Source organism: Magnolia sinica, chromosome 15 (genome assembly GCF_029962835.1).
Source record: "Magnolia sinica isolate HGM2019 chromosome 15, MsV1, whole genome shotgun sequence".
NCBI lineage: Eukaryota > Viridiplantae > Streptophyta > Magnoliopsida > Magnoliales > Magnoliaceae > Magnolia > Magnolia sinica.
In genome coordinates this window covers 74,410,464-74,482,552 of record NC_080587.1, presented here as the reverse complement: position 1 = coordinate 74,482,552, position 72,089 = coordinate 74,410,464, and the positions used below count along the sequence as shown (strand labels likewise).

General features: G+C 40.4%; 3 protein-coding genes across 6 annotated transcripts; all 3 read right to left on the bottom strand.

The window, feature by feature from the left end:
- Nucleotides 1-12,162: 12,162 nt before the first annotated feature.
- LOC131226996 (uncharacterized) lies at nucleotides 12,163-12,801 on the bottom strand. Its single transcript, XM_058222684.1, has 2 exons — nucleotides 12,675-12,801; nucleotides 12,163-12,584 (listed from the first exon to the last, which is right to left on the bottom strand). The coding sequence occupies exons 1-2, from the start codon at nucleotides 12,799-12,801 to the stop codon at nucleotides 12,163-12,165; spliced, it is 549 nt and encodes a 182-aa protein (XP_058078667.1).
- Nucleotides 12,802-23,593: 10,792 nt separating this feature from the next.
- On the bottom strand, nucleotides 23,594-32,255 carry LOC131227639 (probable nucleoside diphosphate kinase 5). The gene is made up of 5 exons (XM_058223444.1): nucleotides 32,195-32,255; nucleotides 29,083-29,307; nucleotides 28,197-28,304; nucleotides 25,965-26,074; nucleotides 23,594-23,845 (listed from the first exon to the last, which is right to left on the bottom strand). The coding sequence occupies exons 1-5, from the start codon at nucleotides 32,242-32,244 to the stop codon at nucleotides 23,814-23,816; spliced, it is 525 nt and encodes a 174-aa protein (XP_058079427.1). The 5' UTR covers nucleotides 32,245-32,255; the 3' UTR covers nucleotides 23,594-23,813.
- Nucleotides 32,256-39,828: 7,573 nt separating this feature from the next.
- On the bottom strand, nucleotides 39,829-65,480 carry LOC131228171 (uncharacterized). 4 transcript variants are annotated; one of them, XM_058224016.1, is made up of 13 exons: nucleotides 64,811-65,477; nucleotides 58,897-59,049; nucleotides 58,568-58,777; nucleotides 58,301-58,390; nucleotides 57,036-57,152; nucleotides 55,801-56,070; nucleotides 55,393-55,549; nucleotides 54,527-54,604; nucleotides 53,387-53,487; nucleotides 51,356-51,526; nucleotides 42,537-42,611; nucleotides 41,836-41,943; nucleotides 39,829-40,250 (listed from the first exon to the last, which is right to left on the bottom strand). In XM_058224016.1, the coding sequence occupies exons 1-13, from the start codon at nucleotides 65,207-65,209 to the stop codon at nucleotides 39,921-39,923; spliced, it is 2,259 nt and encodes a 752-aa protein (XP_058079999.1). In that variant the 5' UTR covers nucleotides 65,210-65,477; the 3' UTR covers nucleotides 39,829-39,920. The 4 variants fall into 4 exon arrangements, 3 of the variants coding, with proteins under 3 accessions (XP_058079999.1, XP_058080000.1, XP_058080001.1); XM_058224017.1 differs by having other exon boundaries at nucleotides 58,897-59,036; nucleotides 64,811-65,031; XR_009162741.1 differs by lacking the exon at nucleotides 39,829-40,250 and having other exon boundaries at nucleotides 41,835-41,943; nucleotides 51,351-51,526; nucleotides 64,811-65,480.
- Nucleotides 65,481-72,089: the final 6,609 nt, after the last annotated feature.

Genomic DNA, 72,089 nt, shown 5'->3' with positions numbered 1-72,089 from the left:
TATGATCTGTGTGGGGCCCACCCGTGATCTTTATGTGGAATCCAAACCGTACATTTGGTGCGCCCCCTCATGTCAGAGTGTGTGTGTGTGTGTGTGTGTCTATAGCGCCCCCTCATGTGAGAGTGTGTGTGTGTGTGTGTGTTGTCAAGCAAATTATCAAGTGGGCCACACTAGGCTGAAGGGACACACCTAAGCTCAAGCCATTCCAAATATAGGTGGGGCAACAAATATATATATATATATATATATATAAACAGCCCTAGCAGGAACTTCGAAGCTAGGTGGGGGCTACCATAATGTTTGTGAGAAATCTACCTGACCATACGTTTTGTCGGAGAATGTTAGGACATGGGTCCAAAAGTGAGGCTAATTCAAAACTCAATTGGAAACATTTGTAGGCCCACTGAAAGTTTCGATCAGGTTAATATATATTCTTTTGTTAAATTCAATTCATCACGATAGAAATGACTTTTTAAATGGGATAGATGGCATATAAACATCACGGTAGACCTAGGGAGGTTTCAACGATAGTGAATTTCCATACACACTTTTTCCTATCATGTGGCTTACTTGAGTTTTGGATCTGCTTCATTTTTGAGTTCATTGCACTAATGTTATCCGGCAAAGTAGAGGGACTGGGATTGATTTTTCACAAACATCATAGTAGGTCTATAGATACTCCACTCTAATGATGCACCACTTCTTGAACAAGTGAGATGACCCGTGAGCTTGAAAAACCTTATAAATGTAGCCTAACCAACCCATGACCCCCATGACCATAATAAGAACCAGCCGGTTCAACCACGCCAGTCAATCTATATGTAATTTTGAGTACGAACAATGACGGGTAACCGCATGGGGACTCTTGGACAATGGAAAATCAAAACTAGTGGCTGGGTGGTGATAATCTGATTGTTGCCCCATGGTAAAACGACAATTTCATCCACCCAAATGGTGCAATTATCTATTTTGCCACTTATTAAAGTGGATCTATGATGTCAGATGTCCTATAACATATTAGAGCATGTCATGTGGTGATGTTTGCCCTCTAAGTTGCTACATTTCACCAAATTATCAAGGCCAATCTCTATAAATAGAGGCTCACCCTCTCACTTCAACAAGAACCTAATGCTAAGAACTTGGTGCTTAAGCAATAAGCCATTTTCTCTACCCAATGAAAGAGTGAGAGTGAGTGTAGAGAAAAAACTGTGAGAGTAGAAAAAATAGATATCAAAAGTGTGATTGTTCATTAAACTATTGTCTAAGCCAAGTACTTTGTCTAATCCATTCAACATAGTCTATACAAGCACCCAAGCCATCTCAATCATTTAAGATCAAGAGAGGAGGGTCAAAATCTGATATTTACAGTCATCTCGTTCAGAAGGAGTGCCTTAGCTCTCATTTCCTCCTCACACATCTCCAAGCGCATCAACGACGATTCAGTTGTCCATCTTTACTTTTTATTCATACTTTGTATACCCCCTCTCGTTCACCCCCTCTCATGGTTGATGGATTGTTGGTTGTATGCTCTACAACTTGTCGGTTGTATTTTTTTATTTGGGTGGATTAGAAATCAAGTTTTCGTGAACTATATATTTTTTCTTTGACCATTAGCATATTGTAATTGTTTAACTTTACTAAGTAGTCACCCACTTCTTAAATTCATCATAGGTCAAGACATTGCGACCCCCTAGCTAGGGCCTTAGGTGGAGTAATAATACACTTAGTTATTAATATATGCATATATTATTACATCCTTCATGTATTGCATTTGCATTTTCGTTCTTTGTTTGTTGCTACTATCTCTTCCAAATAGGCCATAGACTGAGACATCGTTGTCTCCTTAGCAGTGATTTAGGGGAGTAGTGGGTCACTAGCCGGTTCCTGACGTCATTGATAACTAGGTTAGGCTATTTGTATAAGACCTTTCGAAACCTTGATAATTTCTAAAAAATCCTATATTTCGTAAAGTAAATACCGCGTATAAGTGTGGGCGGTTGAGGGTGCCTAACCCCTTCTCTCATTGTCACTGAAGCCCTTAATTAGAATCTTCTATCACAAACCTTATTCATGAGTCATCATAAGTTAGAGAGTTTTTTTACACCCAACCCAAGGTGACTCTACCGGTTTACCTGACCATTTCTAGCCCTCCCTCAACTAATGACGACTCCAATTCTTTCAAATATACTGATCTAAATCCACGCCATATCCATTCAAAACCAAGTTACAACAACATGAGAGACATTTGAGTGCACATGCCTGCCTCTCCCCACCTATCTTTCCATCATATAAAATTCATGCAAAAGGTCAAGACATATATTTAGTGCATGGCATCATAGAATTTGATTGGGTTATATGTCATTGTCCCAGATGAAGCCTCCTAAAGCATCTTTTAAAGTTATTTAGTTGTAGGTACTTAACCATGGCCCCATCTCCGAAATGAGAGTAGATTAGGTGTTACCCTTATCATGGGGCCCACCTTGAGGATGTTGTATATCCATGTTGTCCATCCATTTTTCCACCCCATTGTAGGACTTGGTCTAAAAAATTAAGCAAATCCAAGCCTCAAATGGACCACACCACAAGAATTAGTAGTGATTGACCACCCACCATTAAAAACTTTCCGTAATGTTAATTTGCCATCCAACCAGTTAATAAGGTCAAGCAGACCTGGTTGAAAGAAAAATACAAAAATCAGCTTGATCCAAAACTTTTGTGGCCCACAAAAAGTTTCACAAGCTTTTAATGGTCATTCACTACTATTTCCAGTGGTGTGGTCCACCTTAGATTTAGATCTGCATTCTAAAATAAGCTGGAAAAATAGATGGATGGCATGGATATACAACATATTTATCAAGGTTGGCCCCACACAATGAGGGTAACACCTAATCCGCTTCCCTCTAACAACATTACCATATCCACTTAATTCTCATATGTTGTTTCTATGCTAGGTGTCCTCCATTGTTCCTTTAGTGTGGCCCACCTGAATTATGGATCAATTTGGGCTTTTGGATCCAAGCTTAATATTGGGTTGGATCTAATGGATGGATTAGATGGCACTCACGCACCACGGTGGGCCCCAGACAGCTTAAAGATTTGGTAACCAAGCAGCCTTGGGTCTCTATTACCTTTGGCTCATCTTCTGCAATCATCCATATTATCATATGCATGTGGCTAGAGGTGCACACGAGTCGGTTCGGTCCGGTTCTGGGTTGAAATCGGAACTGAACCGTTCTATACGGTTTTAGGATTTTTGGAATCAGAACTGGACCGTTAGCACCCTATAACCGAACCGGAACCGGACCGTGAAGACTAGTTCAGTTTCAGATCGGTTCCACGGTTCTAGGCTTTTTAAAATCGAGAGAGAAAGTGAGAGAGATGTCGTGGCAGTGGTGAATGGCAAGAGAGAGAGAACTTGTGTGTGTGTGTGTGTGTGTGTGAGAGAGAGAAAGAGAGAGAGAGAGAGGATCAGCGAGAGAGAGAGAGAGAGAGAGAGAGGAGCAACGAGAGAGAGAGAGAGAGAGATAGAGAGAGAGAAGCGGTGAGAGAGAGAGCAGCTAGGGGTGTACACGAGTCGATCCGAGTTGAACTGGGCTCAATCCAGCCCAACCCAGTCACCAACCACACCCAGCCCGAACCTGGCCCGGCCCGGCTCGGTCACCGGGCCAACATGTCCAACCCGAACTCGGCCCGGTCAACAATCGGGCGAGTTCGGGCCTGCTCCATCTACAAAGAGACGAATGGCGTTCTCACTTCTCTGTCTCAAATGATTATGATAAGGATTTAGTGTGTGTGTGTGTGTGTGTGTGTGTGTGTGTGTGTGTATATATATGTATATATATATATATATATATGGGAAAAGGTACTATGCGCTCGACCTCACAATAAGCTCCCATGAGGTCGAGCTGTGTGGGCCCCACCGTGATGCGTGTCGACCATCAACACCGTGCATTTGATGGTTCCCCTCTAAATTATGGGATATCCCAAAAATCGGCCGTATACGGAACTCAGGTGGGCCATACCATCTAAAATCATGTGAAGACACCATTAAAACATATAAAAGCACTTGGTGGGGCCCACCTGAGTTTTGAATGCTGCTGAAACTTGGTCTGAACCCTCATCCAAGTGGGACACACATAATGGATGGGCTGGATTTGCAAACCACATCTCGGTGGGCCCAAAAAATGATTATGAATGTTTTAATGGTGCACGGCCCCTCCCCACTTCTGTATGTGGTGTGGCCCACACAAGTCACGGATTGACTTGATTTTTGAGACCTAGGCCCACGATGGAATGGTGCATCTGACTGATGGGGTAGATGTTCAAAACGCATCACGGTGGGGCCCACACCGCTAAAACTCCTATTCCAGCTTTACATGAGCTGAGCTTTGAGCTCATTCCTATATATATATATATATATATATATATATATATATACACACACACACACACACACACACACACACACGGCCAAGTCGGGTCAGGTCGAGTCAAGTTTCGGACCGAGTCGAGCCGAGCTAGGACATGTTTGAACTCAGCCCGAACTCAGTTTCAGGCTGAAGAAAATGGCTCGTCCAGGCCTGAACTCAGTTCCGGGTCGGGCTGATTCGAGCTTTTTCGGGCCGAGTCGAGCGAGTTAATCCCTGAATTTTAGGTCAGTGGATTTTCACCGTGACCCCCGTGACCCCACCTGATCAATAATTTCCGTATATGCAACGCATTCGTTACTTCGGCTTGCGCCAAAATCTTCAGAAATTCCTCGTACATGCAGATGAAATGTTCTGTGCTTGCTGGGAGGTGGGAATTTTTGTGCCTCCATTTCATGTTCCGTACATATGGAACTCGTGTATGGAAACAAGAACCAAGAAACAGATAGGATCCAACATTGATGGGCCACTAGACAAAAATTCCTTTGATTGGACTATCCTGTCCGTCTAATAAATGAACCATATCTTACTCCGCGTGAGCATTTATGGATTATTGTCATCTAATGATCATTTTATAGGTTATAGGATCTCTTCCATTGCATATTAGATATTAGATATACAAAATGAACGGTTTAGATCTCGTCCATATCTTTTAAATCTTCAGAAATGGCATCGAAGGTACGGTACCTACGATGCCTCGGTTGGCACTAGATCTTCACCTCTATAGCCCGCGTTCAACTCCTCTTATGATCACCACCAATTTCACGACACTGATGTCTCGTCCACCATACACCTGGCATACACGTACAGAAATCTTTATCGGGCTACATTGTGGATTGTATCATAGATCAAAATTCACACCATTCGAAAGATCTTAACCGTCTGATTTCTCTTGTTGTATTTGAACGATGGTCATTATTTCTAACACTTCATTTGACAGATACCATTTTGGAATCATTGATTTTTAAGAGTTTCCATCTACAATACATGCAACAATTTGAACGGTCTAGATTTCCACACGAATATGCCACGTGTAAAGATTATGAGTTGCCACCATTTAGAAAGCGGCATCATTATTACCATAGCTTTTCCCTAACAAGAGCATATGACGTGCTTATGTTCGAAATTGATAACAAAGCGGGGAATGTCGCCGAAAGGATTAACATGAAAGATACGATTCCTGTAAATGCGGCTTACACCTTATAAAGATTGAATCAGGTCATTGATTACGTGGTGACCCATCGAGACTCTGTGGGATCTACAGTGATGTTTCTGTTCTATCCACTCCGTCCATCCGTTTTTCGGGATCATCTTAGGTAATGATCTCGAATTTGAAGAATTTAAAAATCTCAAGTGGACCACACCACATGAAACAGTAGGGATAATGACTTCCACCGTCGAAAATTTCTTAGGGGCCACAGAAGTTTTGGATCAAGCTTAAATTTTTGTTTTCCCTTCATCCATGTCTGTGTGACCTAATCAACAGGTTGGATGGAAAATAAAAATTACAGTGGGCCGTAGAAAGTTTTTAATAGTGGGCGTTCAATCACCACTATTTTCGTCTGGTGTGGTCCACTTGAGATTTGGATCTGCCTCATTTGGGTTCATATGCTCAAGTGAGCTGAGAAAATGAATGAACGTTATGGATAAAACACACGTCATGGTGGGGCCGCATAGCACCGATCAGTATCAAGGTCGGTACTCGCATGGTCAGTATGCAATTCGCGTCCATTGCAGCATGGGAGGCATTTATGTAATTATGTTTCTGTCACGTGAGCCCATTGGGCCCACATATAAAAAAGCTCGGATTATCAGGACCGTTCATCCTATGGGAGCTTTTAAGAATGCATGTGATCCACTAATCATGCTGCAAAATGATATCCACTGTTGATTCTTTGGACATATTTAATCGACAGATATGGGCGGCCGAAGTGATGGGTAGCATGTTGGAGTTATTTGTCTTTTTTTATAATATATTAAGATTATCATATATATTTGACACGTGGACACTTGAAGTAGTGGCACATGTGCAGATAAGTACATTGGACATGTGGCATGTTGTCTCATGTGCCACGTATAGAGCCATTGAAGAAGGATAACGGCGGGTAACACATGTGGGTGCACATGGGCAAAAGCAAGAGATGGATAGTTGCATACGTACCGAACAAAAGACAATATGAGATGGACAATGGAATGTAGAGCCAAGGGATAATGTAGGGTGGCACATGTGGCAATGTGGCACATGTGTGCCATTTAAGTAATGTACTTTAAGTTCTTTATATCTAAAATTAATTTTTTAAATTTTTTTAGCTCAACTAATCCATGGCCGTGGTCATGGGTGCATGTATGCACATATGTGGACGTGTCTTTTTCTTGCAAGTTTAAAGAAATACACTACCTTCATCTTTGTTTTAAAAAATTATATTTTTACCCTAAAGGTCAAATCAATTTGATTTGAATCCAACGATCACAATTCGTTTTGAAAGGGTGTTTCAACATTATTAAGAGTGTCTTCACAAAGGTTAATTTTATATACAAAAAAGATATATATATATATATATATATATATATATATATATATATATATATATATATATATATATATATATATATATATATATATTAAGTGTTTTAGGATTTGAGTTAAGGTAATAAGTCATTCAACCACGTGTATAGTGAGTGCACCATTGGAACTAAGTTTTATTTTATTATGGAAGTCGATTGCGCAAAGAATCCAATTACACTTAGGAGACGGTCCAAAAAGGGTAAATTCAATTTCAAGCCCAATAATTTAACATAATGCCACAACTTCTACAAATCAATAAATATTTTACCTTTTCTTATTTTAATTTTATTTAGTTCAAATAGTTTTTTTAAACTAAAAATTCCAACAAAGTCCACATGTGGGGACTCATCGTACTTTAATTCTCCTTTTTCTTTCTCATTCTTAAACTCTGTCTCTCCTTCTTCTTCTACTTCTTTTCTCTCTTTCTTTCTCTCTCTCGTTCTTAAGATTTAGATCTGCTGATTTTTTTTTGTACCATACCCTAAAATGAGCTAAAAGAAAGTAGCTCTAGATGGCATCAAGGTGGGGCCATGTTCAATGCAACACCCACGGGAGCGTTACCCGGCTAACACCTAATTCGCTCTCTCGTGACAGATGCCAACGTGGCATGTTTGTGTGAGAGAGCAAAGCCGTACATCAAGTTGGCCTACTCACCCGAGTTTACATCAGCCTCTCACTGACCTTTTCATGACCTGGGACCACCCCTGATCAACGGATCATCCTTTTTGAGCATTGACACCGTGAGGTCCACCTGGTGAGCAGATCACATGCTTAACAAGCGTGCCAAGATGGCATGTAGCAGAAGCCTCCTTCTCTTTCCTCCCCGAGTTTTATGTCGAGTCAAATAGGAACGAACAACGTGCTTGTCTCCTGCCGGTGTTACTTTCTCTAACGCTGAGGAAACAACTTAACGTGCATAAAATCCACTCCGTCCATCAGCTGAAATAACTCTCTTTGGCATTCATCCCAAAAATCAGGCTGATTCAACAGTCTGGTGGACCACCCCAAAAAAATTAAACCTAAAATCTCTAAATAAGGCACCTGAATTTTGGAATACTGTGAGGGTAATTATTTTATCCTGATGGGGCACATCAGATGAACGGATTGGATGGAATATAATTACCTTGGTGGGCCATACAAAAAACTGATGGTAGGCATCCCATCCCAACTGTTTCCCGTGGCGTGGCCCACACGAGTGTCGGATCATCATCACATTTGGATTATTTCATGAACATAAGTCACTGTACCTGATGGACGGGGTGGATCTTACGAAAGCGCTTCCCACATGGCCCTCCGTTAGCCAAAATAACCTGGCGCGGTTCAAAGGAAATCCTGCCTCTGGTTTGCCCATCCTGCCCGCGGTCAGGGCAGGGCAGCGGCTGAGTCGTAGCCGAGCCGAGCCGGTATAACTAGAGGAAGTGGGACGAATCCCACCGTCCGCTCGAAGCCCTAGTCCTCCGTACAAATTCATACCTTTTGATCCAGCCATTGGAGAACCGACGCCTCTCTGCCCTTTCCAAATCCCGAAATCGAATTGCGTACAAACTCAGTACGCTTTTATCGTAATGAGTAAACTCTGTTTGACACACCTTGAATGTACGTGGTTTATCCACACCGTCCATCTGTCTTTTTAGCACATTAATGTTTATTTGTCATCTAACCTGTTCATAATATCACACGTACTTTCATGAGAGGGAACGTACTTTCATGGAAGGGAAGAGACAAATATCACCTTGATCCCAAACTTCCGTGGCCCCAAGATTTTTCAAGGTGGATGTTCAATTCAAACTGTTTCTTATGGTGTGGTCCACTTGAACCTTGGATACTTTTTTTTTTTTTTTCTACCCCTAAAATTATCTGATAAAATGGATGGACGGAGTGGATAGAATACATAAATCACGGTGTGCGTCACCGAGTTTACTCAGTACGCAATCAGCTACCACGAATCCCCGTCTCCTCTCTCCTCTCTCTCTCTACCATTATTATTATAAACTGAGTGCAGGCTTACTTGTAATGAGCCCCACAACCGGCACGTGAAAATAGTCCAATCACGTGCAGCAACGGCATTCGCGCGCAAGTGGGCAGTCTACCTGTCAAGACACTGCCGCATCTGACCAAGATCGGCTTGTTGCGTATTAACACGTGTGTCGACGGGGTTGACTTTGCAACACTCCTCCAAAAACCTGCCGTTCGGTATCATTTAAGATCGCCATGATCCCCATTTTCCACGAGGCTTGCTAATTCCACACGCCTGTTCGAGCCGTACACACACCCACACGCGGTGCACGTGTAATATCTCAGCTTTCCATCGGGTGAGCCAAGCTATCTAGATCTTCTCGCATGAAAATCAGACCATTTCACACCTTGGATGGGCCACAGCTCATGAAGCACATGAATGGCTCAAAAAATAACCGTTCCTTTACTTTGTACACTGTGGCCCACCTGAGTGAGATTGTCTGACCTTTTAGGCATAAGATCTAAGCGTTATTTGTAGCCTCATTGGCTCAGATCTCACACACGCGTTTCATTTCTGCACGTGTGCCCGCGTATGGATGTGTACGGCTATACATTGGCGGCGTGAGTTTTGAATCGTTGTGAATTCATCCAAACTAAAGCACATGCACCCAAACAAGCGCACGCACGAGAAACTCACATCCTCGCAATGACGGGGCAATGGGTAGGTGGGCCCATCCCCGGTTTGGACTGGTGAAATCCAATGGAGCCGAGTCCGCTAGTGCGAGTCTAAGTGTTTTTTTTTTTTTTTAAAGCTGTGGTGATGACTAGACATTCCAGTTCAATAAACTACTAATTAATTTAAATAATATTATTAAAGTATCTTCTAGTACTTTCTTTCAAATTTTTATTTATTATTTATTGATTGTTTATACCCACCCACTCACTCACACGAGCACTCAGACCCATGGCTTCAATGTTGAAACGCAAAGCTCCTACCATAGAGCCATGTCTGGAGTATAAGGGTTGGAGTGTATTTCATAGAATCATCATGGCCCTGTAAAAAATCAAGGGCTACCTGTTTCCTTCGGTGATGCCTACTTAAATCATAAGTTGGCCTTTTTTTCCATCACACACACCCACGATTTCAGTGTTTAAACGGAGTGCATCTACCCTGACCCATTAATTGAGACCCAAATCATTAGTTAACCTGATTATTATTTTTTTTGTCATGGACCTAATGTGGGAATACATCTTAATGGTTCGAGTGCATTTCATATACATAACATAATGGGGCCTGTCAAACATCAAGGGCCATGTTCGACTGATATATTGGAAAAAGAATTTCATGGGACACATACCCTTTAATTTTTTGTAAGGCCCACCAGGACATATACGTGAGATCCACTCCAACTATTAGATGTGTAATCTTACATTGGGCCTAGAGCCAAAAAAATTAAGCTGACCTATGATTCAGGCGAGCCTCTCCAAAGGAAACAATTGGGAGAGAGACATCTACCTTTGATTTTTATAGGGCCCAACATGATGGTTATATCTAATCTCCTCCAACTATTAGATGCAACAACAAAATTTAGGCCCAAGGCATAGTCCACCTAAATCACGAATGGAGCTGAGTTAGGACAACTTCAGCAACTGCTAAGAAATCAAGTACTCTAATGCTGATTTGTAAGATTATTAAAAAATGTACCAAAATGTAAATTCTATATTATTTTTAAAAAAAATTGTAAATTTTTCTATTCTAAACATTTTAAATGCTTATTTATTTATAAATTTAGATAAATAAATTTACATGTGATTTTAAAAAATATTTACCATTTTCATCCCAGCTTATTGTATTGTCTTACATTCTAATTTATTTACCTTTGTTTTTTTAAAACACGCACACACCTCACTCGGATTTATCTACCCAAGGAACATCTAAATATTGCCTTTTCCTCTCTTTGGTTTTTTTTTTTTTTGAAAGATCACTGAAATTTCATTAGAAGAAAAGATAGAACAAAATGGGAAAAAGGCAAGAAAGAGCAACAAAAAAAAAAAAAAAAAAAAACAAAACAAAACAAAACAAAAGAACCACCCAGCAAGAGAGACGGAAAAAAAAAAATCAAGATTTCTAAGGCTAGCGTCAGACGCAGCCCACTCAACGAGCAAACGCTTAGCATAGGCGGTAATACTGTTCACTGGATGAGATATATTATCAAAGCATCTGCTGTTTCTTTCTGTCCAAACGGCTCACCAAATTGCAAGAATCGACATCCTCCATAGCCGCTTTAACCACTTGCCCAGACTGACCCCATACCAGCTGTAGAGGAGGAGATCGACTAAGCTCGGATTACACCAACTTATCCTGCAGCAATGCAGAAAATCTGCCCACACCGACGCGATGAAAGGACAATGGAGGAGGAGGTGATCTATAGATTCCTCACTCTTCATGCAACACAAGCATATGTTAACAATCGGCATTCCCCTTTTTTTCAGATTGTCAATCGTTAGAAATTTTTTTGTGCCCCACGAGCCAGCCTAACACTAGAATTTTTGGGGGGGCCTCACATCTCCAGATCAGGGAAGACGGAGGAGAGAGCATGGCAGGATAGGAGGATAGCTTTTGATACAAGGACTTGACAGAGAACTCACCCGATATTTCCCACCTCCACTTGATACGATCTGCAGGTGAAAGATCCAGCTCGGTGCTCTAAAGCTTTTGAAGAAGATCAGCATAATCGGAGGCCTCCCAGTCCTGTAAATGTCTTCTGCAAATCACATTCCAGACTGTCTCTTCACCAGATGATATAACGCATCTGTTGATGGTGATCTCATTGCTCGGGGCAAGCTGGAAAATAGAAGGATATTGATCTTTAAGGGGAGTGTCTCCCAGCAGGTGTCTTCCCAAAACCGAACTTGGTCTCCCTTCCCTGGATCAATGACCACTCCTTTAAGCACCTGCTTGCGCATCGACAAAATACCCTTCCAAATAGCAGAGGCTCTGTAGGTAGTAGAGGGCTTAGACCACCAGCCCCCAAAGGAACTACCATATTTATGTTTGATCAACTGGTTCCATAGGCTATCATTCTCCATCCCAAGTCGCCACGTCCATTTGCCCAAAAGAGCGCCATTCATTGCCTTAAGGTCCCTTATTCCTACGCCCCCATTTTTAAAAGTACAGCACACCTACTTCCACTTCACGAGATGATATTTACTTTAATCAGATTTGTCGTTCCAGAAGAAATCCCGCATCAGCTTATCGATTGACTTCAATTTACTAGGAGGGCATCTGAAAAGGGACATGAGGTGCACAGGCAGATTGGACAGGGCCGCCTTTATGAGAGTTAGACGCCCACCTCTCGAGAGAAAACGACACTTCCATTTGGTTAGATAGGATTCGAAACGATTTATCACCTTGTCCCACGCAGATTTAGGGGGCACACCCGTACATAGAGGGAGGCCAACAAAGGAAGAAAGGAAGGAGGCCGCTGCGCAGCCCATCTTTTGAGCAAAATCTGAAACCTCCTTGGGCTCTATATTGATACCGCATAATTTGGATTTGGTCAGATTTACCTTCAAACCCGACACCACCTCAAAGCAACGAATGACGAAATGTAAATTATCCACCAACACAGAATCTGCCATGCAGAAAATAAGAGTGTCGTCCGCATATTGAATATGGGAGATAGCCTTTGGCATGCCTTAAATTCTGATACCACTGATGAGACCTTCCTCTTCTCCTTTATTCAACATTCTGGAAAGGGCCTCTCCAACAATGAGGAACAAAGGTGGGAAAAGAGGATCGCCCTGCTGCAGGCCACGCAAGCCTTTTGAAGAAACCTTTGGGGGATCCATTTAGAAGAATGGAAAAGTAAGCTCAACTGAGACATTCCCCCATCCACTGTCTCCATTTAGCACTGAACCCCATCCTTCTAAGCATGTACTACAGAAAATCTCAATCAACATGATCATTGGCCTTTTCAATGTCTAACTTGCACATAAGAACTTTGGAGCCGACTTTGTGAGCGGAGTCCAAACATTCATTTGCAATGAGGGTGCAGTCCACAATCTGTCTACTTGGGATGAACGCACTCTGATTGCCCGAAATGATCTTACCTATAATCATATTCAACCGAGAAGCTAACACTTTAGCCAGGATTTTATATGAGCTCCCGAGAAGACTAATGGGTCTAAAGTCCTTTAGCACAGTAGCCCCTTAAGCTTTCGGAATGAGAGCAATGAATGAAGCCCCCAGACCCTTCAACAGTCTACCTCGTTCATGAAACTCCCTCACAAACTCCATAAGATCTCCCTCAAGGATATTCCAGAAAACTTGAAAAAAATAGATCGGGAAACCATTTGAACCTGGGGCCTTGTCCCCCCCAAGCGACGTCACCACCTTCCACACTTCTTCCTCACTGAAGGGGGGTTCCAAGTTGCTAGAGTCCGTATCAGATAAGTTTGGCATTGGCAGATTGTCCAATCTAGGTCTGGCCCACCTCTCACCTTTTCCCCTCTTTGTTTTCCTTAGAAGAGGGGAGGAAAAGTAAAAGGAATTACAACTTAGGACATGTTTGGGTGCCACTGATAAGGCGTTTCACCGCATCTTTCTCCCTGTAGTTAGAAGCATGCAAACGGCCGGATTTGATCTGAAGATAGTGGTCCACTAAGGTTCCAATAGGCCTAAAGTTACAATAAAAATTGTCTTTTTGGGACGCTGAGTTTGATGAATAATTCGGAACACAGCATATGAACATGTGTGAGAGAAGGTCAGTCCTAGCCAGAAGCATATATGTATGTATCCTAAGCAAATGCCAGTCTCCATTGCTTTAGGGCCTGTTTGGATGCACTTCCACAAAAAGGGTTTTCACACCTGTTTGGTCGATCGATTGTCGAGTCAGCTTTTTAACGTCTTTTAGGTGAAAATCCAAACAGAGCCTCTGTATCAGCCACTGAGCCAAGGATACCCCCCACAATATCCTCATGCCTTTGAGCTGGTACAAGTAGGGGCCATGGCTGGGTGATCCAGACAGTTGAATTGAAGGGCCCCAACATGAATGGAACCATCCTAACCCATCAAACAGTTGCCCGCAAACGATTGGATTGGACGCTCAGAATCTTCCAATCTGGGTGGTTTTCACTTTGGACATCAGGACCAATCGGACCAACGGGCTGGATCACGCAGTCATGGGCCCCACCTCTAAAAACAAAAACGAAAAAAAAAAAAAAACTTACGGCTCAAGAATCATATAATTCCTGTAATAATAAGTGATATGGCACCCTCTGGATACAAGGGAGAATCGGCTTTCTGATGTGGTCTGCTTTTTCTTTTCTTTTTTTAATAATCGTAGTCATCGTCCCAAGGGCCTTTAGAGTTGCGCGAGAATCTTACCTAAGTTTTGCACCATTTACAAAATGGTAGCGACTCTTCGACCGGTAATCCAGACCATCCAAACTGGCTGACCAATTTGTGTAGAATAATATTAAGAATCTGATTTTCTTTCCCTTCGAATTTGGACCACTCACTATTTAATAATTGGACGGCTAGAATTGCCTGATCATCGAATTGCCTGATCATCCTACAATGCGACCCTCAACTTGGGTGGCATCAATGTCCCATGTAAGGAGGATGTTTCAAAATGTTGGTGAAGCAGCGTAGGAATCTAGCCCGGCCTAGAAGTGGGACGCTGATTGCCTGGTGAGCGGATTTTCTGATGGCATGACTCTGTGGGGCCCACCGTGATGTATGTGCTTTATCCAAGCTGTTCATCCATTTTGCCATAAGCCCAAAAATCAGACAGATTGAAACCTCAAGTGGACCACACTACAGGAAAGTGGGGATTGATTGACTATGGTTGAAAATTTCTTGGGGGCACAGATGTTTTGGATCAAACTAATATTTGGCTTTTTTTCCTTCATCTCGGTACGATGTGACCTTATGAACAGGTTGGATGGCAAATAAACATAATGGTGATCCCCAAGGTTGAAATGAGCGAGCAAAAAGGAAAGACGGTGTGGACGATACACATACATTATGGTGGGGCCCACAGCCACTGGAGATATCCATGGTGACCCGGTCACCAGGCCATCCACATCCTAGAAGTGATACATCCCACCCAAATCCCTCATCGAGATGCAGAAGAGGTATTAAAGGAAGGAGAGGGTCTAACGCGCTGCGACCAAAGAGGATAAACAAAGAAGCCATGTGAACTATCACAGCTTCGGGTTTGGTGGAGCCTAGGAATGTGTTGTCCTTGGCAAATGTACTTTCCTTAAATGGAAAGATTACAACTAGCAAAACATGCCAGCCCTAAAATTGACCTACGCACCCTCCACAAATACGGCTTGTGTTTAGCCTTCCTAGGGTTTGACCAGATCTTTTTCTTATCTTTTTTTTCTTTTCTTTTCTTTTGGAGCATGCCCCAAGTGAATTTAAAGGACAACTTTGAAGGTCCACCAGGCACAGTCCATTGCGATATGTGCGTTGTATACCTCCACTTGGACACGTGAGTCCACATGGACAGCAATTGGACCGTACATGAGGTGGGCTCCACAACCCCAACCCTGGTTGGGTTGAAGCCTGGAGCAACCCAAACTCATATACAAAACATACATAAGTTATGACCGACATTATATAAATGTAAAATCATGTCTTGCATGGAAAATAGAATTCATCGTTGGAACCATGAACTTTTATCTAAAGTAAGGTTCATGATCAGAGCCATCTAAGCATGTTATAGTCTCTCTTTGCTTTTATGATAGTTAATTTACTTTTAATCTGTTTTTTAATTTAATTTGTATACCGCTAGTGATTATAGACTATTTTCCTTGTATTATTTTGATAGTTACAAGTGCTAATTTATGATGTTATTTCATGATGAGATGTTTGATTTAAGTGTTAGTTTACAGGTTAGGGTTGAATATTCAATACCTTGGATTGTGGTGAGGTCCTCACATGAGGCGGCAGAATAAGTGTCAGAGATGTAAGCCATTCATCAGGTGGTGCACATTGTGAACATGCCATATACCAAAGATGATAGTATCACACTCATCAAGCAAACCATACAAATTGAATTTGGACCATTAGGCTTTTTTTTTTCCTTCTAGTGGCGCATTTTCTCATACAAGTTTGACCTGCCTGATCAGCAGACCAATATTGTTTTCCATCCATTGCATATTTAAACTGCACACTGCCTAATGAATGGCTTGGATCCTTGACATCTGTTTTGCTCGCTCACATGAAGAGCCAATATCATGGCTGTTGAGAAATGTATTAGACACATTTGAATAGGTATTCTGAGTTTTGCAATATCATGCGGAGGTGCTTGGGGAACAAAGGGTATAAATGCTTAGGGGAGAAAGCTTCCAATCTAATGGGTGGGAAATTTATGAGAATAATTGTTAAAGATGATTAAAGTGAATTACAATCTAATGTGCATTTCAGGAAATTAGCATATAGATGGAAATAGAAAATAGTCACATAAAGGGGCTCGACGCCATCAGCATCATTGAGGAAAACGAAATCCCATTTTACACAGTATAGGTAATCAAGAATTTGGAAAATAAAGCCCATAAGCCAGTCCAGGTCTGGGCAAGTCCTTGCCCCATTGAAGGCTTTTGCAATAATTTCCCCACATGGAATGGCCTAGAACCGTTTGGGTGTCAAGTTGGAAATTGATATGACCAAGGACTAAGGTCTTTTAGTACTATGTCAATAAGAACAAAATAATAATATATATTTTTAAAAAACAAAAGAACTATCTTTGAGGCCTAGGCCCATGTGCGTAGGCTTTGAGCCTTGCTCCAAACCCCAATTTTTTTTCTCCAATTTTCTAATTGTTATTTTACACATACACACATTCCTACAAGTCTACAGTCAGTTTAATCTACCTTACCCGTCCTCTTTTGATTGTAGGAACTGCTTGAAGAATCGTAACTCTACCTATCTTGCAAAGGGGGTTTTGACATCTATGCTCGTATTCCCTAGCATTATAACTGGCAGAGCTCTCTCAAAAACATGGGATAGCTTCTCACTTCCCTTCGTTCTTAATCAATCTCAATCAATCCCCATACAGCCCAAGTGGCCCCATCTCATAGTGAGCTGCTTTCTCACAAAAATTCTGTTCTACCAAATTACCATGTAGAACTTGCCCATAGAATGAGACCATCCCGAGCAGCTTAGGAGTGGTCCCAATGAGAGAAAATGACATAGGGAGATAGATGGTTTGGTCACTGAATGACAAAGACCAGAGACAGGTTCAATAAGGAGGTGAAACCTCGATTAGAGTGGCCAGAAAAGAGGATGAGAGGAAGCCTAAAAGGACGGAGGATATGACCTTCAAAAGGAATGATTGACAAAATCGGATACATAAAGCAAGCCCCAAATAACTGAGACAAAACTAAGGGGTCGTTTGGATGCCTGTAATTTTTTAAGTTGTGACTTTCACCTCAAAGTTACTTTCAGTTCCAACTCACTTAGGGGGTGTTTGGATCGTAAGTTGCTTAAGATAAGTTACTTATGCCACAAGTACTTATCTTAGTTTTTGCTTACTAAGAAGATAAGTATGTTTGGTAAACAACATACTTATAAGCCTCTCCTCTCTTTCGCCTCTCTTATGCCTCTCTTCAGCAACTTGTGAAAAGTAGAAAAGCTTTAAAAATAAAAAATAAATAAATAAAAAAAACTGAAGTTATCAAGTACTTTTTAAGTAAAAAAGTTACTTATAACTAATCATGAACCAAACTTGCTTATATGAAATAAGTCGCTTATCTACTGCTGTAAGTAGAAAAAGTAACTTATTTGGTGGTATCCAAACGGACCCTAAATGACTGACAAGTGATTTACAGGTTATGAATTTCCTCCCCCAAACACCACATGCCTGTAAACGACTGACAAGTGCTTACAGGTGAATTTCCTCCCCCAAACACCACCTGTAAGTCACTTCACACTTACAAAACTTAACAGGCATTCAAACGACCCCTAAGGACTGTTTGGTAAGCTGGACATGGTTGGACATGAAATCGATTTCCATGTGTATGGTATTTTCAGCTATTTGAATGATAAAAAGTAGCTGTGGAAATCATTTTCATTATTACACTTTTCCTCGAAAAATGAACAAAATGACTTCTTCCAAAAAGACGAGGTTTAAAAATTAAAAAAATTAATAAATAAATAAAATCCATGCACATTTCCTCTCTTTATTGGGGTCACCAACTGCCTGTTAAAGGCTCTTTTTTTTTTTTTTTTTGAAAGATAACGATGCATTGATAAAGAAGAGATTACAAAAGGGAGAGAATCTGCTGAGAGGGCAGAAACTCCTTAAAGACCAATAAAACAGAGGTTATAGCCCTTAAACATATCAACTTGGGACGCCCATTCTATCAATAGACATTTCGCTCTAGAAATAACAACGTGAACAGAATTTGAGACGTCCGAGAAGCATCTCCCATTTCTTGCCTCCCAGATTGACCACCAAACAGCTAAAATCCCCATCCTCCATAATTTGGTTTTGAGCTTGCCTAGATTGACCCCGTGCCAAGCTTGAAGAAAATGATCTGCCGTACTAGGGGCACAATAGCAGATATTGAACCTCAAGCAAAACTCAGCCCAAATAAGAGAAGAGAAAGGGCAGTGAAGGAGATGATCGACTGACTCTTCATTGCGCATTCAGCAGGGCATATATTCACGATGACCATACCTCTTTTACGCAGATTATCTATTGTGAGAATTTTCTTCTTGTTCACTAACCAACCGAAAACCAGAAACTTTCGTGGGGCTGAGTATTTCCAGATAAAGCAGGGCTGCTGAGAAACAGGGTCCACCAGGTGGTTAAGGAGCATGTTGTATAGGGATTTGACGGAAAATCTGTTGTCCTTATCCAGCTTCCATATTAAGGAATCTTCTGATAGATGGTTTGGGGAGGCTGCAGAGATACAAACCATGATATCCTCGTATTCACTGATTTCCCAATCTTGAAGATTTCTTCTGCAGGGAAGATTCCACACGATTTTGTCCCCAATAAGATCATAACAATCAGCTATAGAGATGTCCTTGGAAGGAGCTAGGAGATATATGTTTGAGAATCTGTCTTTCAGGGGAGAGTTGCCCACCCAAGTATCGACCCAAAAGCGAATATTGAAGCCGTTGCCAAGGTCGAAAGCAACTCCTTTGATGACGTCCTTTTTCTGCTTTAAGATACCCTTCCAGATTGTCGACGCCTTATAGGATGAAGACTCTTTGGTCCACCAATCACCCGCTGATTTACCATATTTACTTTTAATAACAGTATTCCAAAGATTACCGTTTTCCGTCCCCAATCTCCAAATCCACTTCCCGAGGAGAGCCCGATTCATACTCTTCAAGTCTTTAACACCTGCTCCGCCCTCTCTAATATGATTACACACCTCTTTCCAGTTGAGAAGATGGAACTTCTTATCTTCCTTGCCGTGCCATAGAAAGTCACGCCTTAAGTTATCGAGAATAGACATAATCTGGCCCGGGCATCTGAAGAGGGATATAAAATAGAGCAGCAAATTAGAGAGGGTGGCCTTAACTAGTGCGAGATGACCTCCCAGCAACAAGTAGTGACATTTCCATCTTGCCAAGTATTTCTGAAATCTTGAGATAACCTTCTCCCAAAAATGCTTAGGGGGGCTGCCTATGCATAAAGGGAGACCAACAAAGGTCGACAGGAGAGAAGCCGAAGAGCATTGGAAGGCTTTAGCATAGGAGTTAAGCTCCTCGAATTCCATGTTGACACCAAACATCTTGGATTTGGCTAGGTTAACTCTCAAGCCGGATATGGACTCAAAACAGCGAATCGTGGTGTGAAGGTTGTCCATCAACTCTAGATTAGCTTCAGAAAAAATCAGCGTGTCATCCGCAAACTGAATATGCAATAGAGGATTGCTCATACCTTTGATTTTAATGCCACCTAGAATGCCGATATAAACACCTTTGATCAGGAGCCTAGACAGGGCCTCAACCACAGTAAGGAAGAGAAATGGAGAAAGGGGATCGCCTTGCCGCAGACCTCTCGAGCTCTTAAAAAAACCTTTAGGGGATCCGTTGAGAAGGATCAAAAAGTGTGCCGAACCGATGCATTCGCCTATCAACGCATGCCATTTGTCCCCAAAGCCCATCCGCTTCATCATGTAGGCCAGGAAATCCCAGTCCACGTGGTCGTAAGCTTTCTCAATATCTAATTTACAGACTAGACTCTTAACCCCAGACCTATGGCTCGAATACAGGCATTCATTGGCTATAAGAGCACAATCGATTATCTGCCTCCCGGATATGAAAGCACTTTGGTTTCCTGAAATAACCTTACTAATAACCTTCTTAAGACGGGACGCGAGAACTTTGGCCAGAATTTTATAGGGCCCTCCAACCAAACTGATTGGTCTGAAGTCTTGGAACGAGGCAACCCCCGACATTTTGGGAATAAGGGCTATAAAGGAAGCCCCTAAACCCTTAGACAGTCTACCTCTATCATGAAATTCCTTGAAAAGGGCCATAACATCTGATTGAATCACCTCCCAGAAGCTTTGGAAAAACATAATTGGAAAACCATCGGGGCCTGGAGCCTTGTCACTGCCTAAGGCATCTATAACAACCTTCACTTCTTCCACGGAGAACAGGACTTCAAGCTGAGAGGCTTCCTCAGGCGAAACACTGTTCATATGAAGCTGATACAAGCAGGGACGCTGCCAATCTTCACCTTTGAGGAGCGAACTGAAGTACAATATCGCATCATTGGCAATAGAGTCTTTATCTTCAATCCTAATGCCATTCACAACAATGCTACTGATTTTATTGGAACTGGTGTGCATAGTGGCTAATCTGTGGAAACAGCTAGTATTTTTGTCTCCCTCCTTAATCCACTTCGCTCTGGATTTCTGCTTCCAAGAGATTTCTTTTTTGAGGGCCCTCAAAGAGAGAGATTGTATCAACTGAATTCTTTTAGCCATCGTAGCAGGGGACATGGGGGAAGATTCAGCTTCCAAATCAATCATATGCAGCTCAGATAAGAGCAAATCCGTTTCCAATTCTCTGTCGTGGAATTCCTTCTGCTTCCACTGTTTCAAACGCCCCTTCAGCTGTTTAAGTTTGGAGAATAAACTATACCCTGCAAAGCCCTTCACCTGAAAACCAGCCCACCAATCAGCAATCATTGGAGAGAAGCCTTCTATTATAAGCCATGATGAATCAAACCTAAAAGGTTTTAGCCCCCAATTCTGATCCTCATTTGAGAGAAGAATGGGAGAGTGATCAGACGTAACTCTGGGAAGAACAGACTGAGAAATCGAGGAGAAGAGATCCAACCAGTCGTTAGAAACTAAAAACTTGTCCAAACGAGAGAGAATAGGGATAGCTCTCCCGTTCAACCAAGTCAATCTTGAGCCTAGCAGGGGAAGGTCCACTAGTTCCTGATCCTCAATCCATTGCGAGAAAGAGGCCATCGTGGGGGTGCTTTTCTTCCCATGAGATCTCTCTTCCACATATCTGATGACATTAAAGTCACCCACAATGCAAGAGGGGCCATCGAAACCCTGACAGATGAGACTCAATTCCTCCCAGAAGTCTGTTCTGATTGCATCTAAGGAAGGGCCGTATACCAAGGCAATAAGAAACTGGACGCTAGTAGATATCTCTTCCAAGATGACTGACACAGCAAAAGACCCTACCCAACCACTCTGCAAAGACCACTGAGACAATCTCCAAGCGAGGAGGATGCCTCCTGAACTGCCGATGGAGTCGAGCACCTTCCGTTTAGCATCTCTAGCCTTCCACAGAGTACCCATCAGCCTATCATCAAACTGATGAACTTTGGTTTCCTGAAAACAAATAACATCAGGACTATATCTGCTACAGAGGTCTTTGATGAGACTTTTTTTCTGCTTGGACCCCACTCCCCTCACATTCCAGGAGATGATCTTCATTTGGCAACCGAGCTGCCCCAAATAACCTGATTTGCAATGGACAGATTGATCATGTATGACTCACCGGAATGCGATTTAAGGCGCTGCAAATTTCTGTCGCTACAGGACTTGAAGAGGCGACGTCGAGGGGAAGGCGATGCTGAGAGAGGCCTCCCACGCGACTCAACACATTGAAATAGGGCTATGTAATCCTCAGGGCGATCCCCGAAAGAGAGCCGTAAGGATCTCCCTATGGGGCCAACAGCATCCCTAATCCATTTTTTATTTTGGATGACATCAACCATCTTAGCTCTATGGTCTGCTTCTGTGGTATTCTGGTCATATCCTTTAACATTACGCGGGCCTAAGCCTACGCAGCACTAGAGAGGCTCAGCTTCTATAACGTTGACTCCATTATCCTCCTGAAAGAGCGTGAGGATACCATGGTGAGTCTGCTCCGATGAAACGGAAAGACTGGAGGGGGGAATGGAGATAGGCGAGGAAGGGTTCTCCGATTACATGGAGAAATTATCGAAATCGGCTCCATCTTCAGTAACCCAAGATCGAACTAAAGGGGCGGGCTGGAAATCTTGATCGCCGGCTCGAACTATCCGGAGAGGGGACGGCATCTTCAACTAGAGAGCTTAATTCGGAGGGGAGTGCTTCGATTTGGTGTTGCTAGGGAGAGGAATCAGACAACGGGAGGGGCCCGGGTCTGGATGGAAGGGATTGTTGAGATTAAAGGACCTAGGAGGAACCAATGCCGAGATTATAAGACCTGCCTCTCTGGACCCGATCCACCCCAAGTGGCATACAAGCCGATCGGGTTCGGGTTTGAAATCGGGTCCTGCGATATCCACACCCAAGCCGGTTTGAAACCTCCAACATGCGCTTTATTTGTGACCACCTTCAGGGCTAGACTCTAGGGTGAGGGGGTGACGTGGTGATATCTTTGTCGTGAGCTTAGGAAAGTAGAGGCGACGTAGATTGTGGCTTCGAGATCAGCGCCCGAGGTGGTTGAAATTTGGCCACGTGGAGGGTCGAGGGCGGGATGAGCAGCAGACGCCGTTGCATTGTCGACACGCGTCCCTCGACGGGACTGGATTTTGACGGAGTCATCAAAAGCTACAGCTGGAGAGAGGGGAGATGTGTTCGGTGATCCCCGGGCGCATAGAATTCATGCTCCGTCATGCCCCTAGACCTTGGCCCCTGGACTGTTAAAGGCTCTTTGTCTTTCCACACTAAAAAGAACTACCATCCAAACAATGGAAAAATCAATTTCCATGGAAAATTTAGTAGCGAAACAAACAGTAGACTGACTCTTTTACCCAGTTTTACATGTTTTTTTTTTTCCCAGTGGAGGTTTTCAATATCCACGTTTTGAAGTTTTCCTATCCAAACAAGCTCATCAAATGCTTTTGTCATGATTCACCTCAGAAGGGCAGCTTTAACATCAACCTATGTAGGTTGACAAAAATAAGCTTGGGTCTTGAAAAAGGGTGCTAAAAAACATCAGCCATCATATATACAGAGGCTGCTTTTCACATTTTCGTCATCTTAAATGTAACTAGTATTTGTCACTACCCATTTTGAAGACATTAGGTTTAAGCGTATGTTACCTTTGCATGAATTGGATTTTATCCCATCAAAAGATAGAAGTGGAAACAACCAACCAACAACTGTACATGCTAGACGAAAGAATTTCTATGGTTACAACACAATCCAATTAGATGATACAAAGAAATCATATAGACTAGCCTAACAAACCAAGCAAGTTTCAAGCTCCATGATTTCTATTTCCTTACAATTTCATAATTGTGATCAGTTTATAAGGTGGCAGTGCACTTGTGCAACTGTGCCAGGCAGAGTGGCATGATCTAGTGATGGGTAAAAACAGATGGGTTTATGCAAGTCAATACAGTGTGTCGTGTTCGCTATTTTACCTTCTAAAGCTCATCATGTACGGCAACATTTTCTCCTGCATATTACAAAACACGGCAACAACTAAGAGGTGAGAACATTTGGCAGTATGACTGAGCAAGATTTTCCATGCAAGCTGATCTTGTGATCTTTTGAAGTTATTAATGAGAACTGAAATGGGTATGCATAGTGACAATTCTTGTTCTCTGCCATTTCTCAAGAGATTTTCAGATTTTGACATTTTTCTCACAATATTAACAGGAAAATCTCGCTGAAATCAAATATTTAAATTTTAAAAATGTTTATTATAAACTAATAAATAAATTAAAACTCAAATATAAAAGTATAAGCTGAATTATTTTAACTTCTAGACAATTTTCCTGTTAAAATCACGGTAATTAAAAACTGCCGAGATTTTGAAAATCTAACAATATTATCATGAAAATATCTTTTAATCAAAATTCCACAATAATATTGTGAGATTTTCAAAAATCTTGGTGATATTTGTCACAATAATCGGAAGAGAAGTGCCAATTAGGTTGATCTATTTTAGCATGAGATCGTAATTCTTCACGTGTTGACTATCAGGCCAACACTGATCTATTTGTATGTTGTCACAAGAATTATGTACAACAACAGACACGTTCATTATAGGCTACATCTACACTACCATGTAATTAATGATGCCAAGAATATAACCCTTGGGTTTTGAAAGTGTTACATATTTATAGCACATCTTAGGCCTGTTTGTTTTTCTGTAATTACTTGTAAATAGTGGTAAATAAGTAATAATTATTTACTTCACTAATTCATGCCAGCCACTTTCCCATGATGCTGACAACAACACCTGTTTGAAAGGCTCTAACGCTAAGACCGAGGAAGGAAAACATAATATATGTAAAATCTGCGAGGCCCACCGTTATGTAAGTGTCTAATCCACGCCGTCCATCCACTTTATCTGCTCATTTTAGGGCATGAGACCAAAAAAAATGAGATAGATCCAAAGCACAAGTGGACCACACCACAGGAAACAGGGGGAAATCGAACGCTTACCATTGAAAACTTCTTGGGGGCCACAGAAGTTTTGGATTAAGCTGATGTTTGTGTTTTCCCTTCATCCATGTCTGTGTCACCTTATGAACAGGATGGATGACAGATAAACATGCCTGTGGTCCCTAGGAAGGTTTCAGCTTTCAACAGTGGACATCATTATCCCCCTTGTTTTCTATAGTGTGGTCCACTAGAGCTTATAATCTACCTCGTTTTTTGCGTTTATGCCATAAAATAAGCTGGCAAAATGGATGGACGGCGTAGATCAGACACACACATTACAGTGGGACACAGATTTACCTCACGCAATCCCCATCCAATTTGGATGCATGCAATCACAGTTGTTTAGGCTATAATTAAACTGCTATTACCCTCTCTTCCAAACTTTAGTGAGAAATCATCATTGTTGATTTACCACCATTTACCATTTACCATGAAAAATGAAAAAACAAACATGCCCTATTGTCATTATAGTATTTCATTGTCATAGCATAGTAAGAATAAACCACAACATTGAATATATATATATATATATATATATATATATATATATATATATTCGAAAAGGTACTATAAGGTTGACCTCACGGTAACCTTCCCATGAGGTCGAGGCCCACATTGATCTATGTCGGACATCCAGCCCATCAATCAAATGCACCCTTCCATGATGAGCAACGGGCCTAAAAATCAGGCCAATTAATGACTTAGGTGAGCCACACCATAGACAACAGTTGAGAGTAGATATCCACCCATTGAAACCTTCATAATTGTTTATTGGGCCCACTTAGATGTGGATCAGACATCCAGCCCATCCATTGCGTATCCCACCTGGATGAGGGGTCACACTAAGTTTCAGCCATATCGAAAACTTAGGTGGGCCTCACCAAGTGGTTTTAGATGTTCTAGGCACAATTTTCACATGGTTTTAGATGGTACGGCCTACTTGAGTTCTGGATGTGGCTGATTTTTGGGATATCCCATAACCTAGAGGGGGCCCACCAAATGCATGGTGTAGATGTCTAACATAGATCAAGGTGGGGCCCACATAGCTCGAACTCATGGGAAGCTCTCATGAGGTCGACCTCGTAATACTATATATAATGAGATAAACAAGGAAAGAAACTGACCAGATGACATCTCTCCAAAGAAAAATGTAATCTCCCGTGCAGCAGATTGAGGAGAATCAGAACCATGAACACAATTCCTTTCTAAATCTGACCCACACATGGCCCTAATGCTGAAAAATGACCACAAGAACTCCTTAATGAAGAAAATTGAGGAAATTAATCTCACGAAGGCATATAGTTTTTGGATACAGGTTAAAAGTAATCATAGTACCATTTATAATTTTGAGGATCGAACTCCAAACATCCAGCCATCTCTATGAGTTAGATGTGAATATGGACCAAAAAGACATTATAAGAGCATGCATACATAGTCAATTCAGTTGATTTGGGTACGATAATGTAGGATAATCTTCCCCGCAGCTGCACAAAGTGTAAGAAAGTGGTAACAGATTTGGGTGCTGGAGCAGGAGGCATTTGTTTCAAATGTAGAGAGCACAAATAGCTACAAAGCAGGAACAGGAGTGGGCACAAATCTTATGCAATTCAAAGCAGGAGCAGGACTTCATGCAACTAATTGTGTGGCCACACAAAAGGGAAAGGTGAAACCTAATGTGTGTTCGTAAACTATTAAACATTAAATAAAGTGAGTTTCTTCTTTTCTTTATGTTGGACACAACAAATTATCAAAGAATTAGGAATATAAGCCAAGTTCAATGTAGTTCAGCATTGGAGTTGGCTAGTAACTGAAAGGGGAATGGAGATATGATGCAGGACTGTTCAATTGACTTGTGGGGCCTACAAAGCTAACCATATGGCCGGAAATGCCCAGCAGTTGGGCCAAAAGTCCAACCAAATCTTGTTTGTATGTGTATATCCCAACTGCTTATCTATTTTGGACTTCCACACAGATCATATAGCTTGTATAAAGCTGCAAGGTTATGTATATACAGGCCCTATGACTAGTTCGTAAAAAGTGTAGGATCAAATTTGGACTCCTTCCTGATTTGATTGGTCTTTTATACCAATTGAGATGGTTTGGGAAAGATTTTTAAGATCCCATGGGCTTCTGATTAGGCCTGTTTTATTAAGTGTAGGAGACTTGTAAAAGCCATGTAAACACTATACATATATAGCAATATGTGTCTGTGATTATTATTGAATTCATGATTTTGGTTTGGTAGTTTAATATTTGTATCCTGCCATGGGATTCTGATCCATATTGGTATGTTATTGGATTTGTGTGGATGGATTCCATATATCCATCCTTTCCATTATTGTTATTTCATATATGTCGTGGTTTTGGAATGATTGGAGATACATTGTGGCTTCTATAGATGGATTTGGTTATAAAAAGCAGCGTGCACATCTTATTGCTTCTAGTTTGAACTCCTCACTAGGGCTACTTTCATATCTTCAAAGCAGACACAAAATTGACAGGATGTCCCCAAATGTACCAGATACCCAATATGTATTCAGCATGGATAAGCATACAACCGTTGTCCCACAGTGTCACAGGACTATAAAGTATCACTACATATTGAGAATAAAAATTTGTGTTTCTAGAGAAATTTAGAAAAAGAAGAAAGGTAGATGTTCAATATGTTTGAATAAAATACCCATTTTTTTTCATCTAGCAGTTCGTTTCACTCTCACACTCGCACGAGCAGTTCACTTCACTTACGCTTTAACTTTCCCTTCCACACAAGCGCACATGCGCCGTGTGTGCTCGCTCGCTCGCTTACTCATAGCAGTTCATTTTGCTTTCACTTTCCCATGCACACAATATACATACACATGCACGCACGCGCACAAAAACACACTCATGTAGCGGTTCATTTAACTTTTGATTTCACTTTCCACACACACGCACTAGTGGATACACACATGCAATGGTGAATGTGGCTGTATATGCACACAGACATAGAAGTGTTATGTGGCTCTACATATATACGCACGCACGCACGCACAAAGGTGGATGTGGCTATGCACACATGACACATGCACGGTGGATGTGGCTATATATGCACACATGACACACATACAACAAGACACAAAGCACTAGCAGATAATGCGCGCGCGCACGCACACACACACACACACGTGGATGTGGCTATATATGAACACACATACAATGCACGCTCACACTAGTGGATGGATATATATGTAGACACTACACACAAAAGAAGAAGAAGATCCAATTTTCCAAGGAACCTCAAGATCGGGAAAGAAGAGAAAAGTAGATCAGGAATATCAAAGCAAAATGTAGTGTAACAGCAATTAAGAATAACTAACCTTCCAAGGTGTGATAGCCTGGCTTTTCTTGCATCCGTTGGTCCAATCAAAATGCGCCAATCAACAATAGCATTCGCCTTTTCCAGAACCATAATAGACACTGGGCCGCTGAGAAAATTAAAATGTCAGTAAAACAGGGAAAAAGGAGATGAACTGTAATTACTATTCAAAACAAGGAAATACATAATGATCAAGTCTTGGATCATCAAAGAGTGGCTCAAATGATTGCTTGTAGCACATGAGGGTGCAGCCAGGTTGAGGTAAAACCTATTTCCTGTCAAAGTACACCTACTGCAAATCTGCAGGAAGAGTTGTGCTACCATGTAGAAAGACATGAGCTCAATTGATTGCTTGTAGCACATGAGGGTGCAGCCAGGTTGAGGTAAAACCTATTTCCTGTCAAAGTACACCTACTGCAAGTCTGCAGGAAGAGTTGTGCTACCTTGTAGGAAGACGAGCTCAAATAAGAAACATGCACCATTTTTTTTGTACAACAATTCAACAACTTCATATATATTAGTATCAAAAGCTGGGGAGACAGGTAGACACCAGTTTCCACTCAAGCAGATGCTACCATATATCATGTGATCAAAAAGTTCACATATGGAGTTTCAGTGATTCAGGCTCAGAAGCGGTCAATCAATGATTAGATTGCCAGCTCTGACTTGATGTAAAACCATGCATGCATAAAGCTATCTCAAAAAACTGTAATGACTAATGAATCACCCATACTCCACGTTTGAGACATCATACAGCCAAATCCTTTTTTTCCTTTTGTTCAGTGTAGCTTTTGAAATGACTGAGAATATAACTGGAAACAAATGTAACACCTCATAATTAAGACAAGTCAAGAGATAGCTACTTGTGTGAGTGTTTGCCAAGGTACCTTGTCATGTAATTGACAAGGCTAGGAAAGAAGCTCCTTCCAGAATGCTCTGCATAAAAGAGTGCCACATCACTTTCATTGAGTTGAAGCGTCATCTCTCTAACGATAATGAACCCAGATTCCAGAATAATTGTCTTTATCTTGTCTGTATAGTCACCAAATAAACCATCCGGTTTTATAATTGCCAATGTCTTCTCCTTCTCCACACTTGCTTCAGTTGGAAAGCTGAAGCCATCGCAGCATTTAAAATTGCAGAGTTAGATGATTAAACTAGTTGAGATAGAGGAAATTTTCCACAAGGAACAGTGCAGAAACACATTAGTTCATGTAAAGGATGGTAACACTGTTGGATAAATATATAAGACAACCTAGTAGTTTCACCCTGAAAAAGCAGGTGTAATAATTAAACACCACTGAAAAGACTTTCATTGTTATCATGTATAAAGTCAATATAGAGATTCTTTTTTTTTGGGGCTAAAAATAGGAAGATTTACTCATTAAGTGTGGCAGACATCATGATAACTCAATGATATATGTGTGTGCTATGCGTGTGTCATAACAGTTCCAACTGGAGACACCATATTAAATGGAAAAAAAAAAAATCACCGGTATTTTTTCTTTCAACCATATTTTGATTGTTAATACAATATATATAAGGACCGCTACTACAAGCAGTACTAGACATTCGATCATGAAATATCCATTGCTTGTTGAACCCTGTGAATCACGTGAAAGTAGGATACTCCAAATTCAGGGGTCAAAGAGTTTCATAAAACATTCTTGGTGGAAAAAATGTAAATGAAAGATCCCACTAAATCGAATCTGGTCCATGAATATAAGAAATAGTGAGAATTCTTGATCTCTCTCAATATCTCTCTCAATTCGAAGATCCAACATTTGAATTGATGTTGTTTCATTGATTCCTCCTAAAGGGAAGATCAACCATAGCTTGCGATAAAGAAAGGACAAAAAAAAAAAAAAGAGTCAGGAAAGACCTTTTCTCACATAAAATTTGAAACAATCATTTTAAAATGCACACAGTACCTTCCCTGCTTCAGTGGGATGCTCGGTTCAACGGGTGGTCAAACCAACCCACTCCAACTCAGGAATCTAATAAATTTAAAATAATTAAAATAAAGATGATCAACAATCAATCCACTCCTACCATAGTGGTAAAAGCATTTCAGAGGTCATGGATTCAAACTTTACATGATAATCTTACATATTCTCAAGAAAACAGCTGACCACCTACTCAACAGGGTTTATAGTTATCCAACAATCTGATCGGGTCCAGATTTTAATCACTGGATAACAAAACATTTCACAATATATATATATATATATATATATATATATATATATATATATATATATTTGAAGGTTTTCTTGTTAAACACAGAAGAGATCATGGAAAAAGAGAAAAAAAAAATGATAATATTAACAACATAAATCATAAGCCCTCTAACTAAGAAATTAGATACTGAACGATTTCTAACAGGAAGACCAGTGTGAACTAAACGAAGGCAACAATCGGAACAGTGGCAACCAACCCTAGATTGTGAGGAAAATTCAGGGAATGGCCAGCCGCAGCAATGGAAGGTTGGCCCAACCGCGTATATGTTGGAAGAATATCGTTCCATTACGCATTCCTTAGTCAAGTCACTCAACGAGCTCAGGTGGGATCTGTCAACATCCCCAGCTCCCCGAGATGCTAGAGCCCCCGGAGTCCCAGAAACCAAACAATGGGTGGTCCCCTGAGCCTCTCTCTCTCTCTCTCTCTCTCTCTCTCTCTCTCTCTCTCTCTCTCTCTCTCTCTCTCTCTCTACGAAATCCAGTTCTTTGATGGTTGTACTGTAATTTTTTCTGCTTTGAATTTGCAATTTTATTTTTTATTTTTTTTCTGCTTTGAATTTGCAATTTTTTGTCAGTTAGTAGTCCTTGGAACCACCTGAAATCATAGTAATGTGGGTTGTCATTCTTGGTGATTGGAACCATTTATCTGGTGGGGCAGCCGGGAATTGCCCACTGTAAAATTTGAACCAGGATAACTCTAACTATCGTGTTTTTTACTTGGTTTTTGCTTGTATGATGTGAACAAATTTTAACCATTCATTTACGAGCCATGGTGGTATCCATAAGATGAATTAGTGGCCCACTTCTGTCTCTGTTGCTGTTATTAATTTGAGGTTGGTTTATGGTTAATTATTTATATTCAATAGTTTCTCATCATAAAAGAGAAATTGAATTAGTGGGCCCACCTCTGTGGCTCACCAAATTATTTGTTTAGCGTAGGGATCGGCCATGGCCTTTATTGAGTTGGGCTTATACTAATGATTTATCTTAAATAAGACTTTATATGTCATTTCATTATTTTTAAAGGATTTAACATTCCAAGCTCTGCCGTGCTCGAATACCTACGGCTGTAAACAGATTTCAAGTTATTCAAACACAGACAACTGTTTACATGTGATCAGATTACAGCTTAAAGCCAAACAGGACAGGCTGTAAACACTTTACACTTGTAACCTGATTACAACTTAATGATTTTACAAGCATCCAAACGACCCAAACATCAATTCCTGATCCAACAAATAATCAAAGCCAAAGGAACTGCGGAATCGAGGTAAATAGCTTTAATTTTACAAGAAAAGAAAACAAATACAAAGCCTAGCAGCAAAATAAAGCAAGAAAACACTATCAGAGATTTTTAAAAAAACACTTTCCAGCAATCATTTGACTAAATACGATGGCATTCATTAATCTCAACGAAAAAGGAGGTTTAGATCTCCTGGAAATCTCCGCTCAATATTTTTGTAAAAAAATCCCCAACTGAATCGATCGAAAGATCTAGAAATTGAGAAACAATCACCGATTAGCTCTAGATTTACCAGAAATTGAAAGAGAAAATAAAACCCTAGCTGGAAATTCAGGGTAAATTTTTCAGAAAGATCAGAAGATCTCAATGAATAGTCGAGATTGAGTGAATTTTTTCGAATTATAGGATCGTTTGGAGAGACAAAATGACATCAACATCACAGAAACTGCAGAGATTTCAAGAACCAGATCGAGAATTTCAGAGAGAAGAATGAAAAAGAATCCCTAGATTGCTTACCTGAGAAGGAGAGAGATGGCAACGAGAAGGAGAAGTGATAGCTTCCCCATCGAAGATGGCGGGAAAAATGAAAGGTATACAACGCGAAGATCGCTTTATATAGCGAGTTCGTTTTGCCTCCGTCGCGACTTACATATCCACTATGAGTCGCCGCCCACTGGGCCACATGTTGAGATTTCCTATTATTTGAACCGTCCATTTTATATTTACAGAAAGAAATAAGATAATTTATTATAACAAGGCTTCAAAAATAACTCTATATTTTTATGTTTAAAGTTGAATGAGAGCCTTTCAAAATCTTCTATTAATCGTTCCAAATTCGTCAACTGTTACTGAGGATCAAAATCATCCGTTCAGTGAAATTTTATTAATTTGGATCATGTATCATATATCACACAATATGGACAGATCTGATCATCTGATCACTAGTCATGTGGGCCCCATAGGGAGTCGACACGCGTTGGACGCTGAGTCTTGATGTGTCGCGACAGACGCTAACAACTTGATAGTAGTGGAGGTCACTGGTCCACGCGCATGCGAACACGCGGCCAGAAGCCTCCCAACGTGGCCTACGTGCAGAACATCCGAGCCGTGTATCTGATTGGACCAACCTTTATATATGATTAATTCATTAAATAATCACATAGGTAGCTGTCACATTTTCCAGATTTCCACAAAAATTGACGGTTAAAAATCATCTTACAAGTTTCCTAGACCGTCAGATGCTCTTGTCCATGTCTGACATATGTGATAATTTGAACGGATGATCTGCATGGTGGGCTCCATCCGATAAACAGCTCAGGTGATGGCTTTGCACGGCGTCCACGTGTGGGCCAGCGAGCGTGGCATGGGAGAAAGTTAGGTAGAGTTGGAAAGGCAGGAATAGTGATGAGACATCTCTCGGCAGTACACGTGGCAGGATGATTTTATCATTCATCTATCTGGTGGCCCGCAGCATGGACGGATGTTTTAAGAAAACAAAAACTATCACACGATCATGTCCATCGATTTTCTTCAGCTTAACCGGCTGAATATCCCCACCGTTAAATATTTTGTTTTATCTTGCTCCGAGGAATTGTGAAGTCCTATGCATCAACATGAGAATAGTTTCTTGATGGCCCGTGGATTGGATGTGTTTACACCAATGTTTGTACCTGGCCAATCAAATGCTTCCACATGTCAACATTACGTGACTGTAATCCACGCAAAACCTGTTATCATAAACTGAGTAGTAATCTTATATTTTATTTTTTGGAAAGTAAATAAGTGCATGCCATGCAATTATGTTTATCATGTCTATTAATGAAGCAATGAGGCTAGCATGATTATAAGAAATTCAAAATTTTATTAAGAGAATAGATCTATCACAAATCTAACCAAATTTTATTAAAAGAACAGATCTATCACAAATCTAACCATAATATTTTTGGTCAAATCTAACCATAATATTTTTGGTGAGATTGTGTCTTATAGCTCTTTCAAAATTAAAGATCTTCCTAAAGATATTTGAAAAAGTTATGGCCTTTGAGAAATTTTTAAAGATTCGAAGATTGAAGTATAGCTACAACTCAGATCAAGGTTCGGAGGAACGGACACATCAATTTGATTTGATGGCCCGTGAATTGGATGTGTTTACACCAATGTTTGTGCCTGGCCAATCAAATGCTTCCACATGTCAACATTACGTGACTCTAATCCGCGCAAAACCTATTATCATAATCGAGTAGCAATCTTATGTTCTATTTTTTGGAAAGTAAATAAGTGTATGCCATGCAATTATGTTTATCATGTCTATTGATGAGGCAATGAGACCAGCATGATTATAAGAAATACAAAATTTTATTAAGAGAATAGATCTATTACAAATCTAATCAAATTTTATTGAAAGAACAGATCTATCACAAATCTAACCATAATATTTTTGGTGAGATCGTGTCTTACAGCTCTTTCAAAATTAAAGATCTTCCTAAAGATATTTGAAAAAGTTATTGCCTTTAAGAAATTTTTAAAGATTCGAAGATTGGACCGATATCCAGGCAAGCATAGCTACAACTCAGATCAAGGTTCGGAGGAACGGACACATCAGTTTGATTTGATGGCCGCCCATGGATTGGATGTGTTTACACCAATGTTTGTGCCTGGCCAATCAAATGCTTCCACATGTCAACATTACATGACTATAATCCGCGCAAAACCTATTATTATAATCGAGTAGCAATCTTATGTTCTATTTTTTGGAAAGTAAATAAGTGTATGCCATGCAATTATGTTTATCATGTCTATTGATGAGGCAATGAGACCAGCATGATTATAAGAAATTCAAAATTTTATTAAGAGAATAGATATATCACAGATCTAACCAAATTTTATTAAAAGAACAGATCTATCACAATCTAACCATAATATTTTTGGTGAGATCGTGTCTTACAGCTCCTTCAAAATTAAAGATCTTCCTAAAGATATTTGAAAAAGTTATGGCATTTGAGAAATTTTTAAAGATTCGAAGATTGGACCGATATCCAGGCAAGCATAATTACAACTCAGATCAAGGTTTGGAGGAACGGACACATTAGTTTGATTAAGCCTTGCGCATCGTACATCGATTGACATCAAGAGAATTAGAGAACCATATCCAACTTGGTCTTATAACAACCCAATATCTGGTATTGAATCTTATCCGGTACTCTAAACCATCACCTTATGGATGGTAAAACGCGGGAGGTGGTTTAATATGAACCATCCAACACCTTGAAGTTAATAATGTAGACCATCAACAAAGACATTAGGTGGCCATGACCCACTCATGTCTATCTCTTGAGGTTCATATATCCTTGTCTATTTATCATCATCAGAGAAGCTTCGGTGGTTCTTGGCCCAATCCGTGTGGTTAGTCATGCATTATCAGAAACATTAAGTGGTCGGGATTGATCAGGATCTAGTCGTCTTGATCAGAGGAATATTAACATATTTAGTCGCGATCTTTATTAAATCATTGAGACCCCATGACGGATCGACTATGAAAAGAATATCTAAGAAGCCATGGAGTATGAATATGACTGGAGTCCTGTTGCCCAATCAAAGTCAACAACCATGAAATAATCAAACGGATTCCTATATCCATAACAATGTCCTGAGCGCGGAAGATCCATGGGCAATAAGAAAACCCTAGCAAAGGTTTTACCGCCTCGATAAATCTATAAGAGGAGCAATCAAATAAGAACTCGAGGCCTCATGCCAAACACATAACTTATCCTCTACATTTCCTTTATTTTTTCATAGCATTGTTTAGACCAGTTTCACATAGCTACTACTTAGTGGCTCCCATTACAATACCTTAATAATAAAAATAATCTTTTTGCAACCTTAAGTTGTATGATCATAATCATCCAAGTTTCGATTTAGCTTATCACACCTGCCTTGATCATATGTTTTGACAAAGCATCAGGTATTTTTTTCATTTATCATTTTTGTTTATTCAATTGATTGCCTTGTAACTTGTTGATTATAACACGTGTCATTTTCAAATGTTAGTGAAATTTACAACATTTTGTCTTATTTAATTTGTATGTGTATCCTTATTCATTTGAGAAGTACACCGAACTTAAAGTGTTGGTGAATGGTGAGAGAGCATGCCTTTAAGTCCGTAGACTCGTGTATATTATCACAGTATAAAAATAACTCATTTGGAAGTATTAGACTCATTTCCTTTCACAATTTGCCTGAACGGAGTGCACTATCGATGACTGAGAGGACCCTAGATCTCAATCCAGTCTCCAATATGTTTATCTTAATACAGGGGGCACCAACAGTTCAAGAGTTTTTTCCGACTTTATGCCTCACTTTTAAGCCACCGTCCTCTCTTTGCCCCTCCAAACTTATTTTACCAAACTAAGGCCCTTCTGTACAGGCGCATTTTTATCAAACTAAAATGTCTTTGTTTTATCAGAAACGCAATTTCTAAAAGTGGTTGTATTGTTCACGTGAAACCTATGGCTACGGATTATAACCATAACCATATACAAAGATGAAATTCATCTAGCCTAACTTGAAATTAATTGAGCCTAACATGCAATTCACCGAGCCTAACTTGAAATTATCCAAGCCTAACTTGAAAATTCACCTAGCTGAATATGAAATTGACCGAGTCTAAAGTGAAATTGAACAAGCCTACCATGAAATTCACCAAGCCTAACATGAAATTGACCAAGCCTAACTTGAAATTCACCGAGCCGAACATGAAATTGACTGAGACTAACGTGAAATTGAATGAGCCTACCATGAAATTGAATGAGCCTAACATGAAATTTAACGAGGCAAACATGAAATTGAGCGAGGCAAACATGAGACTACTTACCTTCTCTTTAGCATCTCTTGCGTTTATGAGTATTATTAAATTACTTCGGTTTACATTGGATCCCCTCTTTCAACTTAAACTTGAAAACTCTGAACCCATGATTCACATCATCTTGCCCATGCATCGTGTGAGTCGTTGCCTTTAGTTTCTTTTAAGTTTCAAGTTTGAGTTGAGAAGAATGTCGAGGCATCCTAATCGAAATAAAACTTAATATTTATAGTAAAAATGAAAATAAAATGGACTTTCAGCCATCGATGGGTGGGTTGGCTAAATTAGCTTCCCTACCCCAAAATCATATATGATATGTTGAAAAACTCATTTCGGCTCGTAACATATAACTGTTTTAAGGTTGGACATTTAGCTAGTCGAGGTCGACTCCGACTAGACCCGGTTGACCCCATCTTGCTGCCTGACCACTTAGCTACATGAAATTCGATGAGCCTCGAAGGAAATTGAGCAAGGCTAACATGAAATTCAACGAGGTAAACATCAATTTCGTATAAAGCTCGATGAATTTCACTCACTTCTCGATCGATTTCACTCACTTCGCGGTCAAGTTCACTCATTTCGTGGTAAATTTTACTCACTTTGCGGTCAAGTTCACTCACTTTGAGGTAAATTTCACTCACTTCGCGTTCAAGTTCACTCACTTTTGCGGTGAATTTTACTCACTTCACAGTCAATTTCACTCACTTCGCGGTTAAGTTTACTCACTTTTCAGTCAATTTCACTCACTTCGCGGTGAACTTTACTCACTTCGCAGTGAATTTCACTCATCGATCAAATTCACTCACTTCGTGGTGAACTTCGCTAACTTCACGGTGAATTTCAATCACTTCGCAATCAAGTTCACTCACTTCACGGTAAATTTCACTCCTTAGTCAAGTTCACTCACTTCTCAATCAAATTCACTCACGTTACGGTCAATTCCACTTACTTCGCGGTCAATTTCAATCACTTTGCGGTCAATTTTAGTCACTCCGTGGTCAAATTCAACAGGCCTAATGTGAAATTCAACGAGCCAAACATGAAATTCAACGAGCCACACGTGAAATTAAAAGAAAATTAACATCTTCTATAGTGATTCAACCAAAAATTAACATGAAATTTACAATATTAACATCTTCTATAGTGATTAACTACATGGGTTTAAAGTTTTCAAGTTTGAGTTGAGAAAATTACCAGGGCAGCCTAATCGAACTATAACTTAATATTTATACTAAAAACGAAAATAGAATGGGCTTTCAGCCATCGATTTAATGGAATCTCGCAAATATGTTAGGTTAGTTGGTTCAATTAGCTTCTCCTACCCTAAAATTATATATGATATGTCGAAAAACTCATTCCGATTTGCAACATATAACAGTTTTAAGGTTAGATAGAAAGGCAGCAAATCGAGGTTAACCCTATCTGGACCTGGTCGACCTCAACTGTGATGAACGGTCCATATCAAAAGAGGCCCCACATGATGGATGGTCGACATCAAAGGTGGGGCCCACCCGATGGATGACCCATATTATCGTGGGCCAATGTAATGGATGCTCCACATCAAAGGTCGGCCTCTAATGATAAATGGCCCTTATCCAAGGTGGGCCTGTATGATGAACGACCCACTTCAAAGGTGGGGCCTACACTATGGATAGTTCATATCAAAGGTGGGCTCCAGATGATGGGTAGTGGACATTGATGGTGGGCCCCACGTGGATGGTCCACGTCTAATGTTGGCCCCTAACGATGGATGACCCACATCCAAAGCGGGCCCTGAATGATGGACGGATGCCCACACAATGGATGTAGATCCACATCAAAAGTGGGCTCCACATGATGGGATCCCTGACTGTCAAGATGGATTACATTTACGTATGTCATATGCAATATCTAAATGATTCAGTGTACGCCTCATATATGCAAAATTTCTAAATAATTCATAAGCGCGTACGAATCATGCAGTCTACCAGCAGAAGCCATCCCTCTGCAAAAGCGCCATTGTGCAACGTGAGGAAGGGCCATTTTTGGATATGGCGGGACTCAAACACAGGCTCTTCCACGGATCAGGTAAGCCCCACATGCATGGGGAAAAAGATAACTTAGGTTATGTCCGATTAACGTGTAGCCACCAGCTGATATTCTGATAAGAAGCCTAGATTCCAGTCTCAAAGATCCCGTTGGCAAACATGCTTCGATTCCTTGATATTTCCTCATATGAATGGTTTGACATCTCTCCACTCGTATTAGCAGCTGTACCCACCTGAGTAGCACGACTCCAACCCACTTCTTTGTTTGGGTCAGGTGGGCCATTGTAGGGCCTGGCAAACAGGCTACTCGACCACTAGGAATTGTCAACGTCGTCAAGATAATGACAGCATAAACAGTACAGGCCTATATTCATTCCTGGGGCTGAAATCCAGTGAATGAAATGGCCCAGCTGAAAAACAGGGCTGAAATTGTTCGGATATCATGGTCTTCAGGCCTAGAAACAATGCCAAAGCCAAGCCCATGGCGGGCTGAGCCAGGGAATCCTAATGGGCTAGCCTGGTGGATTGACAGTGTCCGACCTGCCATTGCCAAAGGGTCTACACCATCAGCATAACTTGGCAGTGATTTTTTTTAAAATGTAGGAGAGCTCAAAGGCACTAACAGATGGATCGAATACCCAGAAACTTTGGATGTTCACCTCGGTTGGGTTGACTCGAAGACTCGACCTGACTTGACTTGATGTTCAATTGTTATAAATTAAAAAGATAAGAATAGAGATAGGTATTCAAAATGGTTAAAATTAAGTTACATAAAATACAAAAATTGACAAATCACTGAATGATGCACTGGTTAGTTTCATCTTCTGACGGTCGATTCCCTCGCCATTCACAATTTTATTCATGTTTGCACCTGACTCACCAAGTAACTCGAGTCTTGTTGAGTCAACCAAGTGGAATCAGACCCAGGGCTGAGTTTCCCTGTAACCCCGCTCAAAATCTCACCGAGTCAAGTTGACTCAGCCAAGTTTCGAGTCGATCAAGTGGTTGAGTCAGGCCTAGGGCTGAGTTGCCTAGCGAGTTGGCTCGAGATCTCACCCAGTTGAGTTGACTTGGGCTGAGTTTCAAGTCAGAACTACACTAGCACATGGTGGCATCACTCTTAGCTTATGACATCTATGTTTTTTTATTATTATTATTAAATGCAGTGTACCTATCTGCAGCCAAGATGGCATCACACTTTCAGATGGCCGAAAATGAGATCATCAAGGGAACGAGCATCACACCAAACACTCCGATCACAAGCCTTCATGAAGGTTTCTTTGATTTTTTTTCTCTGCACTCTAATATTCAAACGAAAGAAAATGGAAATGATACTGCTGTTTAACTTACAGAAGGTTCAGTCGTTACATAGTTCTATACAACACTCAAGTAAGCCGAAACACGAAAGGGCTGAGCAGAGTTGGGTTGTGACAATCGCACAGTCATTGTTCAACCGAGAACATGTGTGGATGAAACATGGACAACAGCAGAAGTAGCAGGCTCTAGTGCAGCAGTCAGATGCCTTGTTTAAGATCTCGATGGACGCAGGCACACTCCTTTCTACAAACCCAGTGGGATTGTTTTCCATGGTTGCGATTATATTGCCAAAGCCAGGGGTTAAGCTGCTCAGAAGCGTTATTCTCTCGTCTTCAGAGTCCGCATACTTCTTGGATAGGAGCCTTATTGCCTGTTACAGTGATTTTGGGAGTTGTTATAAAACTCATGAATCACACAAGCACAAACACACATGTTCCAATGTATGCATTGTAGTTCAAGAACTAGAAAACTCTACTCGACTCAATATACAGCTGGGTCGGGTTTACTCAAAGGCTCGATTCAAATCAACTCAGTAATGATGTTGAAAAAAGATTAAATCAGTAGCAAAGGTTTTAAATTAAATTTGCTAAAAGGGACTGTCAAATAACTCATGCCAGGTGGGGAGGTGGTAATGACAATCCCCTCCAAACTGGAGGTTTCATGTTATAATGCTCTTCCCAGCATTTGACTTAATTTATTTAAAACAGCCCATCAATAACCGAGTGTTGGTTTAGGTCTTGCCTCGACACCACTGAGCTTTAGAACTATGGTATGTACATGAAATACCTCAGCGCAATTCCATGCACTTTAAGTTACTGCATCGAATTGCATTTGGACATTCTGGCTTGTATATTTAGTCCAGCCACTCTTCATGGGCCACTATGAAAAACCACACCAATCTGAGTGTCCCATCATTATCCAACCAATGTCTTGCAAAATAGACGGACAAGATTGTTTATTATAATATAGAAGCCCAATGGGTTGCCACCCTATGGTTCTCATGAATTGCTCCAGCCACATGATCCTGTGTTATTCTTAGAAATGGATGGTTGTGGGAAAGGCCAGCTCTCAGACGGATGGTGCCATCCAAGCATTGTGATTCTTTCATGGTGTCCTAGGAAGTGTGGCTGGACCAAAGGGACAAGCTCGGATCAAATGATTGGACTATGCGTGTCAGGTTTGGGTCAACCTGAACCCGACTAACTCAACCCAAGTTCAAGTCAGGTTGTCAAGGTCTTCAGGTTGGTTTCTAGTTGAAAAAAGCAACTTGAATTTGGGTTGGGTTCCTATTGAGCATATTTGGGTCGGGTTGGGAATAATCACATGTATCTGCATCGGGTCGAGTATATTAGACTTTGGGTTGTATTTGGGTTGGGCACCTCAGGTTGGAATTCGGGTCGGGATGGATTGCGGGTCAGGTCCTCTTGAGGCTGGGTTGACATTCAACCCGACTCAAACCATCCGAGTTGCACCCCTTTGTGTGTCCCATGTAAAGTCAATGCATTGTAGCTGGACCAGCTTGATTTTTGTGCCAGGTCACCTGGTTGAGGCCACTTAAAGGACAGTTCAGACGCTCCACACACATGCCAGGTGGTGCATGCTGTGTGTTAAAGTGCTTGTGGTACATGGAGCAAAGCAAAGTTCTGCTCAAGAAAATCCATCCCTCTCCCTTTTAGCTTGTCTGTATCCCAATTGTGGATTGAAGACTAGGCAACTAGACCGACTCATCCAGTCCTGAGTCAAGTCACAACTTGGTTGAGTTGGGAGGTAACTCATCCTAGCCGGGCACAATTTCAATGACTTGTGGCATCGAACTGGATCGGAATCAACCAAGTTTGAGTTGCATCCGAGTTGGATGAGTTATCAAATCCATGATCCCGATATTGCCCTTCAATTGGATCTTTAATTCTAACAATGCATTTAGTAAATATAACCATATTTAGTTTAAGGTGAACCTTTTTCTTTCGGGCAGATTCGAAGGCGAGCTTTTGCCCGACAGTCTGAAGCAAGACCATACGAGTATACTCGGATATAACACCAGATTGCATGCTTATTTTTGTGACCTGCAAAACGAAAGCAGAGATGTAGTGATGCCATTATCCCTTGTTATCTTTGTGCCTAAACACTCAACTGTATTTTTGGTTAGTATATTACTAATCATTAGCGAGCAGAATTGAAAGTGGCCATAGCTGACTAAACCAGCACTCTCTCAAGCAGTCTGATATTTTCTTCTTCTACTTGTTTTTCATCACACGGACCACGCTTGCATCAGAAATATGTGCCATGAAGAAAGCCCTCAGCCTTTCTTTATCTCTGTGTGTAGTCTGTGGCTCTGTGCTCTTCCCACCCTCTCTCTCTTTCTCTCTAACTGAAGACTGAAGAGTGCTGGGTCTTAAAACCATGTGTAAAGGTCCCTCCCTCCAAACATCTAGTAGATAGATGTGATTTATGGTTCATAAACATTGGATGGTTGTAACAAATTGCTCCCATTCGAAGGGTTAGGATAACGTGTCGTATGAATGAATGAACAGTTCAGATCAACAATAGGTCACTCTATGTGCCATTTAAAATGTTTGGGGACGTTGTTAACCTCCCCATGAAGGCAAGGATGTTAGCAATACCCACAAATATAGGGTAAAAAGAGCCTTTAACCAACCTTCTCTTCAAGCTCTTTGCTCTCGGTAAACCATGCCTGGGCTGTGAGGACATCTATCCGCCGTTTTATGAATATCTGTTGAGAAAGGCATAAAGTAGAAGAGTATAAGCACATAAAACATAAAGAGCATTTAAGGTACATTTGGATGCACTATCAAAGTGAATTGCAATTACTTGTCTAACACATGGGAATTCCCAAACTATAATTTCCTTAGCATTCTTATCAAGGCTCTGGCGGAACCCTTGGGCCCAAATTGCATTTTTGTTACTTTCAAGTTGGACATGAAATGAACCTAACAGCAATTTGAGGGTTACTTCCCAATGAATAAATAGGAATCAATTTATCTTATGTCAAGCGCCACAAATAAGAAAGGAAATAATGCTTATGTGGAATAGACTGGCAAGTTCACCAGAGAAATTTGGCAAAATAAAGGAGTAGCTACTAGCCAAAATCTCGGGATCTATGACCAGCTAGATTTTGTAGAACCAAGATAACCCAGAGGTTAGATTTGAACTTTATTGAACAACTATACTTGGTCTACTTTTCCAATGAACCAAGCAAGGGCCGTGGTTATGAAGGAAGATGTTAGGTACCTTCTCCACCCATTTATATGCACGGTCTTAGAGGGATTCAATATTTCTAGGATTAAAGCTCTAGGATAAAAAATCTTCACAATAAAAAAGAAATGATGTTAGTAAACAAGTGGGTTGTCAAGAGGGGAAATATTGCAATGCAATGTGGGAAACTCAATCTAAAAATGTTTCTTAATTCTCTACTGAGGACTTTGTTCTAGAGATTCAAGTAGGGAAAACTCTCAAATCCTCCTCGCAATGGTTTGGAGCTGTTTCTCAAAACACATGGTCGCACACCCTTGCAAATTGCACTAGGAAGATTCAAGGGGTCATAGTTTTCATTGACTCTTTTCTCTAGGATGAACAAATGAGGACAGTTGGGACTCAGATTGAGTTCTTTGTTATTTTCCATATTTACCTACTCAAGTAGGTTGGCAAGGATCCAGAAGAATGTCTTAGCTTGGATGTTTCCTATGGGTAATACAGAGGTCTTGGGTGAGATGCCATTTTCTCCAAAAACCTAAGAATAAAGAGGTGATGGAAAGGTAGCTAAGAAAAATCAAGATAAAGGGGGAAAATGATATTTGGGCATCACATCACATGCAGAAATCTGATTTCCACGTGCACCCTCGCAAATTGCACTAGGAAGATTCAAGGGGTCTTAGTTTTCATTGACTCTTTTCTCTAGGACGAACAAAGGAGGACAGTTGGGACTCAGATTGAGTTCTTTGTTATTTTCCATATTTACCTAGTAGGTTGGCAAGGATCCAGAAGAATGTCTTGGCTTGGATGTTCCCTATGGGTAATACATAGGTCTTGGGTGAGACGTCATTTTCTCAAAAAATCTGAGAATAAAAAGGGGATGGTAAGGTAGCTAAGAAAAATCAAGATAAAGGGGGGAAAAGATATTTGGGCATCACATCACATGCAAAAATCTGATTTCCACGTGCACTATTCAGTGTTGCCGTGACAGAAACCCAATTTCCACATTCACTATTCACTGCCACGTTGAATAGTGCTCGTGGAAATCCAATTTCCAAGATGATTTTTTTAGCAAAAATAGAAGGGGATGGGGTTAGGTGGTGTTGCAGGCCATTACCACCATTCTATTGTTTGGTGAAGTTGATTTTTGGTGTGAAATTTGGTGGGTCTGGATTGGTCCTAATGTTTGTGATCCCTTGTGAAGTAAGAGTTGAGGAGTAAGCCCTCCTAATCTGGTCCAATCAAATGGTTTTGATGACCTTGGCAGGGTTTATAGCTTGTATCTTCACTTCTTTTCTTTTTCTTGATCAATGACAATTGTTAAGGGAATCTCAATGAATAGTTTTATGACATTTTGTGCATGGGCAATGCAGCCCAAGTGCACAAGGCCAATCAGAATCTAGATACACCTTCAAATAGTGTAAGGAACCAGCCACATTGTTCGTCATAGCATGGATATGACCAAAAGTAACCTTAACTCTCTTCAATAAATCTACAATCTCTCCTTGAGCATATGCCAACCTCCAAAAACCAAAAAGCGTCTCTGTGCTGTCCATGCAATATCATTTTGTGAATACCCTTCCGCAATGATGTAGTTTAAGAACGACCTTAAATCAATTAGAAATCATTAAATGAGGGATCATGCCTCCACTCTGTTCAAATCTTTCCTGATGGATGAGGAAAGTGCTGATCTTTCTGCAACACTCTTCAGACCAAATAAACAAGGAGAACCTCAAGTCACTCCTAACTATCCCATCCCTGACTAACACAGACAGCCAGACGAACTCACTACAAACCTATCGAGCTTTTCCTTGTGCCAAAATGTAAAACAATAGGACCATTAACACTAAACCTCTTGATCCAGACAGTTCAGCCACCAATTTTCCATAAATTCAGGTACCTTTACTATAATACACAACAAGCTGAGTACCTGTTACCATTGGTGGTGACAAATGAGAAACTACTATGGCCCAAGGAAACTACTGATATGGGCACATGGCCACGGCCTACTTGGACAGCTTGGATTGAACTACCCACGGTTGGGGCCTGTGAAGTACATATGAGACAAAGGAGGACATGTGAGGTATTTTTGTTAATTGTGGAGTTCGGAGGGTATCTTTGTAATTTCCTTCTTATATTTGGTTAGTTGCTAGTTGCTGGTTAGGAAGTAACAAAGTTTGTTAAAGTGAGTTTTAGGTTGTTGGGGTTTGTTGTGATCGACAGCTATTCACTAGGATTAGGTAGAGTTAATCATGACTAGTTAGTAGTTAGTTAGAGGTTGGAAGTTAGTCATGAGTTGTTGTAGGAGACCTGTAACTACCTTGTAATAAGTGTTGTAAGGGAGTTTTGCCTTTGGTGATCAAATTGAGAGAAAATTAAGAAGAGGGTTTGATGGGGACTTCACGTGCACACGCACGCCCCCCTACGCACGTACGCAAGGAGGATGAGGGCCCCACCATCGATCTAGATCGATGACGATGTCCAAGGGGGACTCCCTAGCTAGGGGATTGTGTTTTGGTTCCTTGGAGTGGACCTGATCGTCATGTAAATCCAACCATGGGATCTCATGATCGTGGCCTACTATTCAAGATGATCTAATACTTTGGGTTTTGCTTATTATTGTTATTAGGAATATCATGAACAGTTTAAATTGCTTTGATTAGTTGTTATTTTTCATTACTTCGTATCCAAGTAATAGGGTGCGCAAATGGCGCGAGATTTGGGGATAGGATTTTATTATAAATAGGCACCCCTTGTAGTTTTTTCCTTATTGAAGATTGAATAAAATTTCTACGTTTTCCTGCTCCTCTCTGAGTTGTGAAGCCTAATTGGGTGCAAAACCTCCCTTCTGCGAAGGGCCAACTACCGTGGTGCGAAGCCACATCTATCCCAAATCACCTCCATCTCCTACCATCCATATTCCTCATCTCCTACAGTCATCCCCTCATCAAATCCACCTACGTTTGCAGCTAATCTTTCCCCTACAGCAGATTTCCAGAATCTGGTCCTGCAGGAGGGCTGAAACTTCAGCGAAGCACCATGCACAAACCAGACATTCGATCGGTGTGAAACTTAGCGTGAAGGTGGACCTTCCCTAGCTGATCAGCACTTAGCTAGTTGATTTCAGATTCGTGGACCCCACACACGTGCGGGCAGGATCCCACGCACGTGTGTCAGGCCCGGGCCGCTGTCCACACGTGTGGATCATCTTGGGTTCATTTCTCTCTTCTATTTCATTCCTCTCTCACCTTATTTTCCTAACCTTAACCCTAGATAATCCTAAATCCTAAGTCCTATTCCACTTTTGCAAACCCTAGGTTTTTCCGATTTGAAACTTGTAAATCCTTTGGATTGGGAAGTTATCCTTTGCATGTATGGATGAATTTACTGTCCTTTGAGCATTGTTTAGTCTATAATTTTTAATTGATCAAGCCTTAACATGTGTAGGCTTGGACCCGCATAGATTCCCCTGGTTGAATGCTTGACTTTTATGTGGGACGTGGAATTTTTTGTGATTGTTTTAAAATTAGTGTGATCTAAAGCCTGAAATCTTGCATATCATATTTAATTTCCATGTCCTGCATCAGGGTTGTTTTTGTGTGATTGAGAGTGTTTGGATGTAATATCCCCAAATCTTCTTGTTTTCCTTCTTCCTTCTCTGGTTACAAAGCAATGCTCCCTTGGAACCCACTGAAGCAAGAAATCCGGGTTAGGTTAACCACATTGTATGGCTTGTCAGCCACAGTTAGTGAAAAAGTACTAGCTTTCATACCTTAAATTCGACTAGGTGGGTACTGACACAACATAAGCTTTGGATCACCATGTCAAAAGTCCAACTCTTGGATGATGCATGATATGGCTACAGTTCTTCCATCAAGACCTTTTTTCTTTGAGGAAGGGATAATCAACTAAACACACATCATTCCACAATGATATGCAGGTTTACTGTCATCTGCTACCATGCTGATTATCATACCTAGCAGCAAACTTCATCAGTTCAGCAGCATAGCAATGATTTTTAAATTGTATATCTTCATGTGAACTAGTTATAGCCTTCTGTTTCTTGCTGTTCCTCAGTACATCACCCCACCAACAAATATACATCTCCATTTTATTTTATGAATAATGGAACTTTTTCAAAATAATAAGACAGTGAAAATTTTATTCCAAAGAAAAAGAGGCAACCATAATATAAAACACGTGCCAAAAGTCACTAGTACAAATGTCTGCTTCTGAACATCTTTCGTCTTAGTTGTTGTCAATTATCACTACCACCACCAGCATCAGTAGAGATGAAAGAATAGAAAGGGTTTCGAGATTGAGATTAAATGGCGAAAGAAAAGGAGAAGAAGGAAATAGAGAGGAAAGAAGAAAAGAGAAGTAATTAGGGCATTAGTTGTGTTAGTCTAATGTGACTAACACTATCTTATTAATGATAGAAACAGAGTATGGTACTCCGAAAGACTACTCAATATAAATGTGCATGGCTCCATATATCTGTACAAGTAGCTCTCTACACTCCCCTGCAAGCTGGAACATGAATATTGAGCATTGACCACTTTGACATGTCAAATAAAGACGGCGACAACCAATTTACCTTGGTTAATAAATCAGCAAGTTGATCTTCATACTTTAGATATTACATATGAATCTCCTTTGAATCCCCTTTCCGACAAATAAAATGACAATCGACTTCAGTATGCATTGTGCATTCATAATACACTGGATTCGCGGAAATATGTATTGCGTCCTAGTTATCACAGTGAAGCTTCATCGGAAGATTGACCAGAATGCCTAACTCTATCAAAAAAGGACTTTAACCAAAGCAGCTCACAAAATTCATGAGCCACAGACTGATACTCAGTCGCAACACAAGAAAAAGCAGCAAGCGGTTGCTTATTACATTTTCCAGGTAACTAGATTACCACTGAGGTACAATGGCCAGTGGTAGATCCTTGATTTTATGTGATCTAGCCCAATCAACATCTGTATATGCCTCAACATCAAAATGACCATGTTTGGAGTAGAGAACCTTGGCCAAGAGACTATTTTAGGTACTTACCATATCAATTTCAGAGCCCCACAAATTCATGTAAACCTGGATAGACCACTCGCTCTTGTCACCCACTAGCTCATGGGAATCTTAACCAGAGTATTCCATGCAACTAAGGAGAATAAATGACGGGATCTTTCAACAAGAGAAGTGTCTTTGACCTAAACATCCTCCCAAAAGCAAATTCTTTCCCATTTCCCACCTTGAACCTCACAAATTTCATGAAAAAAATTGACCCATACTATTTGCAAGGTCCCCAAACTTCCAGATAGCTTTCCAAATGAAAGAATCATTCTCCCTAGTTATGCTCTTCAGGTCCAACCCTCTCCATCATCCCATATTTGGAGAATCTCCTTGAAGGCACCAGCTCTTTACCGAATGCCAGCAGTCTTTAGCTAAAAGCACACAAATTTTAAAATTTTTTTTTTTTTAATGCAACCAATGCCAACACAACTCCTTGCTTTGGATTCCAATCTTCAAACCGGTTAAGAAGTTGAAACTCATGAGCATCCCTGCACCATTCCCAAAGAAAACCTCTTTGGATATTCTCTTATAAATTCACCACTCTAGCCAAGATTTTGAAAATTGATAAATAGTAAATCTGCAGATATGAAAGAGTTGACTTGATAGCCAAAAGAATGTCAAACCAACAAAACTAATTTGAACGTTGTTGAGGGTCAAATATTGCATATCAGACCCCAGTTATTGCCTGGATTTACGAACATGGTACTGTTTAACGGCTCGATTTAATCGTGTTTGTGATGCAGGGTGTATTTAGGAGCTTGGACTACAAAAGGGTGCTAAAAGCATGGATTTAACGCTCAGAATTCACCAAGGCAAGGGACGGACCCCAGGGGACCAAGATCGACGGATTTACATGCCAGTGATCCGAGAAATTCGAGAAATTGAAGCCCAAGTGGCCTGAAAGTCAACCAGAATGCTAGATCATAGGGTTTCCACCATCAGTTCGGCTCGAAACTTCATACGTGGCCTGAGGACCATAAATTAACCGTAAAAGTAAATTTTCAGCCATTGGATCCCTCTGGAAGTGGCCCAACGGACATATCAGCCTATAAATCAGCGAATTGGAGCCCACCTAGTATCTAGATATGCTTCAATTTTCTTATCAACGCCTTAAAAGAGGTGACAAAACGGATGGACAGTGAGGATTTTTCATAAACATCACATGTGGACCCCACCAGCCGTGCTTGTGCACAGTGCACAAGTGCACTTAAGGTGCACTGGATCCAGAGCACCCGGTTAAAGGGCACTGACCCGACCGGGCTCTGCGTGAAACAGTGTCCGCACCGTGCGGACGCTGATTTCACTAGTGGGCCCCACTCAGTGCCCGGAAAAATGATCTAGACCATCCATTACGTCCTTGGGGTAGCTACAACCCTCGCTTAGGTGGCCTTTTTGCCCCATACACATGTACGCACGTGGAACGTGATTAAACGCAAGATGGACATGGAATGAAAAGTCTAGTGGCCCACACCTAAATCAACCTGGTCTCGGCCTGCTCGAACGGTTTTTCGTCCTGAAGCCAACGGATAGAATGGATTTCGTAGACATCGGAAGGAGTGGGCCCCACCGACAGCCAGCGCAAGAAGCGCTGGCTCTGTTTCACAGTCTGGAAGAACCGGACGTTCCGGATCATCTTGGCCCGCCACTGATGATCAGATCGATGATCTGGACCGTCTATCATGAAGATGAGCTTAAGCAAGTCGAACCGTAGTTGACCGTTTGTAATCATATACGCAAACGTGCCCGCTACAGCAATCAACAGATGACCGTCAGCTGCTGTTACAACAGGATTGGTTCCCTGGGCCGCATCAACGAAAGACCCAAACTTTCCATCTCTGTTCAAAATTCCGAGGAGAAGACAATGGATGGACTGGATTTCCAAGACAACATCGATTAGGGGCCCTGCCGAACAGTCAGCGTCCCGAAATTCTTTCTAAACGCAAGGGAGTTGCGTCCTTTTTTTCTTCACTGCATAAGACTTACGCACGACGCAAGAACCAACCTTCTTACGCATATTCCATCGCCCTTTGCTCCTTATAAAAGGAGAGAAGAGAGAGAGAGGGGTATCCAAGTTTTGGGACGTGAAGCACAGGAGAGAGAGGGAGATTAGAGTTTTTTCTGTTTAGTTTTCTTTTTTCTTCTATTCTTTTGAGAATTAGCCTAATCATGTTGGGCTAAACCTCTTAGCTAGGGCTAAGAGGTGAAGCTTGTAGCATGATTAGGATGGTAGCTTTGATCTGATTCATGGTTATTGAACTCTTATGGATTCTAGCTTGATTATTAAGGAATACTTTTAGTTTTTAATGATTTTATTGTGACTCAAATTACAGTAGATCTGCAATAACTTTGAGTATGTTCTTTTCTTTATGAGATTGTGAACTTAGGAGGCCCTGTTGTTCACCATTGTCTATTGGGCATGGTTGGGTGATGGAACCCTTCCTAACTTTCGCAATTTTCTCATGATTGACTGTGAGATTTGTAAATTGTTGTTGTTTGCCATAGTCTCCTGGGCATGGTTAGGTGACGGAATCACTTCCAAATCTGCACCAATCGTATCTGTTGATGATTAGATCCATGAGACGTTCAGAGATCTGACAAATCTCTTCTTACCAACTGGATAAGATAGGACTCGGATTCCAGTTGTGTCCTTGAATCATTGCTAGGTAACTTCTCAATTGCTACAAGTGAATCCTTGGCACCCTAGTTCCTACCTTCAAATTCTACAAGTTTTAGATTAATATTTCACCATTATTCCACCAATTTCATTCGATTTAGATTTCATCTTAGTCTAGTTTTAGTTCTAATTAGTTTTAGATTACGTACAGGTTTCAGTCCCTGTGGATTCGACCTCGGTCTCACTGAGTTTATTACTACATCACAACCCTATACTTGGAGTGAACAAACACCTGAGATGCAAAATGATACAAGATAATGGAGACCTTCTAAATGCTCAATGTGCATAGTGGGACATGATCAAGAAACTATTCTTAGTGATCAAATATATGATACCATATCTATATCTTAGAGATACACCCATGCATAATTTGCCCGACTCCAATCTTAAAAGAGCTCATGATTTAGACCTTGACAAAGACCTATAAATAAAGACATAAAGATGATTTCTACTAGAGAATAAATTTATCTTAAACAAAGATCATGGGCACAAAGTTTGAAAGTCAGCACCTTACTTTATCAAGAGGTATGTCCTTTGCTTTTTGCAATTTCAAGTCTATTGCCATACTAGTCATGTCAGCCAATACACCTTTGGCTTTAACAGAATCTGGAAAGTTCCCTTGGTATCTGCCTGATAATATCAAAGGGCATTCCGATACAAGATCTGGAATAGGGAAGGGATACACCTAAGAAAAGGAATAAGACTGGAATGCATAAGTCATGTTATTTGAGAAGAAACCATAAGAAAGATAATAGACAAGATAAATTACAATGCCAAATAGTGATGAACCAAACAAATCAAGAACATTATTTTTTTAAAAAATAAATCAGTGTTTATTATACAAGGTCGTTGAACTGGCATCAACTAAATTAATGTCTATTAAGATCCTGTCCTTGAAATATCCCATAAACTTCACCATAATGAAATCTTGAAGATTCAAAAATAGAGCAGACTTGAACAAAATTAACATAGCAGCTAAATACCAACAAACACTTTCTGATGAAAAAGGAGAGATGTTGTTGGATGAAAGAAATGTGTGCAGATTTGAAATAAATAAGCAGCTTAGTAGCTTTACACAAACTAGAAAATAGGGAGTTTGTTTCAAAGTTGAATCTTGATTAAAAGGCTAAAGCCTACATCATGGAGGCAGAAGCCTATACTTTTTCATTTTAACATGAGATATACTGGCATAATTGAGCAACGAATAGTGTGGATCCCATGTCCATACCCATAGTAGGTAAAGCTTGTGAGTAACTTGGCTGAAGACTGTTAACCAGTTTGGAGTTGATGTTCAACTTCCTATGGACATATATTGGAGCAATCAAGTTGTCACTCATTCATATTCCACCAACTATGCATACAAAAGCTCTTGGTGGGGCCACTGCATAGGCTTTTTCCCTTTGCTTTTCCCTATCTTTCCCATTAAGAGTACTATAAATATATTGTAGGTTTTATGTTATCGGATGATGAACGAAGAGTAGGTATTGCTCTGAACGTCTCCTTTCCCTTTCTTCTGGAAGATCTCAAATGCAGAACTAAGCATCACACTCCGTAGTCTGAGTAAAGCTTTGGCTACATGAACTTCAACCTTTTGGGCTAGTGTTTTTATTTGAATCGTCCAAAATTTAGATGGACAAGAAATGCACATATCATGTTTTCAATACATGCAAAAGAGTGTCGAGTAGCTTCCCATGCATTCTCACAATTGGGTGACACATTTCTAGGAGTATATCCTAACCTGAAAATTTATCCTACCAATTTATTATTATTATTATTATTATTTTGGTTGGAAGTCCTACCTTCTATATCCCTCAAGTTTGAACATGACTGATTTTATGAACATTGCTCAACCAGGTATACATCTTAACATCTAAAGTGGAAATTCCAACTTTTTTGAATCCTCAAACTCGCATTTTAAAAAGAAATGAAGAAAAAGAAATGAACTGAACCAAAAGAAAACTCATCCATGCAAGGGACATGCTCTGATCTGACCACAACTAGACATTTAGTAGTTCCATTATCATCATCACGATCAGCATGGCCAAGTCCCAGCCGTTTGGGATCAGCTTAATTCTCATGATCACCTGGAAAAAGTTCAAAGCCCGGCTGCCCGACATCAACCCTCTACCAAGGCTGCAGACCAGCTGATGTATTGCTACCATCAGAGATAAGTAGCTCTATAGTAAGTAAATTACGGATGACTTGTGTTCTTCAAAACCAGTATTTACAGGCCAATGCACGTGCATGGTTGGATTTCATCTGGCTCTAATGAGGTCTGTACACAAGAAAATTAGATAAACAGATCAAGGATGACTATTATGAATAAGGAATTAAAGAAATAGGATTTGGAATATCTCCATGACCTTGCTAGCATGTATGTACTTCCCAACATTTTTTAAGGTCTAGGATAGGGATTGAAAGTCTAAGAAGAATATTAAAGGCACCGTGTGAAAACAGTTTAAACACATACATTTACACAATATAGCAAATGTATTCAAGCTGACCAACAGAGCAGCTGAGAAATGGTTCGACTTATATTTCATACCTCGCAAGCATCAAGATGATAAAAAATGTCAATGGCTATATTTGCGAGTATGGGAGATGAAGCTGTTGTGAACAATCTTTGCATTCGGAAGTCAATTGAATCTGGCCATGCACAGAAGGACAGAATAAACACTACAAATATTCAAATAAGATTCCTAATGTCCCAAGATATCTTTTGCTTTTATGCATTTAAATGATACATATGAATATTCAAGATATCATGCTTGACAAATCAAGTTTGTTAAAGTCCCTTGATATACATTGATACACCATCCTCTAACGGCTTGAGCTTTTAGAGCAAGTGATTATTTGACATGGTATCAGAGCGGAAGGTCAGGTGTTCGAATCCCAAGGGTAGCAAATATGCCTCCGGAATATATTCTCCCACTTGGGAGGAGGGGTAAGAAAATCAAGTCCGGCCCGGGTGTTAAAGTCCCTTGATATACATTCAAGTCCGGCCCGGGTGTTAAAGTCCCTTGATATACATTGATACACCATCCTCTAACAGCTCAGGCTTTTAGAGAGAGAGAGAGAGAGAGAGAGAGAGAGAGAGAGAGAGAGGTGATTAACACCTTGAGTTCTACCAAGGAGGAATTATGGATATGTGACGTGAGGCTTTGTGCAGTATGTAGGATCAATTCAAACATGTGGAGCCGAGCTTCAGAAATCGAGACCGAATTATGGATATGTGACCTGAGGCTTTGTGCAGTATGTAGGATCAATTCAAACATGTGGAGCCAAGCTTCCGAAATCGAGACCATTGGTCTGTAGCGTATTACATGCATGGGAAAAAAATCCACGTATACTGTGAAAAGCCTCAGTTGCATATCCAATAAATTTTCTCTACCACTGTTTCTATCACCACCCTCATTCTCCTAAACTACACCCAAAACTCCTACACTATCAATTATCTTTTCAAGTCCTTAGCAACAACATCAAGAAAAGAGCTTGGATCCTTGCTCATGGCTTAGTGGTAGACTCGCAAGAGTTTCAACACTAAGGTCATGGGTTCAAGTACCCATTGTAGTGTGTGTGGGTGTGTGAGTTAAATAAATAATAAAATAATATTATTATTTAAAAAAAAAAAACTACATCAAGAAAGAGCTTGGTGAAGCTAATCTAGGAAAGAACTAAAACTCACCTGCATCATATGCAGCATCATAGTGCCCCCTACCGATCATTGCCAACATTCGCAAAAAATAATGATTACAATATGAACCTAGCAAGATTTTCAACGTAAATAAGTAAATGGGACAAGGATGACAAAGGATCTCATCAATCAAACAGAAAAAGAAAATAACAAAAGAATTTCCATATGAGTTAATGATGGAAATCAGATATGTGTGTTACTTAAAGCAAGCAGTATATAAATGGAACCAGGTAGAATGGGCTAAGGCTGGCTTGGGAGTGCACTCAAAACAATATTCAAGAGATAATCTTTTGAAGTAATTCCGTTATGTAAAAACAAGGTGTCCTGAAAGAGATGAAGATTCCAAATTGAAGGTGCTACCTACTTTCCATCAAAGTAGCCACAAATAACAGTTCAGCTTGTTTTAGAAGAGGGAGGGGTGGGATAAATCGATCCCACTAAACTCCTACTTCGAGATACCCATACGCACCATTAAAGTTGCTTTAGAGCCATGCATTACTTAGTTTACCAATTTTAGGAGTTTTTGGAGGTCTTACTAAATGCTTTTTCCAATTTGCTTGGGTTTGGTGGGTGATCCAATATTTCTTTGGAAAAAGAAAAAACTAGTTCTCTAAATTGATCTAGACTGTTAGGTCCCAAGATTTAAATGAGAATGAAAATTAAGTTAAAAGAATAATTCGTGGATGTAAATTGGTCTCAGATTGCTTAATTTTGTAAAAGATGGACCAAGATATTAATTAGATATATTATATAAAAGAAATTCATTAATATTTTCTCTAATTTTAACTGACAATTAAAACAAAAGTGGAATCTTGAATACTCTGTAGCATGATAAAATGTTGAGCCACAGGTCTTACCTATACCAAAAGTGGAAATGCGAGGAGACGTGGATCCTCCACTCGTAATATGAGTTTTCACATAGTGGCAAATGCTTCGTTCATCTTCAACAGCTCCATCAGTGATGAGAAAAATTTGACCAATCGAATCATGACTGCTGGCCAACATCTCCATTGCCTGAGACAAACAACATAGAAAGAACGAAAGCATAAATATTTCTCCACTAAAATTGATGGTACTGGAGTAATCTGCTGAGAACATTTAAGGGTCAATGTGGAAAATGTAATGTGACACAAATGACAAGTTAAAAAAAAGAAGGATCAAGCATGCTGTATGAAAAAATTCATGAGGAGCACCAGAGTTAAAAATGGTGACTTCTTCAGATGGTCAAATAAACTGAAAATAACAAGAAAAGAAACGAGCAATACCACACTTAGAGGGGAGTGAATGTTTGTCCCACCCCGTGCAATACAATTTTCACTTATCCATTTGGTAGCATTTTCTACTCTTTCCTCCTTTGCTAACACCAATGATGATGAGAATAAGTGTGTCGCTTCATTAAAAGCTATAATACTGAATGAATCTGCTGGAGTGAGTTTGGACAGAGCTGCTGCTAATGCATTCTTGGCATTCTCAAGTGGCCATCCCCTCATGCTTTCACTGATATCAACAAGAAAAACTACTTCCTTTCTGAAAACCTATTGAAATCATTAGAAAGTGATAAGGTGTATCTATTGATACAATTCCAAGAAATAAAGATAAATGGAGATGTGCTATACCAGAGCTAAAAGTATTGTTGCAAGATAATGAAATGAATGTGCTTATCATTTGGGTGATTGTTTTATACCAGTATATACAAAGTACAAAATCACTGCCTGGCTTGGGAATTGGTCTTTCAGTACAAGTTTTACCCAGCAGAGTGAATGAAAACCTAACCAAATCTATAATAATTCAGCCAAATAATGATAAACTCAGCCGATTTTCCACAGAAGAATGTTTGGACGCGTTGCTCAAGCCCAGCTAGAACCAATCGACTCAGCCAAGGTTCAGGTTCAACAATGAGTTTTTAAACATTGGCCTAAAGCACAGCGTGAGGGAAAAATATCTGGATGAAACAAAGATATGTACGACATTGTAAAGTTGTAAAACAATGTAATGGGAAGGTTTTTTTCTTTTAAATGTGTAGGCAAAAGAAAATTTTACCAGTCCTGTCAATGATGTAGGAATATAACCAATTGCATGAATAGGACACTTGCAACACCAATTCATCTCAAAGTGTAGTAAAAAAAAAAATCCAATAAACAAGCAGCCACAGATACCTGCTAGTTGTGCATGCATTATGCATACACAAGTCCATTCTGTCAAATCTCAAGTGTATTTCAACTCGTTGATCAATTGAAATATCCACATTGCCATTTTTATTTTATTTTTTAAAGGAAAAATATTGACAAATCCATAACCTTTAACATTTGGAAGCTTGATGATGATAATCATTGCTAAAGAATGTGAACATGTGTCATAAAATGTGTGGCAACTAATTACCACAATAAAATAAGCAGCGTGTCGTTGATTCACTTGGTTCACAGATCATAAAAACCCACTTAAACATGGAGATAATAGGTTATAAACAAGAATAATGAACAAAGAATGTACACGTACAAACCTTTGTACTCTGGATTTTTCCAGGAAAGAGGTAGAGGCAAAATATTTCTCTTTGATCAAAGTCATGCATGGATGGAGATTGCAAAAGCAAGCCACCAAATATGTCATTTGAAGAAATCTGTGAACAAAAACACAGATAATAAGTATCTAATTGTTTACTCTATGAAACTAATGTGCTAAAAAAAAGTCCATGTCTTTCTGGCATATATTGGAAGCACTGCCTTTGGATCTCATTTGTTTTGGAACAAAGTCCAATGAAACAACGTACTTACTATAGCCATAGATGTTAGCCATCTCTTAATGGGTAGGAATGGCCAAAAAAAAAGAAAAGGGAGATGGATCTTCTACGAAATCAAGTATTCTTCTAGTAATGCTGAGGATAACTTGGCTCTTGATCTCCAGAGAACAAAGTGTTTTTTTTTTCTTTTTTACAGCTGTTGTTCGTAATTGGAAATGCTTCCAGAAGACAAATGTTGCTTCAAGCCCAATTATCATATTGATACCTATTGTTCAGTGGTGAAAATGTTTACTTATGTTTATCCTCTATTGGTTGGTTGTAATTTGTAAGATGGCCAGACAAGGGTTTTCAAGAAAAGATTTAAGTGATTTGAGTTCATCTATGCAGTTGTACGGGAGTACTTCTAGTCATTCCTAATAAGTGGACACATACATCGACTCTTGCACTTCCATGAGGACATCTAGTTTCGTAACACTCCTTGCAAGTAGGAACCAATTACTGACTGAACTTCACTTTCCAGATCTTCAGATGTAAGTTCATCAAAGTGAAAATTACAGTTCACTACAATAAATGTTTTGAAAAACGGTTGCAAACTGTTTAGCAGATTCCAGTTGCTCTTTTAGCTAATGCTGATAGGAACACCCCGCCAATTGCTAAATTCACATCTCCAATATGGAGTTAAAAAGAAGAATTTCTATCATTTAATTCCATTATGTATCCATTTCTTTTAGAAAAAGAATAATCAATCAGAACCCTAAACAGTATGTGTGTGCGTCAAGATGGATCAAACTCATGACAGGAGAGTAGTGTTGTAGGAATTGGTAGTATCAATGAGACAAACTATTATATTACAGGTTGAGGTGCAGAACTTAAACCATACACACTGACAAATAGCTGGTCAAATCCAAACCAGCTACTACTAATATTTTAGCCATGAGTTGACTTCTGATATTTTACCCCATGATTAGCTTATAGCAATGGGTTTATTTAAGGAATCAAAGCCAAGATAATGACCATTGAAAACTTACCATATATGAAAAACAGAAATCAGCACGAGACCATGCATACACATCTCTTTCATAGAGGAAACCTAATTTCCCCATCTGGCGTCTTATTTGCTGGAAACAAAAAATAAATAAATAAATCACGAAATTGCGTCATTTCATCAAAACAACACGATCCATCATATTAGTTGATGGTATAAAGATGCAAGATTGAATTAACACTATTGGCAAGACCATCACAATGGTATAGTAGTAAAGAACAAGTACATATAGAAATAAGTATTTATTCACCTTCAAAGGATGGCTAGTTGTCTTGCACACAACTTCCTTCTCAATACCAGTGTTCACATTCAACTGTATCCTTTCCCTTCTCAATTTCTTTCCAGGTGCAGTAACGTATTCAGGAAAGACAAAAGGTACACTGAGGGTGAACTGACCATCAATACACAATAATTGCTGAAACCAACTGACTTTAATTGAAAGAATAGATCCTCCATCAACCTTGAAAAAGAAATTTGCAAAGAAAGAAAACTTTTAGGAGCGGAAATATGAAATAACTATAAATTCAAAATACTCATCAACTTGATGGCCGAAAGATGAAAATGAAATTAATTGCTTGCCTTGGGTATCATTAAAGAGAAGATTTGTGGTTTCAAAAAGCCCCCATGTTCGTTCTTTGTCATTTTTGCCATGCCCTGTGTTTCTTCCATCTGCATAAGTTGAGTGGAGTATGATCTTCCAGCTACATTGATCTCCACACCTAGAATCGAACCCTGTTAGCCAAAGATGTGCTGCTTGAGAACACTGAACAAGCAAATGCGAAGGTGGGGAAAAAAGAAAGAAAGAAAGAAAGAGAAAAAGATCTCAAATAAATAGCAATATTTATATTGTTGTGAGAAATTTTAACATTGTTGTCTAATGGCCATGTAAGATTCCAGTCAGTGTTTTAAATATCGATGATATTGGCCGACATATCCCACCGATATATCTTGTATCCCACTTGTGTGATACGAAATGCATAGGTAGTGTCGATATATCCCACCTATTCAATCCAATGAGCATTTTCGATTTTCGATCCATTTTTTTGCTATAAATCACGTTAAATTGATGTCAAATGGTTACAAATCTATGATTCTTCATGTTTTCCATAAAAAAATCATGGATTTGGAGCTTTGATTTCGAGATTTGGGGGAGATGGGGCAAGTTACAGAAAATTGAGAAAAATCAAAAATTTTCAATTTCTCGCAAATTAGTTGCAATCTTTGTATCCAAACATAAATTCAAAGATGTATGTAACCTGATCAGTGATTCTTCTTTTGCTTTTGAATTTATTGATTGTGTTTCCATACATGTCTTCTTACGTTTATAAATTACATGAATAGACTTTAAATATACTTGCATCAGTTCAATTGGACAGTGCATGTATTAGGACCCCATACAAAGGAAACCCCTATTATGTGCACTTTTTTATAAAAAAAATGTTTCGATTTCTAAGTGTGTATTGATGTTTTTTTCAACAATCCTTGAAGTTTCCATGAAAAATTCGACCAATTTCCCAATATTTCCATGTTTCCCAACAACAGCGATACATTACGCGATACAACCGATATATCACATATGATAACCAATATGTATCCATATCCCAAGGGTGCGATACATTATGCGATAGCGATATTTAAAACATTAATTCCAGCAACAGACAGAATAGACTAATTCACTAGGGAGTCCTATCAGTTGGGTGCTGCAGAAAGTATTGCTCCAGGCTACCCACTGGAGCTTGTGTCTGCAGAGAATTAACGGAATTTTCTGCATTCAAATCTGTTTTGGATGGTTTTATAAAGAAGAATGGAGGGCTGATTATGGACTGGAACTGTGGTGACAAATTACGAAAGGCATATCTAAACAGCTAGTACTTTTAATATTAAATGCAGTGGGGAGCCGCCCAAACCCAAAGAAAGATGAGGGATGGTTCAAATGTAACTGTGATGGATGTTTTAAAGAAACCCAGGGCAGCAAGAGTGGGGGAATTGTCAGGAATTGCTAGGGTGAACCTTTATTAGAGTTTAGTGGCTGTTATTGGCAACTCAAATTTTGCTGAAGCTGCAGCTTTGTTGCAAGCATTAAAATTAGGGGCCAGCCACAACTTCGCCTGGTAGTTATTGAAAGGGATTCCAGCAAACTGCCATGGATTGGGCAAAATGTGGAAGATGCCCACAAGAGCTTGCAAATTTCATTGAAGAGGCCACAGATCTCCATGAGGATATGGAGGTTTCTTTCTCTCACGCCCAAGGGAAACAACTTCTCTAGTCAATTCGTTGGCTAAAGAAGAAACAATCTTCATTGTTGTCATGAGTATTTTTATTTTTTTTCTTGTTAATTCTTTTCTGGTTGTAATTCGCATTGATTCTTGCAAGGTCTGAGCATGGTCTCTTTGCTAGTTATTGTGGTTGTAGGCTCACAAATGTTGGTTCGGTTACAGACATAGTAAAGGATCCAAGCATGTTAAGCTCATCTAAAGATGTATCATTAGTGAGAACAGATCACATACAAGCAATGGTACCACAAGTCGTGGTACCATACTATCTTTCCTGCTACCATGCTACTTGTTTAGAAATTTGGAACCATGAAAATGATGGGTCCCACCATCAAGATAGCAGTTCTCAAAAAATAGACCAATCTGCTTGCTAGGTAGGCCACATGTGTATGTTGAGTCATATCGTTAGCTGTCTATTGATTCCAATGCTCCGTCCCACCTGATGAGTGGACAGGCCAGATTTTTGTTCCAACTGCCAAATGATCTTCATGGTGAATCTATTGTTTCCATGGTACTGATATTTAGAAATTTTCATTTTTTTTCCTTATAATTTGAGAAAGGGGCACAACTCGGCTGAGTTGGCCCCGTCTCTCTCCTTCTCCCTTCCTACCATGGATCCCATCAGCGTATCAAATCAGGACAAACACACCCCCACACCCCCCCCCCTGCCAGATTTAAATGATCTTCATGGTGAATCTATTGTTTCCATGGTACTGATATTTAGAAATTTTCATTTTTTCCTTATAATTTGAGAAAAGGGCACAACTCGGCTGAGTTGGCCCCGTCTCTCTCTCTTTCTCCCTTCCTACCATGGATCCCATCAGGGTATCAAATCGGGATTACCGCGCACCACCACCCCCCCCCCCCCCCTCTATTTTTGTTTTATTTCTCTCTCATTTTCCATTACAGGTTATCATCAATTCTTTTCCTTTTTCCTTTCCACCATGAATCAAGTTATTCTCCCAATCTCTCTTTTCCCTCCTTTCTATTTTGTTTTATGTCTCTTCCTCTTTTCCCTCTCACTTTTTCTCTTGTTTTCCATTTACAGGTTCATCAATAGCAAAACTAGGGCCTTTGGCAACCACCAGCGGTGACGTCGGCGGCACTACCATGGCCAGTAGTAGTCTTCAAGAGCATTTCTAGGGTCCGATGATTTGATTTCCAAGGCCAGAAGACGCTGCTTCTTTGTTCCAGCAGTTTTAATGAAATTTGAGGTACTTACGTACATAATCATTCATGTATTTCTCATCTAATATGGAGGAAGGAGACAACCATTCATGTATTTCTCGTCTAATATGGAGGAAGGAATCTCAAGTTGAGCTCTAAGGTGCAGATCTCAATAGGAAGTAGCATGACCAGCCTGGATTGATGATCAACACTGTTAAAATAGACGTAAAGAATTATTTGTAGTCCCATTCTGCAAAGATATCTATTGGAAGTAGAAAAAATTTAGACATATAACTAGAAACAAAAAGGAGCCACCTTTTTTTATGATCCCTCTGATGATGATTGGGAAACTGGAAATCTAAGTATGATGTCTTGGCTTCTTCATTGAATGCAAACCAACATTCGCCATGGGCTACTATTTCTAAAAAGTGCAAAGGAGATATGGGACATTGCTACCAAGACCTATTCATGGAACAATGATTTGGCTTGAATTTGTCAACCACATCATGTAATTACAAATATGCAAAAAGGTGTAGAAGAATATTTTGCGGCTATGAGACAAAAAATTGGAGGAATCAGACCACACTCATGAAGATATTAAGAGACAAATTGAACAACAATAGATCTTTGAATTCTTGGCTGGGCTGGGCTTCACCCTGACTTTGAGCTGCAAAAGGTGCAAGTTGTAGGGAGGGATTCTCTGCCCTCCACTTGAATCAATTTACAATAATAAGAGAAGAGGCGATAAGCCACGACAGCAGAACATAGCAATCAAAGTGAACAAGGTATTAAAAAATGGTTACATAAAATCCACTACAGCCATTAGGTAACACTAATGGTGGGAATCATTATGCGTAACTGGGCTGTAACAGCCATTATGGAGAAAATGGCCCATAACAGCCATTATGAGGCCGACACAGCTGATACAGTTTTCTTTTTTTGGCTGTAATGGGCATTACAGCCTGTACGATGTATCGTAACGGTAATTATGGTGGCCATTACGGCCACCATTACCGTTATTGAATACCTTGAAGGTGATCTTAACCACCTGATGAGTTGACTTTACTAGTGATAATCAAGCATTTTGCAGGATACCAATCCAATTTTAGGATTGTTAGATCCAATAATCCTGAAGAGTCACAGGAAACCCAATGTAGGGCCCACAAAGTTGACAGATCAATTGATGATTGGACCTTTTTTGGTTATAAATTATCAGGACCTTTCACTTTAGAGGCCATTGATCAAATGTTTAGGCCCTTCCAGATAGCACAGTTCTGACATGGTTACCATGAGGAGTGGGCCAAACTGATTGGATTGCCAGGTGGGTCCTAAGGTATGGACCGTGTCTGCAACTTGTGCGGCTTGGACGGACTGGGATTCTATAGTGACCCCTCCAATACCGAGGTCAGTATTGGTCGGTGCTCTATGGGCTCCACGTATGTGTTTTATCCATGCCATCCACACATTTTTCCAGCTCATTTTAGAGGATGATACAAAAAATGAGGCAGATCTAAATCTCAAGTGGACCACACCACAGGAAATGGTGGTGATTGAACACCCACCGTAAAAAAACTTCTCAAGGGCCACAAAAGTTTTGGATCAAGCTGAAATTTGTGTTTTTCCTTCATCTAGGTTTGTGTGACCTAATCAACTGAGGGGCCACAGAAGCTTTGGATCAAGCTGATATTTGTGTTTTCCCTTCATTCAGGTTTGTGTGACCTAATCAACGATTGGATGGAGAATAAACATTACAGCAGGCCCCATTAGCTTTTCAATGGTGGCTTGGTGGGAGTTCGATCACCACTATTTCTAGTAGTTTGGTCTGCTTAAGATTTGGATCTACCACATTTTTTTAGTTCATTCCCTAAAATGAGCAGGAATAATGGATGGGCGGCTCGGATAAAACACATGCATCATAGTAGGGTCCACAGAACACCAACCAGCACCCGTACTGTAGAAGTCACTACTGAATCCGAGCCCCGGAATCCGGCTTGGACAGTCCTGCCCATCCACTTGGTGTGCTTTTCACCAATTTATACTATTGCCAATTTTCTACTCTACCGTACATTTTAGGTAACCAATTCAAGGGTTGAGATAGTTTGACCAATGAGATTTCTTTACCACAGTCTATCCATAGCAGAATCTACCCAATGAACAGTTCAGATCATTCATTCAGATCACTGAATAGTCTCCTCGCGAGAATGTCAACAATCAATTCAGAGAGGATAAAGAAAGAGAGATTGCAAAACTCTTAGGCCCGTTTTGGTAGTTGCGCGTGGATGGGTGGGATCCCTGACTGGACCCCACCTTGATGTATGTTCCTGCCATCCACTCCATCCAACCGTTTTGACAGATCATTTTAGGGCATGATCCCAAAAATGAAGCAGATCCAAATCTCAGTTGGACTATAACACAGCAAACAGTGGTGACCGACCATTAAAAACTTCTTGTGGGCCGCAAAAGTTTTGGATCAAACTGATATTTGTGTGGGCCCATCATCCAGGTCTTTGTGACCTTATCTAAAGGTTGGATGGCAAATAAACATTTTAGTGGCCCCCAAGAAGTTTTCAATGGTGGGGATTCAATCACCACTGTTTCCTATGGTGTGCTCCACCTAAGACTTGAATCTGCGTCATTTTTGGGATAATTCCCTAAAGTCAGCTTTCAAAAAGGATAGACGGCGTGGATGTAAAGTACATAAATCAAGGTGGGCCCCACAGTAAGGGTTAGACCCACCTCGGTGGATCGCGGGATCCACCGAAGCCGCGCCCGTTTGGTATATGCCTAAAAAACGAGTTATCTCATTTTAGTTGACAGTAATTATGTATTAGAGATCTTGATCGATCTCTAATACATAATTATTTCAAAATCTCTAATGCATGATTACTGTTTACTAAAATGAGATGAACTCATTTTTAGGCATCTCAGTATCGCAATTCAACGACTGCATCAAAACAGAACAGATGAAATTTCAAAAAAAAAAAAAGAAGAGGAAGAGTAAAGAAGGAAAGTAAATTGGAAAATCCTATTTGAAATCTCGATTCTAGAAATACCTGCTCGCCCATCGGGACCACGACCCGGCAATCGCAGCTGCAGCTCGCCATCACGCAATGCACACGCCATGACCCACTCACCGAGACGAACGCCGTGTCAAGATAGCAATCCACATCCATCCCAATCTCATTCATGTGGAGCGGAATCAGCGCCGGCGGGTCGCACAACCCATGCACGTGCGGCTGGTAGGTCGGAATCTCGGGATTGTCGACAATCGACGGGTCGAAGATCACGGCGTAGACCATCGGCGCCGTCGGGCCGTGCCCCGGCCGAACCGACGGGGATTTCTCCATGACGGGAGCCGGTTCCGGCGCCGATACTTGCTGCTCCTTGCCGTAGTAGATACGCTTCGCAATCTTCAGCCCTGTTACGACGGAGAGCGAGAAATCGTCGTCCATGGCGTCGGATTATCAGATTCCGGCGAGAGAAGGCCGTCGGGAGTAAGCGATTCTGTCGGAAAGTGGCGAGAATTGCCGGAGAAAGAGAGGAGAGAAAGGATTTTGCCGTTTTGGAGAGAGAGAGAGGGAATGAGAGGGGATTAAAAGGGAGGGTTTTTGGAATCGCTTTTGAAACGGATTTTGCATTTTGTTAGAGGAGAGCTTCTGTTCTTTCATTAAAAAAATGTGGAAAATGAGAGAGAAAGCGATGGGAGATAGTACTAGAAAACGCTCTTCCTCTCTCTCTCTCTCTCTCTCTCTCTGCACCGCTGTCGAGCGTTTTCTCGCTGGAAAGGGTAGCGGATTGCATACTGAGTAAACTGTGGGGCCCACCGTAGGTGTATGTTACTTATCCACACCGTTCATCCGTTTTTTCTGAACATTTTAGGGTATGAAACTAAAATTTAAGCATATCCACAGCTCAAGTGGACCATACTACAGGAAATAGTGGGGCAATGACATCCACCGTTGAAACCTTTCTAGGCCCTACAGTAATGTTTATTTGTCATCCAGCCTGTTCATAAGTTCATATGGACATGAATGAAGGGAAAAAAACAGATATATACAAAACTTATGTGGCGCACTAAGAAGTTTTCAACGGTAAGTGCTAAACTTACACTGTTACCTGTGGTGTGATCTATTTAAAATTTCGATATATCTTAATTTTGGGCTAACGCCATAAAATGATCTGTTAAAATGGATGGACGGCGTGGATGAGATAAAAAAATCATGAGGGGCCCACAGAATTTACTCAGTACTGTAAAGCGTACTGAGTTACTCAGTACACAATCCGCCTCCGCTGAAAAGATGGTGGAAATGGTGGAGCCAATGGATGTTTGACGCGTGTAGCTTTCCCGCTATTATATCCATTTAGTTTAGAGGTTTGCAAGAATACATCCCAACGTATTACAAGTACAAAACATCAGGCTTTAGTCTTTGAATCTAAGATATTTTAAATTGATCTAAAACGCTTATACGATATTTATCATTTTTATTGTGTAATCATGGAATGAATATGATCATCAATACACATAGAAGTATTTAAAACAATGAATTGAAGATTTTCAATGGCTAGTATTCAATTTCAGGAAAAAAATTGTTATAATTATTAAAGATCTCTGTTCTTTGGAAGTATATTATCTACAGAAATAATGGAAATATGGACGGTTCAAATCATCAGACCATCTCAGAATCTGAGCCCCAGTACATGGCGGCACACAATATTTTCTCACTCGCGACAGAGGCAAAACGAGCTCTAATTCATGACTCTACGTAGCAGTGCACTCCTGTGATAGTCGACCACCGTTTTAAAAATGGTGGTGACTCATCCTCTCACCATCCGTAGCTGACGTAACGCTATCCTGACCATCCAAATTGTGCCACATCCGGAGCATATTTTAATGAATGGATAATGTTTAAAATTGAAATGGGTGAGTAGTCCAAATTCCAAGAGCAAGATCTGAGGGTATTATCGTCTTCTCATATAAAATTCCTGCTGTGCAACGTTAATAAACTGGCTGGGTGATCGGGACCGTCTAGATTACCGTACCACTATCCCAACTGCCATGTAAACGGTCGAAGAATCACCACCATTTTCAAATGGTGGTGAACTATCATACGAATGCACCGCGTTTCCGTATCTTAGATGGGGCTCAGGACAGAAAGAGAGAATGGCGCAGGACTCGGATTCGACAGTGACCGCTCCATTACCGAGGTCGGTGCTGGTCGGTGCCATGTGGGCCCCAACTGATGTATACGTTTGATCCGAGCCATCCATCCATTTTTAAAGCTCATTTTTTTTAGCAAAAACTCTAAAGTTGATGCAGATTCAAAACTCAGGTAGACCACATCACAGATAATAGCAATTATTGAACTCTTACCGTTAAAAACTTCTTTCCTGTGATGTGGTCCACCTAAGATTTGGATAGACTTCAGTTTTGGTATCATGTTCTAAAATGAACTGGAAAAATGGATGAACAGGATGGATAAAACACATAAATCATAGTGGGGCCCACAGAACCATCGTACTAGGGTCACTGCAGAATGCAAGTCCCGAAGCGCACGGCTACTCTTTAAACACGTGTAAATAATCTTCAGGTACGCCAAAAGCGGACAGCTGTGAGAAATTGACCAACGGTCATCATTTTTAATACATGTGTGGCCCACCTAATTGATGGATTGTTTTAATATTTTCTGCCAGGATGCTCTTTGTACATCTTGATAGACCATAAATCTACCGTCCATGTAATACATGCAGCCACGTGTCCCGGACGTGTATAAGACATTCAAGCTATTTAATGGTGGGCCCCAACTTGATGTTAATTGGGAACAAAGTTCAGTCAGATGGGACACTCAGATCCAAAATCATTGATCGAACGGTCTCAAATGGATGGGTGAAAAGTGATCTACGGTCAGAATTTAATGAGTAAAATTTGATGGTTAAGATCATCCCATCCGTGTGATTTTACAACTCTTCTCCATTTACGGTGGGAATGGAAATGTGGGTCAACTACCATGGGACTCACCTTGTTGTTTGTGAGAAATCGACACCGTCCATCCGTTTTTCGGGATCATGTTAATATAATAGCTTAAAATTGAGGTAGATCTAAACTCGAGTGGGCCACACGGCAGAAAAAAGTGGGAGGGAAATTGCCTACCGTTGAAACCTTCCCAAGGTCCACCTTGATGTTTATATGCCATCCAAACGGTTCATAAGGTCATTCTCACTGGTATAAACTGAAAAAACAAAATAATGAGCCTGATACAAGAAATTCTATGGCCCCATGTTTCAACGGTGGGCGTTTAATCCCCATTGTTTCCTGTCGTGTGGACCACTTAAGTATTGGGTCTATCTCATTTCTAATCTCATGTCCTAACATGAGCTGGAAAAACGGATGGACAGGGTGGATTTCTCACAAACATCACGGTGGGGCCCACACAGCTTCGGACAGGGTGGCAGGCAATCTGGTCCATTCGAAGCTGGGTTGTATGAAAACCTCGGCACCACCATAAATCTCATAAACGCCGCATTCAACAAACACACGCAGGGGACGGTGGAAAGCTGCTGTCCATCCAGTGGACAGGATGGCCCACGGTTTGAATTTGATAACGACACCCACAGACACCAGATGATCCTGTTCATCCAATGAGTGGCCCTTGATAATCAACCATCGCACATGCATAATTAAGGAAGCCCCACGTCAGTTTTGCACCATTAAAAGATGGTGGAGGCTCTTCAAACGTACACATGTCGCAGTTGTACGGTTATCCAAAACCGCCCAATTCATAGGCCCAGCTGGGGATGGAGCATAAATAAAATTTTAAAAAATTAAGTATATCCATTAACCATCTGACATCTTCCTATCGAATTTGGGCCACTGACTATTCTAATTCGAACCATCCATTTGATCTCCATTTATTGGACGGTCCTGATTGCTTGATCGGTGTGATTTTAGGACCCACGTTTAGAGGTTTAGAACGGTAGAAGAGTCTAGCTTGACACAGCTTGACTTGGCTCAGCCAGTACCTAACCCTAGTTTAAACTCGGCTCAGCTTGGCCCATGAGCTGACTGGTCAGCTTGCCTAAGTCAGTAGCTTGGACCAGTTTAAGCTAAGTTTAAGCCTATGCAACATTTTCTCAACTGGTCTTACGAAGAATGTTTGCACCCCCAAATAACACTTTGTTGAGTCATTTTATCAGACACTTGAGGAGCAACGTTAATATCAAAATAATTGAGTCGCTTGACTGATTTGATCTGAGTGGATTCAAGCTCAGGCAAACTCAAAATCAGCTCAAAATTTTTTGGAGGCCCGAAAATCAGCTTAACTCAACTGGAAGTCGGTTTCCAGCCGAGTCAATTCCAGCCAATTCCGGCTTTTTCAAGTCAAGTAGAGCAAATTAACCAATCTAACTCAGTTTGTGTACAGCTCCACCCATATTTTGGATAACCCAGGTAGGGGTGCATCAGTGCCACATGCAACCATGACCAGTGAGTGTCAACTTTTAGACGGTCCAAAACTAACAAACACAGGAATCCGGCATCATAATGAACGGTTGAAAAGTGTGAAACATTTGATTGTCTGATGAATTTTCATTTCTAATGAGACGTCAGTTTCATACAGTAGGTAGCCCGAGAAACAAAAAGCTATGTAGGGAGGGCCCAACGTGATGCCTGTGTGGCATCCACTCCGTCCATCAGCTGTCCAGCTCTTGTTAGAAGGTGAGCCGAAATTCAAGCTGACACGGGACTTACGAGGGCCACACCATAGAAACAGTCATGATAAGGCATCCACATCGAAACCATTAAAACCTTGCTGTGGCCCACCTTGATGTTTACGTGCCACCCAAACCATTTATAAGATACGTCCCACGGTTTGAATATCGGTGTCTCTATCCCACAAACATTAGAGTGGCCCACGTAGCTTTTCGTTGCGGGAACGGATTGCCTACTCCCCGTGACACCGGCCAATGGCTGGTGGTTGGTGCTCTGTGGGCCCCACCATGATGTACGTGTTTCATCCATGCCGTTCATCTATTTTTCTAGATAATTTTATATTATAACACAAAAAATAAGGTATATCCCAATCTCAAGTTGACCACATTACAGGAAACAGTGTCAAATGAATATCGACCATTAAAAACTTTTTGACCATAAAATTGTCGGATCAAGTTGATCTTTATTTTTTACCCTCATCTGGGTATTTATGAGCCATTCAACATATTGGATGACAAAAAAACAGTACAGTGGTTCTTAGGATGATTTTAATGGTGGATATCCAATCACTATTGTTTTCCTATGGTGTGGTCCACTGAAATTCATATTCCACTAAGGTTTGGTCCCATGTTCTAAAATGATCTAGAAATATAGATGGACGGCATGGATGAAACACATACATCACGGTGGGGTCCACAGAGCACCGACCAGCAGCCACCGGGCTTGTGGCAGGGGGAGTAGCCAATCCATTTCCTTTCGTTGCACCGGGTCTGAATTCGTGTTCGTTTAACTGCGGTTGTTGGTGGTGGGTCCCACTGGATGGACACTATCGGTCCACCTGTCCCCTGCCACGTGTATGTTGGACGGCGGACGTGACATGCCTATTACTCGGGGTGATACGGCTCCCCTGTAGTTCAGGTCGTGGATTGGGTGATGAATAGCTCATCACTGTTAGAGATGGGCGAGGGAGCGGCTTCGGTGGATCCCTGACTGTAGGGCCCACCGTTTATGTACGTGCCTTACATCCACGCTGTCCATCCGTTTTGAAATCTCATTTTAGTACATGATTCTTAAAACGAAGCAGATCCAAATCAGGTCAGCTACACAACAGGCAATAATGGAGATTGATTATTAAAAACATCTCATGGGCACGAAAGGATTTTATCAAACTGATATTTGTGTGGTCCCTTTGTCATAGACCTTTTTCAACAGGTTCAATGGCAAATGAACATTCCAGTCTCCCTAAGTTTTTAATGGTATGTATCTAAACACCACTGTTTCCAGTGGTATGATCCACCTAAAATTTGAATGGCTTGATCGCGTCTTAAATTGAGCTGTCAAACAGATGTATCACATGAATCTAAGGAATGCATGGAGTAATTCCAAAAACACTAATCTAAAAAAGGAATGGCATATATTGTAAATAAAATTCATTGGAATGTATGTGTGTAGACTTGGATTATAACTATGGATTAGAAATATTAGGTTACCATTACTACTTTGTATATAAAATTAAATTATTAGTTACAATAAAAAACATAAATGACTTGTCATATTATGGATATAAAGAATAATAGAAAGTTAGATTTAATTTGTTTAATTAAGTTGGTACGGTACATTTTATTTTCTTGAAATCATTTATTATTTATAAATAGTCGTACTAGCTTATTTAGATATTCCATCTCCACGTCCAATTGATTATATCAATCACTCCAGCACCATTATGGCTTTCCAAACTTTTCTTAGGCACTTATCTTGACAACTGCCTCATCACTACTTATATGTAGATCACATCTTGTATTTGGAGTGGATTGCGTCCTGTACTTCAAGCTATATTGATAACTTATGATAATCTGAGCAGCATCAGCTTTAATTCCATAATACCAGGTTGAAACATAGTTAAAAATCTAAAACGTGTTATCCCACGTACTTTCTTAATTCGTTATTCTACTAATGGTTAAAAAAATAGCATACGACATTTATATTCACTTTGTGCGTTTGGTCAGCTCATTTTAGGACGGGATGCGTACGGTTGAAACCTGAGTGTGTCAGGTAAGTTTTGGATCACATTACATGTCTTTTTCCCTTCATCGATGTGAAAAATCACCTTCCGAATGGGTAAGATGGAACCTAAGCATCACATCACCATCGTATCCTTTATATATGTTTGGGCTCAGGTGAGCTTACTAAATGGACGAACAGACTGGATTTATGAAAAATTGTTGGAAATTATACAAAATAATATTTTCTCTGTATAAATGTGGAAACCAAAAAAATAAAATTAGTTTGAAAATGATAGGTTGAAGCACGTCTGAGACGCTGTCCTTAAAATGTTATTTGTCCCTACTCAAGTGGATTAAGTATGCTAATAGGTTACAGGCAAACCACTTCTAGGACGCGACGAGCCTAATGTGGGTCTGCGTTCAGTAAACACGAAGGCCCACTAATGGAACTCTTTTATACATAGTTTGGCAGAAGCACAATAAAAAAAAAAATCTCAAAAGAAAAGAGAAGTTGTGATTTAGACCACTGCACTGGTCTATTCTTCAGCTATTGGTTCAGTTGAACTGTTGTATACTAAACCGCTAGTCTGTTCTTCAAGCAATGATTTAACCTTGCTATTGCTG

What these genes read in the sequence shown, in the direction of transcription:
- LOC131226996 (XM_058222684.1), bottom strand. Translation starts at nt 12,801, where the DNA reads ATGGATCCCCCAAAGGTTTCTTCAAAAGGCTTGCGTGGCCTGCAGCAG. An exon ending in GAATAAAGGAGAAGAGGAAG is followed by an intron (nt 12,585 to 12,674) that starts GTCTCATCAGTG and finishes TCTGCATGGCAG; the next exon opens with ATTCTGTGTTGGTGGATAAT.
- LOC131227639 (XM_058223444.1), bottom strand. Translation starts at nt 32,244, where the DNA reads ATGGGGAAGCTATCACTTCTCCTTCTCGTTGCCATCTCTCTCCTTCTC. An exon ending in AGGCTATCACACCTTGGAAG is followed by an intron (nt 26,075 to 28,196) that starts GTTAGTTATTCT and finishes GTCATTTTTCAG; the next exon opens with CATTAGGGCCATGTGTGGGT. An exon ending in CTTTGGAGAGATGTCATCTG is followed by an intron (nt 23,846 to 25,964) that starts GTCAGTTTCTTT and finishes TGTAATATGCAG; the next exon opens with GAGAAAATGTTGCCGTACAT.
- LOC131228171 (XM_058224016.1), bottom strand. Translation starts at nt 65,209, where the DNA reads ATGGACGACGATTTCTCGCTCTCCGTCGTAACAGGGCTGAAGATTGCG. An exon ending in ATTTCTGTTTTTCATATATG is followed by an intron (nt 57,153 to 58,300) that starts GTAAGTTTTCAA and finishes TTTTGTTCACAG; the next exon opens with ATTTCTTCAAATGACATATT. An exon ending in ATCATCTTGATGCTTGCGAG is followed by an intron (nt 51,527 to 53,386) that starts GTATGAAATATA and finishes TCCTTTTCTTAG; the next exon opens with GTGTATCCCTTCCCTATTCC.